The sequence below is a fragment of the Periplaneta americana genome, chromosome 4, assembly GCF_040183065.1.
Source record: "Periplaneta americana isolate PAMFEO1 chromosome 4, P.americana_PAMFEO1_priV1, whole genome shotgun sequence".
NCBI lineage: Eukaryota > Metazoa > Arthropoda > Insecta > Blattodea > Blattidae > Periplaneta > Periplaneta americana.
Window position 1 is genome coordinate 176472954 of NC_091120.1, and position 60948 is coordinate 176533901.

Genomic DNA, 60948 nt, shown 5'->3' on the forward strand with positions numbered 1-60948 from the left:
ATACATACATACATACATACATACATACATACATACATACGGTCCACACCTGTGGAGTAACGGTCAGCGCGTCTGGCTGCGAAACCAGGTGGCCCGAGTTCGAATCCCGGTCGGGGCAAGTTACCTGGTTGAGGTATTTTCCGGGGTTTTCCCTCAACCCAATACGAGCGAATGCTGGGTAACTTTCGGTGCTGAACCCCGGACTCATTTCACCGGAATTATCACCTTCATAACCTAGATGTTGATACAGCGTCGTAAAATAACCCAATAAAATAAAAAATACATACATACATACTGTACACACGTACATACGTACGTACATACATACATACATACATACATACATACATACATGCGTCCTATTCTCAATATTTTCAGAGTTACACTAATTTCAAGTTGTTAAAAATACCTTTTTTCTTCAGTTTTAAGAGTAAAAGAATATTAAAATTAGAGAATGAACTGTTCAGTATTCTGAAGCTAAAAATGTGTTATTAATTCTATAGTTGCTTTGTACAATTTTTTTTTATTTCTAGCTACAAAATTACATTTTCTTGCGCATTTATCAGAACAATAAATTTTATTATTTCAAATCACGTCATTCTTATAAACTCTTTAAGACTGTACATTAGGATGCAAAATTGAACTGTAAATAATTAAGTTACTAGAAATCACGTGAGCTGTAACAGTTGTAAATTGCGGACCATAACCCGTTGTACCCGTAAATTGCGGCCCACCATCTGGAGAGTGGTGCGTACGTTGCGGCCCACCACCTGAATTGTAATACGTACATGTGGACCACGCAATGTATGTGTATGTCTTGGCCCTGACAACATTTTCCTTCCCATTTTTCAGTCTTAGGACTATGCGTAAGTATGGTTAAAAATGTGTCATTAAAATATAAGATTTTCATATCCGTAAAGCATTAAATAATATTTTTCTTCAATTAAAATAAACAGTATCATTTTTGAACGCATAGAAACTTAACATACTGATTCAGTGCAGACTTTTGTCTGTTACCGGTACTTAATAAGCATGGTATTTAAAAATTCTTACTTCTCGCTTACTTTTCTTCTGTTTTTCGATGGCGAGCTCCGCAAAAGTATGTTAATGTCACATTGAACTTCTTTTAAGATTTATGTCAGAAGGTAGTATATATTGGGATGAGAAAATGAAGGCATTCTGTTTACTTTTGAATGGAATCCTTCGCAACAGGTCGTAGTTCTTGATAACGATGATGTAAGTTCGGCCCAAATTGAAGGTGGAAATGTATATATAGAAAGGATGTAGTTGCCTCTCAAATAATTCATCAATTGTTCCAGCCGAGCTTCATGAGGTTGGCTGGCAAGCAAATAAAAAACGAAGTAGGCTTCTACTCTTCAGGGAACAGACAAGAAAGACCGAAAAGTGATTTTAGAAATTTACTGAGGTGAGAATCTCTATACATTTTAGCTAGACCAAGGTTTTGTATTTTTCTGAACCAAGTTTGTACAATACGAAATCTACATCCCTTGAGAATAGCAGATGGGGAAAACAATTTTAGCAGCAGAGTAGTTGGCCATTTCAAAATCTGCAACTCCTAAGTTGATCAATAGAGGGCCGCAATGTACCTTTCCCTTTCGTTGCGGCCGCAATTTACGTTGATCTGCTAGTAGGTCCGCAATATACATGAAATAATTTCTGCTGCCTAAGTAATATTTCAATCTCAAGGGGGAGCGGAAATGGATTTTGGGCGAACATTTTTATTTATTTTATATTTTTCTAATATAGTGTTTAGTTTTCTCTCTTTAAAATGGCACATCACATATGACTATATTCGTATTGTATCCATTTTAATTTTTCGATTTTCTGAGAATGTATATACGTCTATAAGTTTTGATTTTAACTCTCATTCTTAATAAATGTATGGATTTTGGGCTGAAAATTACTTACAAAGAAGGTTCACCAAGTGATAATGAATTTTCACAACGATTTTTCCTCCATACGTTTTATTTGAAATAAGAAACCTCCATATAAATTTCTACATCCGGAAAGGGCCTAGTTTTCGAGATATGATTTTTTTTTTTCAAATTATTCAACAGCTAATGCAAACAATGCTATGTGCTAGACATATCAGGCAATAAATCTCATCTAATTGCATACCGTACTGTCAAAATCTCCTTAAATAATATTTTACGAAAATGACTTCAGTAGAGGGCGGATGTTGATGAAAAGTAATCTTTTTATTTTTCACATTAGGACGATGCCTATTAATATAGAATTCCTTTCAATGTTAATATAAACGTAAAAAGTAATTTCTTATATTGCATTTTTTGACGTTTTTGAAGTAATAGATCATTTTTATAATTTTTTTCGACATTTTTTGGTCATTTTTAATTCTTTGAAGAACTTTTAGATCATTTGGAATGCATTTTACTTTCTTCTTTACCGATAGGTCAGTTAAATCTTTTTCTAACCAAATAGGCCAGTAGTAATTATCTACTGAATAAGTGAATAACAATGAAGCTTTAGTTTTATAGTTTGAAACAGTCTCTAAAGTCCATCCCTCATTGCACTGAAGGCTTCACTTCACACAACGGAAGTAATATAAAATGCTTGACAGCAGCTTAGTTTAAGTGAGGACTTTGACCGCTAATGTTCTTTTGTCGGTACGAGGGTGTCTTTAGAATTTATGTTTAGAAGGGAGGAAACTTTTACCATGTCCTGGACAGGACGTTATGTCCTCAACATGGTTCGGAAGGGATGTCTACTGTAGTAGACAGTATTATTTTTTAACACAAAGATTGCAAGAATGCACGCTGCGCCCACAATTTGTTTTGTCATTCACACTCCATCTGAAAAGATCTGGTAACAAAAGTGAAGCGCGGAAGGAGAAGGAGATGGAGAATGAAGACACTGACATGGACCACCCCTGATTGAAACACATTGTAAACACTCATTAAAATCTATAGTTTTCCCTTAAAACCTTCATTTTGTTGCATGTTCTTTTCCTTTATCTTAGCCAAATTCAGGAAGTTGCCTCCTCTCTCCGAGATTTGCAGAGCAGCTATTGAAACTAATTTTTAAGAAGTTGTGGTGCGATAATATTTAAATGTCATTTTCTTTCAATTCCATGTTATTTTTTCCATTATTTTAAGGGCATTTTAATGATCATTTTAAGTGGATTTTTAGGTCATCAGCATCCAGCCCCTAAATATCAGATATAGGCCTATAATATTCATGAAATTGACTATGGAATAGTCTATGGAGAAATGATAAGGAAATTTAAGCATACCTGAAATTACTCACTGTTCTGATCACAGAGGTGGAAATCGTTGTAAAACTTCTGAAAAAACAGTGAAATTTTACACCACGAACATTTCAGAAAAATAAGTTTCTCACAGTCAGCTTTAGAGCAGTTCTCCGCATCAACGTGAAAACAGAATTCTACAGTAATGACGAGTTTATAAGGTTGTTGTCAACATACCTAGCTTTATGCCAGCCATAAGCTATTTAAACGTAATTATTTATATATCTATTAGATTAAAACTGAGTATGTGTTAAGGACTGCAATTTTATGAAATCATCTCTGGTGATGCAATATAATATTCGTGCCAAGTAAGAAAACACTATCAAAGGACTTCCAAATGCAATATATCCAAGCATTTATTAGATGTAGTTGAAAATAAAAGTAGTGATGGAACTTTCATAAGGAAAAAGGAACAAGCATGGGTTTCTTTAACCCAAGATTTCAATCGCCATTTGTATGTGAAAGCGCGAACTATGGAACTAATCATTGTTATGAAAGTATTAATTAAGAGAAATGCTAAGAAGGACCATGTACGAAATGCAGTGAAACGTCTGAAAACTGGCGGTGGTACCTTCACTATCTAAGTTGATGATATGGGTGCGAAGATTCTCTCAAATTTCCAGGATCAAGTAGAACTAATAGAAAATGAAGATGATTGTGTTTCTGAATGTAATGGTAAACGTTAACATTATTTCCAAATTATTTCACCAATAGTAATTATAACATTATATTATCTCCAAATTTGCTATGCAATCTTTATAAATTTATACATTTACTAGTGGCTTGTGCAGCAAATGCTGCAAAGTTAGTTAATTAGAAGTTCAAATAAAAGTTTTTAAGATTTATTTTCCAGAAAAATTACCAGATATTTTGAAAGTTATTTGCTTCCACCATAATGCAGATGTAACATTTAAAGCAACGTAATATCTCAATAAAGTGTAACCCTGTCAAAAATCTCTCTTTTGAAAAGCTTCCCTCTTAATGTTTTCATGTCAAATACTTTTTCTTGAACACATCCATCTTCAGTTCTTTCAATTCTCCCTACAACAAAATTATATGCTTGGCAGCGATCACTGATCTATTCGATTAAACCAAAGGAATAATATTAAATTAATTTGATGCAGTTTAAAGACGCAACTAAAATAGGAAGCATGACTCAATTACTTATGCATCTTCCATATTACTGCATTAATCCTAGAAAAATTAGAGAATCACACATGTAAGTATCTACACCGCTCGTCATTAAATATCTGAAAAAGATTCACACCACGCTAGTGATGGAGAAAATAAATTAAATACCGATTATATTGATATTGCAATATATTGCAAAACTAATTTAAATAAACTATATATATCGTAGAAAATATATCGATATATCGAACGATTATCGATATATCGCTATTCTGTAAGCAAATTGCATTTTCAGGCGTACATTTACTGTATTACAATAAAATTACTTAAATTGTAATATTCCTTTTTACCATTGAAATTAACATCATAACAGTCAAAAGCATAAATGTAAAATTGTAACAATAAACAATACTTTTCAATACCATATGATGTAGATCCTAACCTAAATAAAAATTATGGTGGAAGCAGAATGTTATGTTTTATTTAACGACGCTCGCAACTGCAGAGGTTATATCAGCGTCGCCGGATGTGCCGGAATTTTGTCCCGCAGGAGTTCTTTTACATGCCAGTAAATCTCCTGACATGAGCCTGTCGCATTTAAGCACACTTAAATGCCATCGACCTGGCCCGGGATCGAACCCGCAACCTTGGGCATAGAAGGCCAGCGCTATACCAACTCGCCAACCAGGTCGACTGGTGGAAGAAAGGGAGTTTAAATAATATAATGGGAAAGAGTTAGATGAACTCTACATGGTTGAGTATTTGATATTGGAACACGATTCAATTAGTCTCATGTTATATAGGATTCAATCCAGGACACAGACATAATTTCTACCTAACAACGTAATCATTTTTAAATGTAAGTAAACAAAACTTGTAATTATTTTTAAATGCAAGTAATTCGTACTTAGAATGTTACAAGTTTTAACAAACATTACAGTTGATTTGATACAATCCTTCCATAGTAAGTTCCCATTGCAAGTTATTGTTACACTCCAACATTCCAAACAACAATGGTGATGATTATAGGGATAGAATTTTTATGCACTAAAATATATAATAAGAAAACAGAATGTCAGCACTAGGTTGTGCATAGAAATCACAGACGTAAACAAATGTCACATCGGTATTAAATCCTTGTCTCTCTTTCCATTTCAGAATATAGGAATAAAAGTTTTGAGTTCAGACGCTTCCCTTTCAGGGTGGGAGTTGCTACTGCCTTGGAGAACATTAATAACCATATTAAAACCGTAGTAGATAAACCTCCTGTCTGTCTCACGTTCGCACACGCTGCATTTTGAATTTTATGCTGCATATTAAACAGTTTGAATTCGAATTCCAGTTCAGCCAATTAGAACGAGGTATTGAGCGAGTTTGCAAAATTATGTAACTGTCCACCTTCAGTAGCGCCATCTCTCGGGAATCATCGCAGTTGTCTAGTGTGGATTTTGTTGTTGTTGATAATGATAAAAATACCACAAAAAATCGATAAATTTATGAGAAAACCGATATATTATAAAATATATTGAATCAAAATTTCGATATCGATATATCGCTATATCGAAACGAAAATATAGGTATTTCGTAAAAAGCGATATATCGTTCCCATCTTTACACCACACCGCTTCATTAATTTAATAACTGTAAAAATATTTCACTGTTATCTTACGTAAGTTTTGTAGTTTTCAGTAACATATATAGTACACTGCATAGCCGTTACTCAGTAACAAGGCTCATGACCTCCTACATAATAGCCAAATTGGCTAGTCTCTTATATGAGACAACTCATCCTGCCTAAGGTATTCCGTGGTTTTCCTCAGGCGTAAGACAAATGTCGGGATGAGCCCTATAAGAAATGGGCCACGGACCTATATGCCCTTCCCCATATATATTCCATCTTTATTATAAATTATGTATGCCCTAGTTCAGATAATATTAATAGTCTATTAAACATACGAGGTCACTCAATAAGTCGCAAATTGAAAGGACAGGGACCTCTCAAATTGCAGCTTAGATTTCACGGCGCTTTTTCCGACGGCCTTCACCTGCTTTGTCATCGAACAACGGATGACGGCGTCTTGCCATCCTAACGGCAAACACCAGCCAACTCCTCCTCGCCCCGTTCCGTGATCAATTGATCAATCTCAGCCCCCCTCGCGTATGTGGTACCTAAGAGGTTACGTCCAATTTCGGCTTCCCCTTCAAAATTTTCTAGAGCGTAACCCGGAGTGAGACTAGTGGCCAACAGGCTTGGAGCTCACATATTTAGTTTTGTACAGCCCCCAACCCCTTGCAAGGACGCGTTTTGCGTACCTTTTAAATTTTCCTCCCAATTCTCCTTCGATTTTTCGATTTTTTCGTTACTCAGTAAATTATAGAAATTAAGATCTAATTTAATGTCTACTTACATAAAACACCAAAAGTTTTCACTTTCATATCATCCATATAGGCCTAACATTAATGTAACAAATACTCACATAATTGCATTAACTATAATAATAATAATAATAATAATAATAATAATAATAATAATAATAATAATAATAATAATAATAATAATAATAATTCATTTTAATGGTAATAATGTCATCAATCATTCTTAAGTTTTGTAGTTCTTAATATCCAATACACAGCTGTACTCACAAAACTACAGACCAGAGAATCAGACCTATAAGTCTTGAAGTTTTTATATGTTATTAAAAAATTTCACAAATGAAGATCGATGTATTGGCATTATGATGTCAGAGAATCTGAGCCATCTGAATGCTAATATGTCAGTAATCCTGCAGGTCATGACCTTAGAGTATAATTGTTTATTGTAGTGTGTGTTTTGTTTTATTTTGAATTGCCATTAGTTCTCAAAACTGATGAAAGATGGATTTTGGAAAATGCGGAAATTATGTAGGAAAACTAACGCTTCACTGAAAGTTACTATTTTCCTGAAAATCCTTGGATGCCAAGCTTTAAAACGACGGGTCATTCATTAAAATCTTTCAGCCGTTTTCCCGTAATTTCCATTACCAGTTAAAATTATATATATATATATATATATATATATATATATATATATATATATATATATATTTGTGGATAGTTGATCCAGTTTTGCTGATTACAACATTAAATTACCTTAGGGATATCAGCGTAATCTTGTTTGAGATTTCTTATCGATAAATGGATTTGCTTAGATACTAACATATTTTCACACGTCATTAGTCATAATTAGATGCAAAGTGTTAAATCAATGAAGTAAAGAAATATCGTTTTGAAAATCTGCAATTATATGAGTATTAATACGGAATAATAATCACATAAATTCTTACGTTAATTAGCACACATGTCATTATTGCGAATTCAGTGCTAATATTAATATCAATCATTTTAGTATTTATGAACGTATCTCTAGATAATTATGGATGCTGAAGTAGTGATGAAGGTAATTATTTTCACTGCAAATATATCTCTATATAATAGCGCAGCTTATAACATATGTTCCCTGGCAGCCATGATTCACGCTGTAATAGAACGTTAAAAATTTAACTGCTGGAATATGCTATGTTAATTTAACAGTAGGTTTAACATGATGTTAGTAGTAACAAGAGTTGACGAAACATCTGTTCCGTTAAAAGAACACTATGCTGAAATTGCTAACCTCCATGTTTTTGGAGCTAAATTCACAAAACTTTTATCACCGGTGTACCTAGTTAATAATAACACAAGTGAAAAATTTAATCCCTCTACGATAAGTTGTTTGTGTTTTATTAATAACCTAATAAAATATTGTATCGCTTTATGTAAGAAGTCCCTTGCACCACAATTTACATTATTTTTAACTGATATTCACTCACGTGATCTTTTAGATACATTGGAACAAGCATTACTATTGGGTTTTCTGTACAGTTAATCTGTAAATTACTAGGAATTTTTTTATGATTATTAATATTTTTATTTTTTATTATTTTATAATAAAATTATAGTAATCTACTGATAAATTTTACAGCAAAATCCTGTAGTAAATTTTGATCCCATGTATGTAAGGATCCACTCAAGTGAATATCAGTTAAGAATAATGTGAATTGAGGTGCAAGGGTTTTTTTTATATAAAGCAATTACGAGAGCGCAAATGGTCCAAGTCCAGCAACCGTGGGTGATATTGAGAGGGAACTAAAAAAGATGTGCGAAAAACTAGATGAAACTTATATAAAAATTCAGCGAGTTATGTGATAGTTAAAGAAACAAGGAAGTGCAAACTAAATCGTGTGAAGTGTAAAAGTGAACTAGAGGGAAAGATCTGACTTAGTCTGAGGCATTAGATAAATTCAAAATCAATGATAAAGTGTACGTTCTCGAATACTGTGAAAAGAATTGTGACCAACTAGAGTTTTGGACTGAAATCGAACAAAGCCAGGTGAATCATGGCGCAGTGAAATGGAGGTTCAATGAACGTGAAAATATGCGTACGTCAAGGCAGCACGCTAGGAAGAATGAAGAAATGCAAACGACACAAAACTTCAATATCAATGAAACGAGAGATGTACAATGTCTATATCTGACGCCTACTTCGAGTACGAAACAGCTGACCAGAATAAACCAAGGAGGAAAACAAAACGTGAAGCAGATACAAAATACTGCGGACTAAGGATTAGGGAAACAGCTGGAAGTGTCTGAGGTCAGGAGCATAGACAAGACTAATGGAGGAAATGCAAGAGAAGACATGAGAAGAACGAGTGAAGGAATGAAGCGACTACCAGATATCAGTGATTGTGAGGACAGAATAGATAGGGCTTTGGAGAGGTTATTAGCGAAGAAGAAGAAGAGTGCTAAAAAGTGAGTGCAAGAAAGTTAGGGGCGACAATAGTGTAAGAAAAGGAACAGAGAAGACAGTGTTAAGTGTAAGGAGATAGGGTATGAGTGTAATAAGATAGACTATCAAACAATGAATACAAGAAAATTAAAGTGAAAAAAAAGGAAAACATCTGAACAAATGTGAAGTGGAATGAGAGAGAAATTGCAAGTGTAATTAAGTGAATTAGATATTTCGTGTTTTTTAATGTTATGGGTTGTGAGTAGTATCAGGGGTACTATAACTGTAGGAATATGATAGAAATAAATATATGGAAAGAGATAATAAAATAGGAAATTTAGGAGTGAAGCGAAAAGAAAGAGATAAATATGTAAATAAACAGAGGATAGAAAAAAAGTGATGTAGGTGTTGTAAAATAGAGTAAACGGAAAAGTCAGCAAGTAATGTAGGAGAAAATAGCGGGAAAACAATGATTAAGAGTAGGTAGAATTTGAGAATAGAATAGAATAGAAAAGAGTTGTATGTATTAAAGGGATGGTGGATCGAAAAACAGAAATGTGAAGGTCCACCATAACTGTGAATTGTAAAGCTGACTGACAAATAAATATCATATATATCATATCATATCATATCATATCATATCATATCATATCATATCATATCATATCATATAAAGCTATTAAATATTTTAATAAAATATTATAAAATGCAAACCACTTATATAGGCGGATGAAATTTTGTACCGGTACATTTGTCATTACATACATACATACATACATACATACATACATACATACATACATACATACATACATACATACATACATATATACATGTTCTGCCCTTCGGCAGGTCTTTCACTGCAAATCCATCATTCTCCAATATTTCCTATTTTCCGCCTTCCTCTTAGTCTCCGCATATGATCCATATATCTTAATGTCGTCTATCATCTGATGTCTACTTCAGCCCTGAACTCTTGTCACATTCACCATTCCTTCCAGTACATCCTTCAGTAGGCAGTTTCTTCTCAGCCAGTGACCCAACAAATTCCTTTTTCTCTTCCTGATCAGTTTCAGCATCCTTCTTTCTTCATCCACTCTTTCCAACACAACTTCATTTTTTATTCTGTCTATCCACTTCACACCTTCCATTCTTCTCCATATCCACATTTCAAATGCTTCTATCCATTCATCTTCACTTCATCGCAATGTCCTCATTATTAACCATAATATGTACCAGTGATCCAAATTCATAAGTAGGGTAATTATTGATTTCATTATTGCGAACCCTTAAACATATGAAAGAGAAAGGCATAAAATAGGAAAGATTGGAGAAATCTGGGTTTGCAGTGAAAGACCTGTCCTTGGGCAGAATACTGAATGAAATTAATAAAAATATAGAACTTGGAAATTTCAGTGTAGTGTCTCCTTAAGTTCACTGTTAAACTGCCTTAACGACATGTTAAATATTTAACAACAGTTGGTGAAACTGAACTAGGGCTGGGGACGGAGCGGTTCGGTTCGGAGCAGTTACTGTGACGTCATTACTCGGTTGAACCGAGTACAGTACCGAGTACAAATTTGTGGCGGCAGATTTAAAATTTAGATAGATTGAGTCGATTTTAGAACGTACTTTGAAAGTGAGGCCAAGCGTGTTTTAAAAGCGTTGTAGTAAAGCGCTTTCGCTTTGCCAATTGACGAGAAAAAAGTGCTTCTCTTCATTGCAAAATGGCGGTTGCAAATTTCATTTGCGTAATTACAATTATTTTGCGGAGTTATTTTGTATGAAAGGCCTATTTAACTTTCGGTGTTGTTATATATGACAGAAGAAATAAAATTGATGAAACAATTTATAATACTAACAGCTAATAAATTAACATGTGAGGTAAACGTCAATCGCTGCAGCTAAGTAAAAAAGAAGATAGAAAGAAACGGGCTCCATGAAGCGCTGCCTAAAACACTTAAAAATAACACACAGAATTATTTACTATTACGGAAAGTGGATAAAATAATCAATAAAACGTGGAATCTTAAACTGAAGAACATAATGCTTATTTATTTTATAACATTACTAGCCTTCAATACAAACATGTTCTCTTTGGTGAAGAGTAATATTATTGATAAATTAAAGTAATTAGGTACCGGTAATATAATTCGTAGAAATAAATACAAATAAAATGATGACTGATGAGGTAACACAAATCCAATAAACACAAATAGAAGAGAAACATAATGCACTTCTTTTTTTAACATATTTTAATATTAATTAAACACTCTAATATAATAATAATAATAATAATAATAATAATAATAATAATAAGGGTGTTTGAGAATAAGGTGATTAGGAAAATATTTGGGGCTAAGAGGGATGAAGTTACAGGAGAATGGAGAAAGTTACACAACACAGAACTGCACGCATTGTATTCTTCACCTGATATAATTAGGAACATTAAATCCAGACGTTTGAGATGGGCAGGGCATGTAGCACGTATGGGCGAATCCAGAAATGCATATAGAGTGTTAGTTGGGAGGCCGAAAGGAAAAAGTCCTTTAGGGAGGGCGAGACGTAGATGGGAAGATAATATTAAAATGGATTTGAGGGAGGTGGGATATGATGATAGAGAATGGATTAATCTTGCTCAGGATAGGGACCAATGGCGGGCTTATGTGAGGGCGGCAATGAACCTCCGGGTTCCTTAAACGCCAGTAAGTAAGTATTATTATTATTATTATTATTATTATTATTATTATTATTATTATTATTATTATTATTATTATTATTATGTACAGTAATATGTTCAGATTCAGTGTTCATTAGGCCCACTTGACAGGTCATATAATAGAATGAACTCCTCTTCAATACTAGAGGCTTTCATCCCGCCTTGGGGATAAGGAAATAATTTGTCCTGCAGCAGAAAATATTTAAATACAACAGTACCTACGGTTATATATTTTGATGTACGGAAGTACATATGATATTTCCATGCAGATATTCTGAGTCATCATATGATGAAAGAGTGATGGAACGGAGAAAAGTTCTCTCCGGCGCTCTACGTGCTGATGCTTTATCCACTAAGCCACGCCGGATACAACCCCGACGCCGGTCAGAATCGTCTCAGATTAAGCTCCATCTCTTGGGTTCCCTCTAGTGGCCGCCCTCTGCACTACGTCATAGATGTCTATGAACGCAGGACCGAAGTCCATACATGTGTTGAGGTGCACTCGAATGAGTGACTGGTTGGCCGGGATCCGACGGTATAGGCGCCGTCTTAAATCACAAAGTGATTTATTACGCATATCATATACGAGTATATATTTTGATGTACCGAAGTACATATGATATTTCCATGCAGATATTCTGCGTCATCATATGAATTTTTCTCCGTTCCATCACTCTTTCAGTACCTACGTTGTTGTCTGCTAGAATTAAGTAAAACATGCGAACTCTGAACGTTTGAACTGACTGGTAACGGCTACGGTTAACCGAGTAACTTCGGTGCTCCGCTGCCAAGCACATAACCCGATAGAACCGAGTAACTCAACCGATCTACTCGCTCCGTCCCCAGCTCTAAACTGAACCTATAATTCATTGACAGCTACAGTAGAAGAAAATAAACTGTTAGAAAAATTATATTTGAGCATGCATTGATGGCGCACCGGCAATAACTGGTCGAATAAAAGTCAGAGCTGCCTATAGATATTGTGAACCTATTCACATTTGTTAGGGCCCTACTCCTTCACCAATATTTTAGTGAATGTTGAAATTCTATAATTCACATTACTAAGACAAGAAGCTAAGGATATTTTATTACAATATCTGACACCCTTTTTTCTTAATTGCCTATTTTGGCAATGTTAAATTATGTCCTACATAAACTTTTGGTAAAGAATTGTTGTAGCCAGTTGATTTTTTTATGCTGAAACAGTAGATTTAAATTAACTTATTTTTATGAGAAATAGCTTTTCCCCATTTGCATATTTTTTCAACCATTTTCAGTGCATTACTCACTCTAACATCTCCGAAGTTTAAAAAATTTTTGAAACATTGTTTCAGTACCTGTAAAATTTCCCGTATCCGGACTTCTTGCCACAGCCAAATCGTACCACGGACTTTTTGTCACACTTTACAGGATAAATTTTTGCCAAATTTAAACATGTCACACTTTTTTAAATGTGCACATTACCACGCTTCATCGAATAACAAACTAATCTGCTTCTATGGAAATAATTCGTACATGTCAACAATCTGAACCGCTTCTATGGAAACAATTTGGTAGTTCATTATAAAATTTGCAGTAGCAAAATAGAATGAATATAAATTTAAAGTTTATTCCTACCTCTAAAGGTGGTAAAAGCTTATCTATAAAGGATAGATGTTCCTGAAACACAAATACACGAGGAATGGTGTTAAATTGTTATGTATGAACAGAGAGCGATGTGCGGCGATGGTTACTACGTATATCTGATGTTGAAAATAGATAATCTGTTTTGGAACCGCTGCAAAGCTGCAGAATTAAAAGAGAACATAAAGAACCTACATCTAGCATCGCGCACAATGCGCTTGCAACTACATCCAGCGGGACTGCAATAAAGCGTCCTAAGAAGGAAACATTAAAGAGAACTGCAATACGAATTAGAAGACTTAACTTGCCCCCTGAACCAAATTACATAGGAAAAGTTCCAGATCTCTTTCAGAATTACAAAGAAGCCACGAATGGGGAACAATGGCTGCTTCACTTAAATGTACAGGATAACCACATACTCTTCTATACTCAAACCATCGTCTTACATTATTTTTGCGACGGATGACGAAATGTACTGCGTGGAATTTTTGTCCTTGTGACATAAAATCTGCAATGACAAAAGACTTATGTGACGAAAAGTCTGCAATGACTAAACACTTGCGTGACGAAAAGTCTACAATGACTAAACAGTTATGTGACGAAAAGTCCGCAATGACAAAACACTTTTTGACGAAAAGTCTACAATGACAAAACACTTTTTGACGAAAAGTCTGCAATGACTAAACACTTATGTGACGAAAAGTCCGCAATGACAAAACACTTTTTGACGAAAAGTCTACAATGACAAAACACTTATGTGACGAAAAGTCTGCAATGACAAAACACTTATGTGACGAAAAGTCTGCAATGACAAAACACTTATGTGACGAAAAGTCTACAATAACAAAACACTTATGTGACGAAAAGTCTGCAATGACAAAACACTTATGTGACGAAAAGTCTGCAATGACAAAACACTTATGTGACGAAAAGTCTACAATGACTAAACACTTATGTGACGAAAAGTCCGCAATGACAAAACACTTTTTGACGAAAAGTCTGCAATGACAAAACACTTATGTGACGAAAAGTCTGCAATGACAAAACACTTATGTGACGAAAAGTCTACAATGACAAAACACTTTTTGACGAAAAGTCTGCAATGACTAAACACTTATGTGACGAAAAGTCCGCAATGACAAAACACTTTTTGACGAAAAGTCTGCAATGACAAAACACTTATGTGACGAAAAGTCTACAATGACAAAACACTTATGTGACGAAAAGTCTACAATGACAAAACACTTTTTGACGAAAAGTCTGCAATGACAAAACACTTATGTGATGAAAAGTCTGCAATGACAAAACACTTATGTGACGAAAAGTCCGCAATGACAAAACACTTTTTGACAAAAAATCTGCAATGACAAAACACTTATGTGACGAAAAGTCTGCAATGAAAAACACTTATGTGACGAAAAGTCTGCAATGAAAAACTCCCATGTGATGAAAAGTCTGTGATTAAAAGTCCGCGGTATGTTTGGCTGTAAAAAAAATCCGGTAATCAAATATCCAAATAAAAAAATTCCTGAAAATTTCAGCATTTTAGATTAACTAGAAGCTGAGTAAAGATTCGTTTTGTCTGAAAAAGTAAACTTACGAAAAATGAACGTTAAAACAAGACATACGTATATGTACAGTACATATACTACGCTCTCTGCTCAGAAAAACGAAAAGTTGACGTGGTATAGCTTTAGTGTAATATGTTATATACCTTTTACAAAGGTAAAATCAAAGAATAATTGGAAAAATAAAAACTAACAAGGAAGGTTCACCAAGTGATAATGGATTTTCACATTGATTTTTCCCTCATACGTTCTATTTGAAATAACAAATCTCCCTATTAATTTCTACATCCGGAGAAGGTCTAGCCTTCGACATGTGATTTTTCAAAATAATCGCTTGACATTATATGATCTCATATCTTCATTGCCATCGTGAAGAATAAAATGTTTAAGCCACAAATGTTTATTCGTTGCCCTCAGAATCGGAGGAGCTTATGAAAACTCACCTCTTCAAGTTGTTTCAAGATGTATACTTTCCATCTGTCTGTGATCATAGTTCTTTGAAGATTAAGGGGAATAATTGGTGAAATTTCTGTTGTCTACACTTTTAAGATAGAGACTTCATATTTTGTAGATTTTATCTCCTTTATGTAATTATTCTTGTATTTAAGTTTCATTATGATCATATGAATAGTTTTTTTTTTTTTACTTACTGAAATTAAAATATGAATATTTTCAAAATCTATCTCCTCTTACAAAATTTAAATTTCATGCATGACTCTCTTTTTACGACATCTCGTATCAGGTTGGAAAAGAACTAAGTATTCAGGATGTTCAATTCACATCTATAAATGGGGAGAATTTTTTAAATATGCAACTTAAAAATTTAAATTTTTAGTGTTCATTAGGATGCATCCATAGACGGAGTTACGGGGAGGCATGGGGGGCACTTCCCTTCCCCAAACTTGTCTCAACTCTTTTTTTTTTTTGCTATTAACGTTAGAAAATATTGAATTCATAAGATTTTTCTTGCTTTTGTTTATTATTAAGTTTCTGTGCTTAAATTGACCAATTAATGTCTTCAGGTCATATGTCTGGACTATAATATTTATTTTAAAATTTTCAATGTTTAAGAATTTCTATATCTTATGTGAGGAATGGAAACACTGTAATATATTTTTTTTTGTAACAACCTGTGATCATATGTTAAAAGTCTACGATGTTCAGACCGCCACTTGGAGAAATATGAACGACATACTGCAGAACAATGCAGAAAAAAGAAAAGTGATCCCAGTAAAATTATTGATGTATACATGTGTTTCTGTATGAGAGAGAAAATAGGGAGATTGTTTTAAGTTATGCCCTATTATAATTTGTAGTAGACCTACAGTTCAAGCCCTATACAACTCTGTCCGAAACATCGCGGATATGGATGTAACATGCCCCCGAAAATACCTTTATTAAATGATCATATTCCGATATACTGTACCACGGTCAAACTATAAGGGCTGGTTCACAATAAACCGGGAATGGAAACGACAACGAGAACGAGAACGGAAATATTGTTAAAATAAATGTATTTAAATGTGAGCATTCACAATAGCTAATTGTGAATACATTTATTTTAACAATATTTCCATTCTCTTTCTCGTTGTCGTTTCCATTCCCGGTTTATTGTGAACTAGCCTTAACGGGGTGAAGGTAAATAATGTCCCCTGTAACCTTGTTATATCTGGATTTTCTGGTTTTGCTTTGCCCCCCCCTCCCCCCAAGGAAACTGTTCCCTCTCCGCCTATGGGTGTATCGAATTTTTTTAAATGAAGGTAGCTATAGTCGCGACGCTGTTATTCCCGGCGTGACTCCTCCTCTTTGCTTACGCCTTAGGAAGTGAAGGCTCTATAAAGTCTAGGTAGGTAGTATCGTTCGCCATTTTTGTTTTTTCGTTGCCGAGCTACCATACGAGGAATCTATTTGCCACGCCGTTAAATATTATCATGTCATAGCTCCTATGATAATAAATCAAACGCACTGTAATTCAGCAAATAATTGAGCGGCAAATAATGTCTTCGTATGCTTTCTGCGAACGCCAACGAAAGAGCCAAAATGGCGGGCGAATATATTAAGTATTTATCGAGCCTTAAGAAATGAATAACGTCTTCATAAGCGAATCACAAGATGCCCACATTTAAATGTAGCCGACCTGCAACGCGATTGGTTGCCGGAAATTAGAGCGACGGGACTATAGTGCGGAAAAGTTTCGACTTGTGGCAGAAAGAGCATAGAAAAAAAAATAGTAATATTCGACAATATCCTGTGTCTCTGCATCAGCTCTAAAGTTTCGTGAGCCTAATGCTCTAAGTCTGCTTTCAAATTTGTTTGTAGTGCAGCTCTTCGCTTATTTCTTTAAATTTACACTCAGAAATAATCCAGGACTCACTACGAGGAGGTGGCTGTACTTCCAGCCCCATCCCTCCACCCACCCTTAGTAGTAGACTCCGTGTCAAATGTTGATTTGCACTTCATAGGCCTAGTCAGACTTCATTTCGAAGCATGGCACTAAATTCTGTGCAGGATTCCTATGCGGAGAATCCTACAAGCAGTTGTAAGTCATTGAGATTGAATGACTGGCCCTGGTTTCTTCCTTCCACGCTCTATCAGACAATGTCAGAATTAACGGCTTGGCAGATCCCCAGAAGATATTACTGATCAGTACTAAGATCAGAGAACCGTTCATCTTCATTTCTCTCGTGTCCTGGCTCTTATCTATTATAAGACCCTTATTCCTAGTAGATATTATTCTCTATTATTAGGATCACAGCGAGGATTATAAATGTTGGAAGATAAGTTATGTTCCTTAAAATTTTGTTGGGACGTTCTGACAACATTAAACTGTTTTTGTTTGTTTTCAAACAGCAACGTTATGTACAGTTCTTTAGACATAGGTTAGTCTATGATAGTACCTGTTTCAGTAAAGAAATTTGGGTTCACAGCGAGGATTTAAATGGTGGAAGATAATTTATGTTCCTTAAGATTTTGTTGGGACGTTCTGACAACATTAAATTGTTTTTGTTTGTTTTCAAACAGCAACGTTATATACAGTTCTTTAGACATAGGTTAGTCTATAATAGTACCTGTTTCAGTAAAGAAATTTGGGATCACAGCGAGGATCACAATGGTGGAAGATTTTGTTGGGACATTCTGACAACATTAAATTGTTTTTGTTTGTTTTCAAACAGCAACGTTATATACATTTCTTTAGACATAGGTTAGTCTATGATAGTATCTGTTTCAGTAAGGAAATTTGGGATCACAGCGAGGATTAGAATGGTGGAAGATAAGTTATGTTCCTTAAGATTTAGTTGGGACGTTCTGACAACATTAAATTGTTTTTGTTTGTTTTCAAACAGCAACGTTATATACAGTTCTTTAGACATAGGTTAGTCTATGGTAGTACCTATTTCAGTAAGGAAATTTTGGATCACAGCGAGGATTAGAATAGTGGAAGATAAGTTATGTTCCTTAAGATTTAGTTGGGACGTTCCGACAACATTAAATTGTTTTTGTTTGTTTTCAAACAGCAACGTTATATACAGTTCTTTAGACATAGGTTAGTCTATGATAGTACCTGTTTCAGTAAGGAAATTTGGGATCACAGCGAGGATTAGAATAGTGGAAGATAAGTTATGTTCCTTAAGATTTAGTTGACAACATTAAATTGTTTTTGTTTGTTTTCAAACAGCAACGTTATATACAGTTCTTTAGACATAGGTTAGTCTATGATAGTATCTGTTTCAGTAAGGAAATTTGGGATCACAGCGAGGATTAGAATAGTGGAAGATAAGTTATGTTCCTTAAGATTTAGTTGACAACATTAAATTGTTTTTGTTTGTTTTCAAACAGCAACGTTATATACAGTTCTTTAGACATAGGTTAGTCTATGGTAGTACCTATTTCAGTAAGGAAATTTGGGATCACAGCGAGGATTAGAATGGTGGAAGATAAGTTATGTTCCTTAATATTTTGTTGGAACGTTCTGACAACATTCATTTTTTTTAAACAACAATGTTATATACAGTTCTTTAGACATAGGTTAGAATATGATAATACCTGTTTCAGTAAGGAAATTTGGGATCACAGCGAGGATTTAAATGATGGAAGATAATTCATGTTTCTTAAGATTTTGTTGAAACGTTCTGACAACATTATTATTTTTTTAAACAACAACGTTATATACAGTTCTTTAGACATAGGTTAGTCTATGGTAGTACCTGTTTCAGTAAGGAAATTTGGGATCACAGCGAGGATTTAAATGGTGGAAGATATTTTATGTTCCTTAAGATTATGTTAGGACGCTCTGACATCATTAAATTGTTTTTGTTTGTTTGAAACAACAACGTTATATACAGTTCCTTAATCTATTATAGTATTTCAGGAAGGAAATTTGGGAGCGCAGCGAAGGTTTGAATGACGGAAAATAATCCAGATTTCTTAAGATTTTATTGTGGCATTTGTCTGTTCCGATAACATTAAAACAATTTCTATATGCTTTCAAATAGCAACGTTAAGTATAGTTCTTTGAACATTAACTATTTGAGTAAGGCAATTTGAAAACACATCGATTGTCTTGAATCATGAGAGATAATAAATATAAGTTCTTTAAAGCTTTTATTGTCACATTTGTCTGTTATGATAACATTAAAATTGTTTCTCTATGCTTTCAAACAGTAATGTTATGTGAAGTTCTTTAATAAATCAGGTATTTGAGTATGGTAAGTTGAAAACTCAGCGAGTATCTTAAAAAATGGAAGGTTATATAAGTTCTTTTAGATAATATTGGTACATTTATCTGTTCTGATAAAGTAGCATTACAAGATTCAGATAAATTCTATTTCTTTTAAGTCTGTGAATGTTTTCATAGTTCCGCAGTGAAAGATATCGAGAGTTTCATTAATTCTTCACTGTGATGAGCTCGTAGTTTGGTCCTAAGTTGTGTTATTCGCTTAGTCTTAGTAGCTCTTCAACTCTTCCATGACCGTGTTATAGACCAGTGTAGGGGCGTCAACGGCCCACAGATAGTCCATGTGGTTGAAATCTTCATCTGGAACCTTGACCATGCCCGCCAAGTTACCCAGTTCTTTCGACAACCTGTCTACATCCTGCAAATAAGTAAACAGCATAGAAAAAATTGTGAGAATTGAACGTGTGAAGTGGACAGACAGAATAAGAAATGAAGCTGTGTTGGAAAGAGTGGGTGAAGAAAGAATGATGCTGTAACTGATCAGAAAGAGAAAAAGGAATTAGTTGGGTCATTGGCTGAGAAGGAACTGCTTACTGAAGAATGCACTGGAAGGAATATTCAGTATATTCAGTGTTGTACAGTCAGGGCACATAACATTGTGCAATTGACAAAGTCAGTAATAAAAAGTAAACAACAAAACAATAAAATTAATTAAACTCTCAACAACGTTGACATTAAAAAACTCATTAATTTCATAAAATGGTTTGTTGATTAACCAACCAGAGACAAGTCTGTTAAAAGACTTCCTTTCCAGATTAAAAAGATATCTCGGAAATTTATTTGCTATTTTTAACGACATAGTAAAATAATTATCCATTGTTTTAGTCTGCCTACACTTAGGTATATCAAAAAGGTCACGGTTTCTGGTGTTGTATATGAACATCATTCCTATGTGTCAACATATGTGAATTTTCTTTGACGAAATTTAGGGCTTGATAAATATACAGTGATGTTACAGTCATAATTTTTTCATTTACAAATAACGGTCTACAATGTGCCTTCATTGATGAATTAGTTATAATTATAATAGCTTTTTTTGTAACATAAGTACCTTATTAGTATGAGAACTATTACCCCATAAAAGTAGTCCATAAGAAAGTATACTATGAAAATAAGAAAAATAGACAACTCCAATGTAAATTTTCGGAACATATATTTTCAAATTTCGCAGAAGAAATATTACTCTTGACAATTTTTTGCAGACAGACTCAACATGGTCTGCCCAAGTAAGTGTGCTGTCCACAGTAATACCAAGAAGTTTAAAATATTATTTTCCATGACTGTATTACTAAACAACAAAGATGCAGTTTTACTTTCATTTAAAAGAAATTTATTAGAACTAAACCATTTCTTGGCTTTATTAAAAACGGAATTACTAAGAGTTTTCAATTCATTAATATCACTATGACTTGTCAAAAATGTGGCGTCATCAGCGAATACCACAGAATAAGCAGAGACATTGCACATCAAATCATTACCCTTATTAAAAATAAGAAAGGACCCAACACTGATCCTTGAGGCACACCATATTTTACATTCATGAACTTAGATTTATTGCCATCATGAAGACACACTGCTGACGGTTACTAAAATAAGACAAATAATTTTAATTCATTACCTCTAATACCATAATATTGCAATTTTTCTAATATAACATCATTCACAGTCGAAACTTACTTACAAATGGCTTTTAAGGAACCCGAAGGTTCATTGCCGCCCTCACATAAGCCCGCCATTGGTCCCTATCCTGTGCAAGATTAATCCAGTCTCTATCATCACACCCCACCTCCCTCAAATCCATTTTAATATTATCCTCCCATCTACGTCTCGGCCTCCCTAAAGGTCTTTTTCCCTCCGGTCTCCCAACTAACACTCTATATGCATTTCTGGATTCGCCCATAAGTGCTACATGCCCTGCCCATCTCAAACGTCTGGATTTTAAGTTCCTAATTATGTTAGGTGAAGAATACAATGCGTGCAGTTCTGTGTTGTGTAACTTTCTCCATTCTCCTGTAGCTTCATCCCGCTTAGCCCCAAATATTTTCCTAAGAACCTTATTCTCAAACACCCTTAACCTATGTTCCTCTCTCAGAGTGAGAGTCCAAGTTTCACAACCATACAGAAGAACCGGTAATATAACTGTTTTATAAATTCTAACTTTCAGATTTTTGGACAGCAGACTGGATGATAAGAGCTTCTCAACCGAATAATAACACGCATTTCCCATATTTATTCTGCGTTTAATTTCCTCCCGAGTGTCATTTATATTTGTTACTGTTGCTCCAAGATATTTGAATTTTTCCACCTCTTCGAAGGATAAATCTCCAATTTTTATATTTCCATTTCGTACAATATTCTGGTCACGAGACATAATCATTTACTTTGTCTTTTCGGGATTTGCTTCCAAACCGATCGCTTTACTTGCTTCAAGTAAAATTTCCGTGTTTTCCCTAATCGTTTGTGTATTTTCTCCTAACATATTCATGTCATCTGCATAGACAAGAAGCTGATGTAACCCGTTCAATTCCAAACCCTGCCTGTTATCCTGAACTTTCCTAATGGCATATTCTAGAGCGAAGTTAAAAAGTAAAGGTGATAGTGCATCTCCCTGCTTTAGCCCGCAGTGAATTGGAAACACAGTCGAAAGCCTTACTTAAATCACAAAATGTAGCAGAACTGAATTTATGGTCCTCAGGACCTTCTAAAATATAACTAATAAAACTAATAACAGCTTTGGTTCTATTAGTAAACGGAAGAAGAATTCGGGGCAGAAGAATATATCAGATGATAGACGACAATATGGATCGTATGAGGAAACAAAGAGAAAGGCAGAAAATAGGGAACATTGGAGAATTCAGGGTTTACAGTGAAAGACCTGCCCTTGGGGAGAACACTGAATGAAAATAATAATAATAATAATAATAATAATAATAATAATAATAATAATAATAATAATAATAATAATAAATTTTTCGCGAAGCTCCCTGGTACTGTTTCATTTATGACATCATCCCTGCACAAAGCGCCTCTTTCAAAGGATATTGTTCTTTCATTGTCGTCAGTCGAATGTGAATCTGATAACCTTGAAACTATGAACGAAAGTTATAGCTTAATTTAAGCCGAGGACGACCGAGGCTTTGGGTCGATTTCTAAAACACGGACGAAATCGTGGTTCCAGGCCTCGGCTTTTGAAACGCGATCGAGGTCTGAATCCTTATGCGATTTCTAAAACGAAGTCGAGACTCGGCTTGAGAAGAAACCGAGGTTCGTGGGTTTTATATATGGCAACGCAGCTTAGAATCGATTTTTATTCTTGTAAAGAGTCGATATCGGAAAGGAATGAACATCGGGATTAATATTTATATTGAATTGCACAAAGTCACATTCTTTTGTTCTCAGCTAATGTACTGTTATATTTACAAACTAGCCGTACCCGTGCGCTCCGCAGCACCTGTTAGAAATAAATATAAAGTAATTACATAATTAAAATAGGACGTTTGATCCAGGGAACAACTTTTACAACAGCGCAAGATAATCTGCTTCGCTCATTACCCAATTTTTTTTGCACTGCATTTATTGCATATATATTTTATGCATTTTAACACGATTAAATTAAGCATAGTTAAAATTGTAATTATAAAATAATGGATTGCTAAGCTAACGTACTATTACTGCATACTAAATCAATACACTCTCGTTGTTAGTTAATTCTCTGAGATTAAAATGAGTGTACATAAATATTATTTTAAGAAATACAGAAAACGAATGTACAAAATAGCCTATCAAATTTTCTTTGCATAAGAAGCTATTTTAATCTTACCTGTCCTCGATTTACTCAGACGTTACTGTAATAACATTATAGCATTATGTCCATCTAGAGAAACTACACTTCCCAATGGTGAAATAATAATTAATTATACAAATCGGTTAATTTAGCTTCTGATATTACTTCATAAAAACACAGAAACATTCTCTGTAGGCTATGTTTAATAGCTTTCGATTGTTGATGTCCAAGGCCCCTGTTTCGATTGTTGTTGTCCAAGGCCCCTTATAGACGAGTCATTTGTTCTTAATTCATTGTACCGTCTTAGATGGCGTTATTTTAATTTTAAAACTCATTTATCCCATTAAATATCAGTCCTATCACAATTTTGTAAAGAGTAAAACTTATCGGAAATCATTTTTAAAGAAACTTTTGTTATGTAACATTTTTCACAAAAATCAATAATAAGCGAGACATTTCGATTTATTTAATTCAGACCCCCTTATAACCCCCCTTTTAAATAAAGTATTTTGAATGCCATATAGCCTAAAATCTAAGTTACAACGAACTTAATTTATATTCCAATTTTCATATAAATCGGTTCAACCATTATCGCGTGAAAAGGTAACAAACATACAGACAGACATACAAACAAAAATTTCAAAAATGCGATTTTCGGTCTCAGGGTGGTTAATTATATATGTTAGGACCAATTATTTTTGGAAAATCGAAAATTACCAGAAAAATTTCGGCTACAGATTTATTATTAGTATAGATTTACAGAATATATGTGCGTTTAAAATACTAGTATTACTTAGTATTTAATCGGGAACGGATTTTTGGGTACCAGAATGATATTGTCCAAATAATTAGCATAAATTGAGCGTATATATTGTAGTTTATCATTTGTTCATAACTACTACCAACATTAACTACCTGAAAACCCGGTTCTAAGAAATTAATAGCCTAAATATTAACTGGATTAAAATTTCAATTGAAACTAAAATGTAGTATGGTTCTATTTTCACATATACTAGACTAGTACTACGTGGAAAGCCCCAGTAGCATAAAACTTAAAAATAACAAGAGAAAATCACGTTTGCTTTATATTTTTATAGGCCCACATCAATTTCGAGTATTAAATAAAATGTCCAAAATTACTGTAAAAACTAAGAATTAAGTTATATACTCTTATGGGCATAAATTTACAATTAATATAAAATATTATATCTTACGTCCCTGAAATCAACAAGAAGGTGTAAAAAAAATTGTTAATCCGCCGCCGCTTGCAATTCGTTGCAGATTATTATTTAGCGTTCTTGCTCAATTTTGAGTTGATTCCTTCGAAAATCGAAATATCCGTCTGAAATTATTGTTGTTATATAGTTACAAAGGATTATCTCTGTCACTCATTACTCTAATCTGGTGATTTAATAACGTAGAGACAAATTTTCATTTCATAATCATCCAGCTGATCTACTATCTCCATCTTGTATAGGCCTACATGAAGCCATGGTTTCAAACCTACCCCATTCGTGTTCTCTGCTTCAGACCATGGTTTCGAACCATGGCTCAGAAAAACGAAAAAGATCTCGTTTTATAAATCCAAACGGAGTTTAAAGCCATGGCCGGGGTCTAGACCTCGTTTTAGAAATCGTGGTTCCAAACCTCGGCTTTTAAACCGTGATCGAGTTCTGAATCCTTATGCGATTTCTAAAACGAAGTCGAGACGCGGCTTGAGCAGAAACCGAGGTTCGTGGGATTTATATATGGCAACGCAGCTTAGAATCGATTTTTATTCCTGTACACAGTCGATATTAGAAATAAATGAACATCGGGATTAATATTTTTATTGAATTGCAGTAAGTCATGTTCTTTTGTTCTCAGCTAAGGTATTGTTATGTTTAGGGAAATATACGTGCGTTTGAAATACTAGCTTTACTTAGTATTTAATAGGGAACGGATTTGTAGGTACCAGAATGATATTACCCATATAATTAGCACAAGTCTAGCTTTTATGTTGTAGTTTATCGTTTGTTCATAACTACTACCAACATTAACAACCTGAAAACCCGTTTCTAAGGAATTAATAACCTAAATATTAACTGGATTAAAATTTCAATTGAAACTAAAATTAGTATGGGTCTGTTTTCACATATCGTGGAAAGCCTCAGTAGCATAAAACTTAAAATAAGAAGACAAAATCACGTTTGCTTCATATTGTTGTAGACCCACAACATTTTCGAGTATTAAATGAAATGTCCAAAACTACTGTAAAGACTAAGAATTAAGATATATTGTCCTAAAGGCATAAAGGTACAATTAATATAAAATATTATATCTTAGTTCCCTCAAAGCAACAAGAAGGTGTGTAAAAAACTTGTCAACCTGCCGCCTCTTGCATTTCGTTGCAGATTATTATTTAGCATTCTTACTAAATTTTGCGTTGATTCCTTCGAAAATCGAAATATTCGCCAGAAATTATAGTTACAAAGGATTATTCTTCTCTCTCATCACTTTAATCCGGAGATTTAGTACTCGTAGACACAAATTTCCCTTTGATAATCATCCAGCTGATCTACTATCTCCATCTTGTACACATGAAGCCGTGGTTTTAAACCTGCCCCAGCCGTGGTCGCTGCTCCAGACCATGGTTTCGAGCCATGGCTCAGAAAAATGAAAAAGATCTCGTTTTATAAATCCAAACGGAGTTTAAAGCCATGGCCGGGGTCTAGACCTCTAAAACACGGACGAAATAGTGGTTTTAAACCTCGGCTTTTAAACCGTGATCGAGGTCTGGATCCTTATGCGACTTCTAAAACGAAGTCGAGACGCGGCTTGAGAAGAAACCGAGGTTCGTGGGTTTTATATATGGCAACGCAGCTAAGAATCGATTTTTATTCTTGTAAACAGTCGATATTAGAAAGAAATGAACATCGGGATTAATATTTTTATTGAATTCCAGTAAGTCACATTCTTTTGTTCTCAGTTAAGGTATTGTTATGTTTGCTAATTTACAGAATATATGTGCGTTTAAAATACTAGCATTAACTATAGGGAACTGATTTTTAGGTACCGGAATTATATTTGCCAAATAATTAGCACAAGTCGAACGTTTATGTTGTAGTTTATCATTATAGCTACTGCCAACATTAACTACCTGAAAACCCGGGTCTAACGAATCAATAACCTAAATATTAACTGGATTAAAGTTGCAATTGAAACTAAAATATGATATGGTTCTATTTTCACATATAATAGGCCTACTACGTGGAAAGCCCCAGTAGCATAAAACTTAAAATAAGAATACAAAATCACGCTTGCTTCATACATATTCTTGTAGGCCCACATTATAGTTGAATATTAAATAAAATGTCTTGAACTAATGTAAAGACTAAGAATTTGGTTATATCGTCTTATAGACATAAAGGTGTAATTAGTATAAAATATTAGGCATATATCTTACTTCCCTCAAAGCAACAAGAAGGTGTAAAAAATTGTCAACCTGGCGCCTCTTGCATTTCGTTTCAGATTATTATTTAGCATTCTCGCTAAATTTTGCGTTGATTCCTTCGAAAATCGAAATATTCGCATGAAATTATCGTCGTTATATAGTTACAAAGGCTTATTCCTGTCGCTCATCATTCTAATCCGTGATTTAATATTTGTAATCACAAATTTTCCTTCTATAATCACCCAGCTGACCTACTATCTCCATCTTGTACACATGAAGCCGTGGTTTTAAACCTGCCCCAGCCGTGGTCTCTGCTTCAGACCATGGTTTCGAGCCGTGGCTCAGAAAAGTGAAAAAGATCTCGTTTTATAAATCCAAACGCGGTTTAAAGCCATGGTCGTGGTCTCGACCTCGTTTTAGAAATCGACCCTTTGAGTCTGTTTTTGATGTTTACTGAGAGGAGTTAGATTCAATTACCTCTACAGCGGCTAGCCAGTCGTTGTCACTGTAGTGGAGGAATACAGGAGCCGTCACCTTCGACAGATCATAGTCTGGTGGTGTTACCTGGCCGTACACTACCATGTTCTTCAGAGCTCCATAATCGTATTCTCTGAAGTGACCTGAAACAAGACGTTAGATGTTTCTTCAGTCCAGCCTTTTTATTGAAGCCGTCATCAGTAGAACCAGAATCTTATACAGGGACATCATTTTATTTTTACTAACATTTCTAATATTAACATGGCTATACCTTTGGATTAACGGTTGACAACCGGAAACACCGTTTGCTACCCCCTTCCACGACTGGAGTTTGATGATACTGGCGTAAAATACAAACAAATCACTTTACTAGGTATGGGAGGGAAGAAAAGTAGTTCATCCATTTACGTAAACTAGAAGATATCGCGATTTTGAGTTTGATAATTTTCATTATGTTTTTGTTCAATCAAAATACATTACTCTATTAACAATAATTGTTTTTACTCACGAACTGAGTTATCCATGCGAACGTATTCATTATGCAGTGTATATTATACTGTCTACACCACATTAGCGTACACTATAGAGAATGAAGTTCAATTGAAAAATAATCATAATATGGATATGTAAACACATTTTTGAAAATGATGGCCGTTCATTTCTCTTGCATAGCTAAAGATTTGTCTCTAATGTAAGATCTAAGGACACATAGAAACAACGTTAAACGTTTCTTTAGTCCAGCCTTTCGCAAAATTGCAATGCAATGGTAACTAAGTAACAATAAGTGTACTGTAATGAGACATTCAGTATACAGTAGTTTTATGTAATGAAGAATACTTAGTTACTTACTTAATTACTTACTTACTTATTTACTTACTTACTTACTTACTTACTTACTTACTTACTTACTTACTTACTTACTTACTTACTTACTTACAGGCTTTTAAGGAACCCGGAGGTTCATTGCCGCCCTCACATAAGCCCGCCATTGATCCCTATCCTGAGCAAGATTAATCCAGTCTCTATCATCATATCCCACCTCCCTCAAATCCATTTTAATATTATCCTCCCATCTACGTCTCGGCCTACCTAAAGGTCTTTTTTCGTCCGGCCTCCCAACTAACACTCTATATGCATTTCTGGATTCGCCCATACGTGCTACATGTCCTGCCCATCTCAAACGTCTGGATTTAATGTTCCTAATTATGTCAGGTGAAGAATACAATGCGTGCAGCTCTGCGTTGTGTAACTTTCTCCATTCTCCTGTAACTTCATCCCTCTTAGCCCCAAATATTTTCCTAAGCACCTTATTCTCAAACACCCTTAATCTCTGTTCCTCTCTCAAAGTCAGAGTCCAAGTTTCACAATCATACAGAACAACCGGTAATATAGCTGTTTTATAAATTCTAACTTTCAGATTTTTTGACAGCAGACTAGATGACAAAAGCTTCTCAACCGAATAATAACACGCATTTCCCATATTTATTCTGCGTTTAATTTCCTCCCAAGTGTCATTTATATTTGTTACTGTTGCTCCAAGATATTTGAATTTTTCCACCTCTTCGAAGGATAAATCTCCAATTTTTATATTTCCATTTCGTACAATATTCTGGTCACGAGACATAATCATATACTTAGTCTTTTCGGGATTTACTTCAAACCCTATCGCTTTACTTGCTTCAAGTAGAATTTCCGTGTTTTCCCTGATCGTTTGTGTATTTTCTGCTAACATATTCACGTCATCCGCATAGACAAGAAGCTGATGTAACCCGTTCAATTCTAAACCCTCTGTGTTATCCTGAACTTTCCTAATGTAATGAAGAAAGGTTTCCTTAATAACAGTAGCTGTAAATACAGCAAAAAACACGATCGTACAAAAAAGAATATTACAATGAGGTAAATGCGACAGTCAATAGGTCTCAGAAAACCAAGCGCTCTTTCCTCATATCGTCTTTAGTTTTCACAGTAATTGTAAAACTTATTTTTCCGATAAAATTACTTGTAAATCTTATAGAAATAATTCTTTAGATCAGCGTTTTTCAACCTTTTTCAACATGTGGCACACTAAAACTGTAATTTAAAATCCTACGGCATACTCGTATAATCTATTCCAGTGGTTCCCAACCAGGGGGGAATTTTGAGGGTTTTAGGAGGGAATGTGTTTACTGAATGTTAACTTGTGCCCCTTTCACTGAATACTGATTCTTGTGAATCTACTTTTTTACTACTCTCTTCACATTTATTTTTACAATTTACTACGACAGCCTTTACTATTTTTATTTTATCACGGCACACCAGTGAATCAATCATTCACGACACACTAGTGTGCCATGGCACATCAGTTGAAAATGGCTGCTACAGATGATTTTAAACACAAATTTCTGTGTACAGTAATCGGAAGAGGACAAATCGACCTATACCATGTTAGTAATGATATTTCTTACACTGACTAATAAAAGAAAGCTTCATTATAGGGGAGAGATGGGTAGTATCGACATCGGGTAATATCGGACAGTGAGTTTCTTTCATCTACCACCAGATGATAGTAAGGTAGGTGTCCCTGATATGGCCATGCTAAGGTTTGAGAATTTTTCTAGCCGCCATTTTGAAAAAAAATGTAAACCACTTTTTTCTTACTCGTTCTCAGTCTAAAGGACTTTCTTAAAACAATTTCCTTTCCCCATAAAAATAGCTTTAATTGTCCAAAAAATCCCAAATTCCAAAAGTCTACCTAGTGGCCATATCAGGAACATGTGCACATGATATGGCCACCCTTGTTCCATGTTCTACAAATCGTGATTGTTTTTAGTTTGATAGCGCGGTTGTGTTAAAATTAAATAATTTTGGTGCAAAATGAATAAAATTGACACTTAATAATCTTTTTTATAATTCAAAAGTGTAGTCAAAACAGGTTTTTCCATAAAAATTAAGTTGTTTTTCTTAAAATGCAAAATTTTTGCGTAATCCCAGCTATAAGGTATATAAATTTGTCAGGTAAAAAAATAAAAGTGAAATGAACTTGATATGGCCATGGTGCATTTGATATGGCCATATCAGGAGCAGGTAAGCTTTCACGAAAATAGTTTGATTATGAACAACTCGTAAAAGATACACCATCAACGACAACACCAATCAAGAGAACATTAAAAACTGAATTGAGTGCGATGGTTTTCATGAACAAGTCTTTGAAAAACATGCATAAAACAAAGCAGACTTACCAGAGAAAAATAAGAAGAGGTCACATGAAAACCACAAAACAGGCAACTGAGGCCATATTGCTCAACCTGATTGGATGGAAAACGATCAAGTGACATACCAGGATGCCCTTTCACTCGATGCTGCTGCAATTTAGCGGATTTTTTTATTAACTAACTCACAATAGGTGGGTGGGCATATCAGGAACATGGCCATAACAGGAGCAGCCACCTTACCTGAATGACATGGTTACGTTTCTGTTATGGCGCATACAGAAAAGTAACCATATTATCCAGGTACTACCATCTGATGATAGATGAAAGAAACGCACTGTCCGATATTACCCGATGTCCGATACTACCCAGCTCCTCCCTAGTCTGTACTTCTGAGAAAAATGAAACGAGATAAGATGGATGAAAGTTCATCAGGGCTAGAACACAGTAATGGAAATCATACATACCAGAAGTGACCTCTTGTCCATAATGGATGAATTCCATGGTGGAGCTACCAGCTGGGTCGTGACCCATGATGGCGGGCAGCTTGGACTGCAAAAAAAAAGTGTTGTACTAGTTTAACTTGAGCAATGGCCAAAGATGTACGAGTGCCTTACCTAGGAACAGTAATTTCAACGCTAAGCTTTCTGTATTTCATTATATATTAGATATAACCAGTATAAAAAGAAATTGAAAATAAGTTTGAACGAAAGATTTCATGAAACTATGATAAAAATTAACTTCTAAAGTGCACCTATGGTTGAAAATACGTATTCTCAATACATTTCAACTCATTAACGGAAATTGACAATGCAAAATACCAGTAGAATTGTATCGTCGCCTTAGTGCAAAGAATTAACAAGGAAAACCCACGCATTCTATTCTACGCCAAGCTTTAAGGGGTTAGGTACAGCTTACAGCAGTAAAATTTTGGAAATATTCAACATTTTTTCTTCCATTACTGTATCTTGTGCAATAATGAAAATTGAAGAGTCCACTGCAAGAATGATGGATGTAATTTGGAATACATTTTGCAGGAGAAGCAATTGAAAGTTTGAACTGCTTAGCGCTCAAAGCTTAACTGTGATTTTCCGATCATTACTGGACAATGACTATCAGTGTTAATGCCATATAACTCTCTATGTACATTCTATATGTCTTAAGCTATGCATTGACAGTCTTGGTTCATTTTCGACAAGAAAGTGGCATCTATAATTCTTGCAGTGGACTCTTCAATTAGTATATGTAAAACATTGTCCTTCTGTTATATGAAAAAAAAAATATATTTTTACGATTTAAAAAAATTCAGTTCACTGTGCAATGATGAAGCGTTTCCCACATAACTCAAACACTATCCAACATTCTGTGATGAAATTTTTTGTGTGTATTTGTGCATATCATATCTATAATATGACGCAAGATCACTTCTATATCTTTGATAGATTGGCTGATAAAAAAATAACTTCGTTTTAAAAATGGTCAAATATCAGTATTTTCTTGATAATCCATTTTTAATCTTGCGTACACTACTTTTAACACTTGAATATAAGTAATTGATTAACTAGCGGACTTACTCGTGTTAATTATGTAAGTCTGTGCGGCTTACAGCTGTTTCGGTGCTTCATCACACCATCCTCAGAGCCTACCAAACCGAAACGGCTGTAAGCCGCACAGACTTACATAATTAACACGAGTAAGTCCGCTAGTTAATCAATTACTTAGTATTTTCTTCTAACACAAAATAAAAAATATATATTGTTTATTAAAGAGCCTGATATTGTAAACATAAGTTTCAGCAATAAAATAAAAGAGAGAGAGAATGTGAAAAGTTAACAAGTTTATGAGTTATGAGGGAAATGCTTCATCACTGCACAGTAAACTGCGACCATTTTGAATTTTGAAAAAAAAAAAAAATTTTTAATCTTAATTTTTTTCATATAGGAGAAAGATAGTGTTTTACACATACCAATTTGAATATTTCAAAAAAATTTACTGCTATAAGCTGTACCCAACCCCTTAAGGAAACAACTAACTGGGAAAACCCAGTTCACTGCCCGTTAGAAAGTAACCTCATGACTCGGTAAAAATGCCGGTAATTTAAATTCAACTCATTCTATAGAATGTTACAACAAGTAAATAAATTTAAGTACCTAGGACGCCAGTTATAGAGGCGAAAAATAATTCCAAACAAAAATAATTGGATAATTATCAACAAATTTTGAGTTTAGGGATTATCCCTGAAGGATATGGCACCGCTAGTAGGGGAGTAGTGGATACAGTGAGACACAAAATATTAAGACATATGTATGCAAGTGAAATTTCAAGTATTTTTAGAATCAAGTGCAATAGAAATATACATTAAAACACGGAGTACAATAATACATAAACAGAAATGTTACTAGATAAAGGACATAATATTCAATGCGTGTTTGTCAAAAAAATGCAAATGTCTCACTGTTCCCATTCAGGAGGGTACAGTGAGACACCACAGTGTCTATTAACGGACATTGAAATGATTTATATTTATTTCAAAAGAAAAGAAAGCTTGCTGTCTCTTTATCTTGCCATATTCTGTAGACTTATTTAGAATCATTTTGATGTCTGACTTCGAAACCATTGAAACATCTGGAACATTTGGAAAAGTGAATTTTCCATGACTTTTCAAACTTTTGCGAAAAAATAAAATGAACTTTTGGTGACAACAAAGCTTATAATTATAAGAATTTAATTTAATTCTTAATTATTTTTTAATATTTTCTTAAATGTTGTGACTAATTTTTTTATTTAAGAAAGCATTAAAATGTAATGTATCCATTATTTTAAGCTGTAGTTCCTAAATTGGTTACTAGTATGTTCATTTTTAATGTTAGTTACCGGTAAACGTAATATAGTTACAGTTTGTTTTTGCAAATCATAGGTACATGGTAACAATAAGACGTCTCAGTGTACCCTTCAATGGCATGTCTCACTGTTCTCTTTACGCATAGTTTGTTTAAAAATGGCGCAATTACTTCAAATTCAAAACAAGAAAGACGAAACTTTGCCAAACATAACGTCAAATACCGTAGTATTAGATAACAAAACATCCATATTTCTATTTGATTTGTATATCCAATATAACCTTCATTAAACACAAGCCAAAATTTTACTTCTAGAGTGAAAAAATACGAATTATTTTTTCATCACTCGCCTTTATAACTAGAATCAAATCGAATATGAAAATACTGTTACTTTACTCACGCAACATATAACTCCACTGTTACAAACATTTCAACATCAAAATTTACTATCTAATAAAAAATGTCTCACTGTTCCCCCTGTCTCACTGTACCCACTTCTCCCCTAATCGATAACTTGGAAGCAACTATACAACTCACCTGGCTGACAACCCGAGAAAAAAGGGATCATGAAGTGTAATGACAGTATCCGAGCTGTAAGTAACAATAGCAACACACAGGGTCTTTCATAAGCAACGAGTCTATCGAAAAATTAACTATTTTGGATAATCTTTTGAAATGATGTTCTTCCTCACGAGAAAGAACCCTTCCTGGTGCCGTACAGTCGATTTGAAAACAAACACCCCCTTCCCTCGCCGCCAAAGCTATTAAACAAAAGAATTGTTAGTGTTTTAAACATTTATTAAAACACATAAATATAAAAACAGTTTCAATTGTTGACAAATTGTAGTGTACAATTTTCAGAATGCTTCTGTTCTGCTGAATGCACAAATATAAGGGACGTATCAAGTGTTCATGGACTCTGGTGAGCATGTCAGGCGTAACCATTTGTATCGTGTGTTCATTTCGTTTCAATAATTCAGTAATGCTGCGTGGCTTAGTCGCATAGACATGATCCTTGATGAATCCCCAGAAATAGAAGTCTAGGGGAGTCAAAACAGATTATCGTAGAGGCCCACGGATTGGGCCTGTGCGACCGATCCAACTGCCTGGAAACACTTCGTCTACTGAATAAACGCTTAATTTGAGCGACACTGTTTCCAAGTTCAAACCAGGCAGCAATTTTTCTCTTCTGCAATACCGTTAAGCGCCTGCGTGGTATTTTATCATTCCAGTCTATCACAACAATGTGTATAGGCATGGTCGTGTGCCATTATCCTGGGCGTATAGAAGGCCATGCTCCAGATCATTTTAAGTTGGCATCAAATGTACATTACACATCGATAAGTAGCTTCCTCTGGCGGCGGGGGGAGGGGGTGTTTGTTTCCAACTCGACTGTATGTCCCGGGAAGAGTTCCTTCTCGTGAGGATAAACATAATTTTTAAAAATTATCCAATGATTTTCGAGAGACTCGTTATTTATGAAAGACTCTGCACTTTAAATATATCTCTACAATTAGAATCACTCGAGAAACCGTAGACATCATGATGATCCGTGACATTCATAGGGATCGGATTTTTATGTAATTACCAGGGAACGGATTTATATGGACTAAAAATATATGAAATATGTAAATATATATGTAGTTATTTTTACCAAAATATGGAATTAAATATGGATTTTTACCAAAATATGGAATTAAATATGGACTTAAAATTATAAAAAAATGACTATGTACGTTAAATATTGGTACATTTTAATCAAACTAAACAAAAAATATAATGGACGTACCTTATCTTCCAATGTAGTTTCAACAAAACACAATTTTTATTGTCTGTTACCATAACAATAGGTTACAAACATTTCTTTCAAGTGCTGAAAAGTGAATCTTCTTCTATTGTCTCTGAGGATAGATTTATACTGACTAAAAGAGCGTTCGACGTCACAAGAAGTAACTGGTACATAATTCAATTTCACAATGTCTGCTGGGGATAAGTCCAAGTTAATCTTCACTGTTGATTCACCACTCATCACAGCAACAACCTTTTGTAGTTCTTCATATCCAGGGTTTTTTGAAAGTACAGTGTCCACCTTAGCTCTTACTGCATCTGCAACTTTACCTCTACCACGATTCAGTTGTTCCACAGTACTATTTATAATTTCAAAACTTTCAGATAGTGAAAGGTGCCTATTTTGGAGACTTTTGAGCGTTTTTATGATGCATGAAAATGTATGCTGAATGTGAGCTAAGTCATTCTTCACACTTATGTCACAGGTAACTGTTTTCGCAGTATCAATTGAGACTGCATCTTCAGAGTCCAATGCAAGGAGAACATTGTTAATAGAGTCTATATGTTCGGCATAATATTCAACTGCTTCTAGCCATGTACCCCATCTAGTTAAAATTGGCTTTGGTGGCAATGGAATTTCAGGGTACATTTCTTTCAACGCGTTAACTCTACTGGGAGCTTTGAGAAATACTTTTTTCACTGATGAAATCAACAAATCTACTTTAGGGAAATTGTCTCTGACCACTTCTGCCACACGATGAAATGCATGCGCCACACAAGTAAAATGAGTCAATTTAGGATATACAACAGATAATGCTTGTCCAGCTTTGACCATATAAGGGGCAGCATCGCTAATAAAGAATAACACATTATCGTACATAATACCCTTTGGCCACAGGATACCCATAGCTTCGTTGAACAGTTTAACTATAGTTTTGTTATTGCACTTTTCTAGAACATCACAATGTAAAAGAATTCGTTCAGAATATTGTTCACTTAACAAACCGATAACTACATTACCAACAAGTCTACCTTCTTTGTCGGGAGTCTCATCAATGGAAACCCAAATTGAACTATCTTTAATTTCATCTCTTATCTTCTGTATTGTCTCATCGTAGATGGATGGAGCATACGTCTTCCTAAGTGTTGACTCATCCGGGATTGTATGTTGAGTATATTTTTCAAGGAATTCCCTGAAGACCTTATTCTTTAGTTTGTAGAGAGGAATATCAGCAGAGATGAGAGAACGGCACAGGTCGATGTTAAACTCAGATCTTACATTCGATGTTGTTGGTTGTGTTAAAAACAATTGTCTCTGCTTGGAATTTAGTTGTTTGTTGGCCTGATGTTTACTAGTTGTAATGTGTTGTTGCACCAGGAACTTTTGTGTAGATGATACTGCACACTGACACAAATTACAAAATAATATTTTATTGTCAGTTGATAAACCATCTTCTTTAAATTCTGAAATGTAACTTGTTAGTTTTGATTTTAAATTGACTGAATGACGTACTTTTGGCATATTTACCGTCTTTATAGTATGATTTACAAAACTGAACCTATGTGTACTCTGACTGGCATTTAACTGTTGAGCTGCACAACTGAAGTCTGTTAAAAATTTTAAATTAAATTAATACAGTTTTGTAACTTACTTTCCCATTGTTGATAGGACTGCTAATTTTCAAATAACTCTGATGTTAAAGGGATTACTGAACATGTGTTTAAATCTCTATTGTTGAAATGTATTTTTAAAAGTTAATGGAATTTTGTTTTGTTTTATTGTTAAACCTAATATAATATGGACTGTTTTATATGAAATATGGAAAATATATGGAAATTAACGAAAATATGTACTAAACTCTAAAATATGGAAAAATATGGAAAATAAAAGTAGGATTTTTCAACCCTACACATTGTGAAACATAAAGATAATGCAAAATATAAATTATATTAGCTTTATAAGTAAATATGTATTTACATATAAATCCTTTCCCTGGTAATTACATATTATATTCCTTTCAACCTAACCGTATATAAATAACAAATCTTTGCGAATCTTGTAATTACCATTAATATATTAAAATTTGATACTACGTATTTTTACATATTTACCCCACATTACATATTATGGCTTGGTATTACATGAATCGACATATTTAGGGGTTTTATTCATTTTTACGTCTCTGAAAGAAAAAAAAAAACTTCTGGTGGGGAAGTTTACAATTTGAAATACATAGATTTAAAAAACCTTTTTACCTACCCAAGAAAGGATATATTTCGGGACGAAACATAACGTCCTTAGTTCTAGGAAGTAATAGAGGCACTCACCCCATACTGCCCGCTGTAAATGAGTGAACAAAAGGCAACCTTTCTCATACAACTACCTTGTATTGTAAAAATCACTCAGAAAGTAGCGTTGCCTTCATGCGATAGATGGGACGAGGATGACATGATTGGTCTCGAACTATAATTGTTCTGCACATGTCATAACTAGCCGTTCCCATGCAATTTGTAACCTTACTCACCCTCTTCCTAATTCTTCCAGGAAAAACTCGTGTCAGTCTGAGTATCCAAGCTATAGGTAAACAATAGCAATTAGAAAGTATGGTTCTTGGCTGGAATAATCCTACCCTTCTCAATGAGACAGGAATGTCACTTTTCAAACAACAGTTTGTAAATGCCTATAGTTAAAAGTTTTAGTAGGTACTTGTTTCTTACAGGGAGCAGCTAAAATGCATGTGTCCCACATCTCTTCTTATTTTCTCCTAATCCAGTAAAGCGAAACAGTGTTTGCAGTACTGTTATGTCATTCATTTCACTCAGTTCTTTAGTTTTAGTACTTACAGTACCTATAAAGTGCAAGTGACTTGATCTACTGCTTTTAACTAACTAAAGTGGCCCCTATATATTCACCCCTAACGACAAAAATAAAATCATGGATTGCAATGGACGAAATTTTCATTACAGATGAAAAAATAGTAATGTGTCAAGTGTGCGGTAAAAAAGTGGGGTGCTCTATGAAATCACAACTGGAGAGTCTTACTTATCCTATACCTGCCAGATATTGATATTCATGATTTTACATATTTTGGTACGTATTCACCTTATTTTTCTTGCATAAACCTGTACATATTTCACACCCTGATATTACATAAAAATCCGGTCCCTATAATCATCAGCATATTTTTAACGTTTTAAGATTTGAAGTGGCTTTAGATTGACCCTACATTAGAACAAGATGAATTATTTAAATTGCCTTGAAAAGATAGAGTTTTGCAAACGGCTGATCCAATTGCGAGACTGAGGCCTACGTCATACTGTGGAGATCTTACCACGTCGAGTTGTTTGGAGTCGAAGCCGCAGACGAGGAAGATGGCATTGCTGCAGATTGCAGACGTCACGGCTTGCTCGTTGCATGCAGCTTGGCCGATTAAGGTGAACAGTTCGCTGTGTGGCAGGAACTCGAAGCCTCCTATCAGATCCAGCAGCCACTGCAACGCAAACAATTTCCTCACAACTCTGTATAATTAGACCTCGGATTTATAGGCTCGTTTAGCGTAGACTGAAACACCCGTCCTTTAATGCACTTACTTTTAGGCAATATCATCACTCGAGAGTACCTCGCGTTGCATACATTTAAGGATTTTTACATAAAATAATTGCAACCTATCCTATTCGAACCTAAGAATCCGAGGTCTAGACTAATAATGAATCAGATTATAAGTTAAATGCTTTACTTAGTGTAGGGAGATTAGTACTAACTTATGAAGCATTAGTCATGTAGACTTCGGAATTTTAGGCTCGAATAGAATATGTTACAACAATTTTATGTAAAAATCCCTAAATGTATGCAACACGAAAAACTCTTGAGCAATGATATTGCCTAAAACTAGGTGCATTAAAGAACGTATGTTTCAGCCTACGTTAAATGAACCCAAAAATCCCAGGTCTAGATGACGTACAACTACGTCTTTCTCCTCACATGTGGGAAGGAAAATTGGGAATGGACCGTCACATAAAAATGCAATCCTTTCCCCTTGTTCATCTTCTGTCCTTGTTCTCCTTGTATTTTCCTTGTTCCCCCTATACTTCCCTTGTCCTCTTTGTATTCCCATTCTTATATTCCTTTTATTCCCTTCATATTCATCTTGTTCTCTTTGTGTTACCCATGTTTTCTTTATAGTCCCCTTGTTCTATTTATATTCATCTTGTTCTCTTTGTGTTACCCATGTTTTCTTTATAGTTCCCTTGTTCCCTTTATATTCATCTTGTTCTCTTTGTGTTACCCATGTTTTCTTTATAGTCCCCTTGTCCTCTTTATATTCCTTTTGTTCTCTTTGTGTTACCCATGTTTTCTTTATAGTCCCCTTGTTCTCTTTATATTCATCTTCTTCTCTTTGTGTCACCCATGTTTTCTTTATAGTCCCCTTTATATTCAACTTGTTCCCTTTATGTCACCCATGTTTTCTTTATAGTCCCCTTGTTCCCTTTATATCCATCTTGTTCTCTTTGTGTCACCCATGTTTTCTTTATAGTCCCCTTGTTCCCTTTATATTCATCTTGTTCCCTTTATATTCATCTTGTTCCCTTTATGTTACCCATGTTTTCTTTATAGTCCCCTTGTTCTCTTTATATTCATCTTCTTCTCTTTGTGTCACCCATGTTTTCTTTATAGTCCCCTTTATATTCATCTTGTTCCCTTTATGTCACCCATGTTTTCTTTATAGTCCCCTTGTTCCCTTTATATTCATCTTGTTCTCTTTGTGTCACCCATGTTTTCTTTATAGTCCCCTTGTTCCCTTTATATTCATCTTGTTCCCTTTATGTTACCCATGTTTTCTTTATAGTCCCCTTGTTCTCTTTATATTCATCTTCTTCTCTTTGTGTCACCCATGTTTTCTTTATAGTCTCCTTTATATTCATCTTGTTCCCTTTATGTCACCCATGTTTTCTTTATAGTCCCCTTGTTCCCTTTATATTCATCTTGTTCTCTTTGTGTCACCCATGTTTTCTTTATAGTCCCCTTGTTCCCTTTATATTCATCTTGTTCCCTTTATGTTACCCATGTTTTCTTTATAGTCCCCTTGTTCTCTTTATATTTATCTTGTTCCCTTTATGTCACCCATGTTTTCTTTATAGTCCCCTTGTTCCCTTTATATTCATCTTGTTCCCTTTATGTTATCCATGTTTTCTTTATAGTCCCCTTGTTCCCTTTATATTCATCTTGTTCCCTTTATGTTACCCATGTTTTCTTTATAGTCCCCTTGTTCCCTTTATATTCATCTTGTTCCCTTTATGTTACCCATGTTTTCTTTATAGTCCCCTTGTTCCCTTTATATTCATCTTTTTCCCTTTATGTTACCCATGTTTTCTTTATAGTCCTCTTGTTCCCTTTATATTCATCTTGTTCTCTTTATGTTACCCATGTTTTCTTTATAGTCCCCTTGTTCCCTTTATATTCATCTTGTTCTCTTTGTGTCACCCATGTTTTCTTTATAGTCCCCTTGTTCCCTTTATATTCATCTTGTTCCCTTTATGTTACCCATGTTTTCTTTATAGTTCCCTTGTTCCCTTTATATTCATCTTGTTCCCTTTATGTTACCCATGTTTTCTTTATAGTCCCCTTGTTCCCTTTATATTCATCTTGTTCTCTTTATGTTACCCATGTTTTCTTTATAGTCCCCTTGTTCCCTTTATATTCATCTTGTTCCCTTTATGTTACCCATGTTTTCTTTATAGTCCCCTTATTCTCTTTATATTCATCTTGTTCCCTTTATATTACCCATGTTTTCTTTATAATCCCCTTGTTCTCCTTTATTCCCCTTGTTATCCTTGCATTCCCCTTGCTCCCCCTGTATTCCCCTTGTTTTTCCTGTATTGTCCTGTTTCCTTGTTCTCTTGTATTCCTCTTTTCTCTTTGTATTCCCCTTATTTTGTTCTCCTTTATTCCCTTTTCTTTACTTGTCTTCCTGTTGTTCCCCTTGTCTTTCTCTTAGTCTCGTTTTATTCCCTTGTTCTCGTAAATTTGTTAGGTTGTTAACTGTGCAAAAAAGTGAAGTGAAGTAAAGTAAAGTAAAGTGAAGTGAAGTAAGACATTTGGAACAAAAATGAAAGTGCATATTTTAATGCATTTTTGGCTTGATCATGCATGTTTCATAGTTTGATAGCGCATGAAATTCTCGTCTTTAGTAATAAGTAAGGTTCGGATAAAGTAGCTGTATCAGGATAGGCATCCTTGGTCCGTGCGTTTTGTTTACAAACATTTACTATACTATTTTCGCTATAAGAAAAATCCTAATGTAAACACAAGCACGTTGCTGTCATACCCGTGATTGGCTCCAAGACGAAACACTCACATGACGCAGGAGAATATAGTTCGTATTTGGAAACCATAATCTTGTATTATTCGAAAATAAAAAATTGAATTCTAGTTCTTAAATACGATGAAACATATAACTTCACTCATATGTAAAACGCTATGTAAAAGAAAAGCTACTTTTATATTTTATGTACTAATGAACGCGGATGAATACCAACAGTAATACTGAGGTAGTCTGTTCTTGTAACAAGCTGGCGTCACTTGAGCTTGTAGTTGTTCACGTAAGCACGTAGTACTGAAGTATGGCTTCTGCATCCTCGGTGTGTGTGGTTATTAAACATAAGAGTTTTAATTACAATAATTATAAAGTAAATGTTTCCTAAGCAAACGGATGCACAATAGTGAGGTTAGGTCTACTTGACGAGTAACGGAAAATGTTTAACATGAAAACAGAATGTACAACAGTGGGCGGGATCACGTACTGAGGATCTATGGCGCCAAACAGCGGTCAATGAAGCTTCACTTCAGTCACGTGCTATTGATTACATTAGGATTTTTCTTACAGCGAAAAGATTATAGTTGTCAGTATCCCCCAGCCAGTTCACTGATGTTTTAGCTGGGTGATGGGGAACGTTTTCCCCAGCAGGTAGAGTTTTAGCTAGTGGAAGGGAGTATTGTTCTGAAGCAAATAAGACCCTTTCCTATACAGCTGTACAGCCTATCTTGATACAGCTACTTTATCCGAACCTTAGTAAAAGAATTTCATTCTGTTTCCATATATCTGAGGTAAAAAAGTTATCACCGGAATCTATCGCTTTGTTTTAAACAATGACTAGCCTAAAAATGTTAGTCAATGAATGCGTACGTCCAAGTTGGTTTCGTAAGCGGAGAGGAGTTGTATCAAAGGGCTCGTCATGTGGGACATGTATGCGACGGGGGCCAGGCTGACCATCGCACGGATCTTGTCGTTGTATTCTGGAACCTTTGCCCCCATGACGTAAAACATGGTGGTGCCCATCGAGTGTCCCACGTAGTAGATCTTCTCCTGTCCAGTCTCCTGGATGATATAGTCGATCACTGCCGGCAAGTCATATACACCCATCTGATGCCAACTGTTGGACAGGAATCAGTCTTAGGTATCAACATATACAACAGTTTGCCTGATGACATCAAATATACAAAAGATTCTCTGAAATTTAGGAATTATATAAAAACGAAATTAATAAAATTGTGTCTCTATAGTCTTGAGGATGCACGCATGGGCCCTTGAAATGAATAATGTTTTTTTTTTTTTTTTATATTTTGACTTATTTTACATTAAATTGTAATTGTATATATTTGACCATGTCTATGCATACATTATGCCATCGACAATAAAGTTCTATCTATCTATCTATCTATCTATCTATCTATCTATCTATCTATCTATCTATCTATCTATCTATCTATCTATCTATCTATCTATCTATCTATCTATCTATCTATCTATCTATCTATCTATCTATCTATCTATCTATCTATCTATCTATCTATCTATCTATCTATCTATCTATCTATCTATCTATCTATCTATCTATCTATCTATCTATCTATCTATCTATCTATCTATCTATCTATCTATCTATCTATCTATCTATCTATCTATCTATCTATCTATCTATCTATCTATCTATCTATCTATCTATCTATCTCTCTATCTATCTATCTATCTATCTATCTATCTATCTATCTATCTATCTATCTATCTATCTATCTATCTATCTATCTATCTATCTATCTATCTATCTATCTATCTATCTATCTATCTATCTATCTATCTATCTATCTATCTATCTATCTATCTATCTATCTATCTATCTATCTATCTATCTATCTATCTATCTATCTATCTATCTATCTATCTATCTATCTATCTATCTATCTATCTATCTATCTATCTATCTATCTATCTATCTATCTATCTATCTATCTATCTATCTATCAGATGAAAAACTTGGGAAATGCATATTAAGTAAGGTATAAGGCAGGCCTGCAGAACTCGTAAGTAGGGAAAATATGACGTCAGCCTCACTCCACTTCTATTGGTGATGATCGACTTCCGCGTAGAGTTGTTTACATTCTCCGCCCGTGCAAAGGTCCATCAGTGGCGGCATGTAATGTTCAAAAAGGATTGTAATAATTTCATTGTATTTATAATGCGTTATCTCGTTTCAAGGTTTACAATTATGCTAGATTTCCTGTCGGTAGTTTCTTTGAGATTTCTTTGCACCTAACATGCTTTAGATTTTCAAAAACTTTCCTATCATCACCTACGGAAACATAAATTTATAGCATTTAAGTAATGAACCTTGAAATTAACTATTAATTTCAATTCAAAGTGAACACAACGAGTGACGTCCTTAATTTAACAGTAGTCTATATAAATAAATAATCAATATACAATTCGTAATAATGAACTTACCCGAAAGTTTGTGCAGTCCATAATTTTATTCTTAATATGGACTTTGTTGAAATGTGGTTTAATATTGGAACGGCGAGTAGAAATAAATTGGATGGGACACAGTAAACAAGCAATTCTTTCGTCTTTAACAACTAAGTAATCATATTCCCATTGGAAGTAGTATTTCTTCACGGGTTTAGATTGTGCCATGTTCCAGTTCTCTTTAAACTGCAGTACGCATATTATTTATTTATTTATTTATTTATTTATTTATTTATTTATTTATTTATTTATTTATTTATTTATTTATTTACTCATTTAATTAATTTATTTATTTATTTATTTGTTTATTTACTTATTTATTTATTTATTTATTTATTTATTTTGCTAATAATTGTAACATAAAATATAATATAAACAGATAAAACTTTAGATCGCCCCTGAAAGAGTAGAACTCATGCTCAGGGGCAGATTCCTGCATTTAAATTAAGAAGTATATAATACAATTTGTCTTATGTCTACTATAAAATAAGAATATATAAATTTAAATTTACAGTTTTTCATTATTTATAAAATCCATACACAACTTTTTTAATTTAATACTAGAACTATTAGAATTGACAAGATTAGCGTATTTAAATATAAATTTGTTATATATTCTTGGGCCTAAACTACTACAAGGAAATCGTGTAGGACTATTTTCAAAAATTACAAATAAAGTCCATGGCTTGTCAGTATACTTTTTCATTAATAATCTTCCTCGTATGTAATCGTGAAAACTTTATAACTAATTCAACAGTTCATAGCATGTATACGCGTCAAAAAAAATGACTTTCATACTTCATCGGCAAGTCTATTGTGCTATCAAAAAGGAGTGCGTTGTATGGCAGTAAATATTTTTAATAGCATCCCTATCAATATAAAAAATGAAACTCAAAACATAAGATTATTTATGGCCAAATTAATGAAGTACCTAATTTTTCACGCCTTCTATTCTACAGGTGAATTCATGACATTCAACAACGCTTCATGAAATTGGTACTAAAACTTTGTATTGTACTAGTGGACTATATTGTAAACCTATATTTCAACTAGCCCGTGACTATAAATTAAGACTTTATAGTAGGTCTAGTATTATTTTTTTTTTACTTGTTCCATATTCTAGCTGTGGAGCAATGTATGAATACCATGGAATGTTAATAAATACAATACTACTATGATTAAATACTGTAGCAGTGTTACATTTTAGTTTAAATAATCTTAAAGAATTCATACCTTTTGTTTCATAACTATGAGAATAGTGTTCAAAATTATTTCGATGTTTATGTATGAATTATTATTACTGCAATATAATAAATTTGTCTGATAGAGTGCCATTCAAAAAATAAAGTTTACCGTTACATTCTGGCCCGATTGTATAAACCATTTAATCTTAGATCAGAGGTTAAATTGATCCTTGTTCTAGCTGAACTTGGAAATTTGTGTTGTATAAAGTCTAATCTGAGATTATTTTGTCTCAAACTAAAGTCAACTTTGACTGAAGAAATTTCTCCGATTAAGTTAGATGATCCAAGTTCAGTTATTTCTTTTCTGTTTGAAATATATGAGTGACAGATTGTGCAAATAAAATATCCATTATTATTATTATTATTATTATTATTATTATTATTATTATTATTATTATTATTATTAATAGGTATGGTAGGTACATTTATATATATATATTTTTTTTTTCAATTTCTAATATTTTATAAGGCTCTATCGTGTTCAGCAGTATCAAATAACATAACCTATAATTATAACTTATTATGTTTATAACAACCATTAATTATACTAGTCGACAAAAATGAACTTTGTTTCTTTCACAAGAAGTAAAATAACATTTTCTAGAAGAATATTTCGTGCTGAATTAAAATATAATTTAATTTTTTCCCCATCGGGCAGGAGTTTTTTGTGATATTAATGGATATGATGGGTACATTCATAAATGTTCAATTAACTGTATTACTAAACGAAAATTGTCGTTTTATAAAGCTTTATTATGTTTAGCAACATCAAACACCATAACATGATAACAATTTGGAGAACAGTCAACCTTCTTCTTATTGTCCGCCATTATTTACATTACACAAAACAAACCAGTGTCTCCAACAGAATGTACGGAACGTCGCCAAGAAGTAGTTGTAAAGTCGATAGATTTCTCATTATCAACAAAGAAAGATTAAATTTCGTCGCTATGGGGTGCTAAAAAGGTCGCTAAATCCCTATTTAAGCAATATGAAAGTTAAAAGAAATTGTTGTTGAAAAAGAGTTAAAGTCGCTGGATTGGCAACACTGAACAAACCTGTACAACATGGTCCGCGCATCACATATTTCACCTATTTATGCGATGTTGCCAAATCCTTTTCACGTGAACTTAGATTGCATTTGAACCAAGGTAATTTGATCGCAGAAAAGTTTTATATAATAGAAGAAGTGTCTGAACTCGGTTCACTTTTCGATCTTCGATCAAAGTTGATCTTTAGTCAGGGAGTTTTATACAATTGGGCCTCTGTATGCCTGAGTAACTTTCTTGTAATACTGCTATCATATTATATGGTTTATCTCCAACAGCTTTTGTACAGGGACATCATTTTAATTTTGCTAACATTCTTGATATTAACCTATTAACCTTTGGATTAACGGTTGAAAACCGGAAACACCGTTTGCTACCCCCTTCCATGACTGGAGTTCGATGATACTGGCGTAAAATACAAACAAGTCACTTTACTAGGTAAAGGAGGGAAGAAAAGTAGTTCATCCATTTACGTAATCTAGGAAATATTGCAGTTTTGAGGTTGATAATTTTCATTAGGTTTTTGTTTAATCAAAATACAGTACAGTATTAACAATAAGTGTTTTTACTCACGAACTGAGTTATCCATGCGAACGTATTCATTATGCAGTGTATATTATACTGTCTACAGCACATTAGCGTACAATATAGAGATGAAATTAAATTGAAAAGTAATCATAATATGGATATTTAAACACATTTTTGAAAACGGTGGCCGTTCATTTCGATACAGGCTTCAGTTCTTTTGTGCATATTATCACACTATAGACTATTGCATCTAATTCCAGTTACCAGTTTCGTCCTTCGTACTAGTAACTCATGTTGAAATAATTCTGTACCTACTCTATAAAAGAGTACCTTAAGTACTGTAAATTAAATCTTCACTTCTGCCCGATCTGAAAAGATAATATTACTCAGACATGCTATCTACTGTCCGTCCAAGTGGTTATGTCGCAGGATCGTAGAAGGGGGAGGGGAAACCACGTGACATTTAATTACTTAACTAGGCCCTTTTATTTAAGTTATTTTATGCTCGACCATGCCGAAATGTAGTAATTATACACTGGTAGCAGTTCTTTAATGCATGTCATTAAAGTACACCTACTCATTAAAGTTCAGGTGTTCAGCCAATGAAAAGTCAGCTTTGTACCGTTATATCGATTATTCTCGGATATACAATCGAACGACAATTAGCGAAAAGTCACGGAGGCTGGAAATCCAATACTGTCGCAGAAGGTTATGTTCTGTTACTATAATAATTAGCGTTAATTGTAAATAATATTCAAATAAATTCAATTTGTCATCTCGTTTTTCAATTCTAAATCAATTTCCAGGTAATATCAGAGTAATCTTCATCTTATTCTCTGCCAAGGTCAATGACATTCGGCCTCGGAAAAAATCAATATTTTCGCGCCTGCGCACATCTCACAATTCAGGTCAGTTCGCACATAACCATAAGAAGACCTAATTTTAAATAATTTCAAGTTAGAAATATGGTCGAGCATAAAAAGTCGTATGAAACTTGCCTATAATGGTAATTAAGACGCTCGTATGAAAATTATGAAACTCGATTGCGCTCGTTTCATAAACTTGCGTCTTAATTACTACCATTATAGGCTCGTTGCATAATGTACTATTAAACAATTGTATAGTATTACGTAGACGTCCAATTCCTAAGAGAAATTAATGTTTTCAGAAAAGAGCTAAGACAGCCCAGCCACTAGCTTTTACAGAGGGGCGATCAGAAGCAGGTGGGAGAAATCGAGATGCGACGTAGGCAAACGGATGACAGTAGCTGTGCGAAAATATGATTCAATATTGAAAGCTTTTTGGTCACTGGAAAACGCGAACATATTTCTGAAACGTACTATACTCACTAACTCAGTACTGTTTACTATATGCGGCCTTGGTTCTGTGTGGAGGATAGTTGGAACTTTATTAGTAGAAGGAGTGGGAGTGAACTACATTCAAGAAGTCAGATACAATAAAAATTTAAGTAAAAATAAAATGATGTCCCTTTATAAAACTTTTTTGTTTTGTAAAATTAAAATGTAAGAATTTATTAGCAATATTCCATACTTATTGTTCACTCTGTGTAATCCAATACTCTTTACTTCGAAGATTAGATTAATTCCTCGTCACAACACATTTCAACTGTGATTTTTCTCTAAAATAGACATTACTTAAGAACTGTATTAATACCTGAACTGCCAGAATTCTTCTGAATTGGGATCTAAGGAGACGTGAGCCCTGGAGTAGGTGTTTCCTCGCTTATTTCCCAGCCACACATCGTACCCGGCATCTGCCAGAAGGTAAGCTGGAAGATAAAACGAAATATTGTTGCTGCAAAACTCGCGTTATGTACTACACGTGTGATAAAAGTAGTTATTTACAATACAAATGTTAAAAATGAAATTTCATCTTAGGAGTAGGGATGTTTGCGAAACGAAGCACCAGGCCGAAAGAAGGAAAATGAAAGAAAAATCCTAATGTAAACACAAGCACGTGGCTGTCATTGGCCGTGATTGGTTCCCAGTCGAAATACTCACACAACGCAGGAAAATATAGTTCCGTATTCGGAAACCACAACCTTGTATTATTTGAAAATAAATATTGAATTCTAGTTATTAAAAACGATGAAACATATAACTTCACTCATATGTAATAGGATATGTAAAAGAAAAGCTACTTTTATATTTTGTTATTTATTTTGAAAGCGGATGAATACTAAAGAGTAATAGAGCCCGGACGAGAAGTTATGGCACCGGCGCAAGGGACGCATTTTAGTTCGTTTGGTTGGACTCGCCCTCACACTGAACTGGAGGGGTGTTGGGTTAGTTGGTTACTAGCATTCCGAGTGTTCAGATCGTTCTGCTACTACCGCTATTGCTAATACTGAAAACATTGTCCTTCTGAGCATCGTCATAATGGCATTGTTTAAGGTGTGAAATCATAGAGTAGTTCATAGTCAAGGACATGAAATAGCATACAATGTTTGGAAATTCATGTCAGAAGAGGCTGTAGATGGAATACCAATTCCATTGAAAAGCGTGTGTGCTAGAGTACTGGCTGCCACTGTATTTCAAAGCGAGCCTTGGCAGAATCAGGAGAGATGGGAAAAATATTGTGGCAGGAACAGCAGATTCTTTCTCCAGTCCGGAAAAATCACAGCCGAAGAAGAAGATTGTTGCAGCTGTAGACAGTTTTGATGAGGAAGTCCTAAGAAGACTCATCTATAATTTCTCCGCTACCCATAAGCAGAGGCAGACTCTGCAATCGCTTCTTCCAAAAATGGATATCAGTGCATGATTATATGAGGAAAGTAGAGAACAATTACATTGAAAGTGAGCACGTGATGGACAGTATTTTGGAGAACATTTCCATAAACTTAGGGACATCTGATTCCAGCACAGATCAGTCGTCTGATTCGGACGGAGAATAAGAATATAAAGATGGAATAGCGGGCGTAATTTCATTAGGTGCCTTCGGACTCTTGAGTAGGAAAGTGGTGACACTAAGATAAGACGAATGTTTTTGAAAAGAGATGAAACGCATATGCTTGCCACTCTGAGCTTGAGAGCCGTAACCCAAACAACCCCCACTCCTCTACCCTGCTGGCCGGGAATTTAAAACTTAGCGCAGGTTGGTGCCATAACATTTCGTCTCAGCTCTACCAAGGTAGTCTGTTCTTGTAATACGCTGGCGCCACTTTCGCTTGTTCTCGTAAGCTTCTGCATCCACAGTGTGTGTTGTTACTAAACATAAGGGTGGAAACCGTCTCAAAAGTGGAAAGAATTAGTGTTGAATGTACATAATAAGTTAACTGAGTTGAATCCAATAATTAATTATAAAGTAACAGTTTCCTAAGCAAACGAGTGCATAGTAGCAGGGACGGCTTTTGGGGTAGTGCCAATGAAATAAACAAAAAATAATATCCTAAAAAGCAGTTGTAATAGTTTATTTCTACACATTTTATTCGTATTTCATTTGAACGAGCGCGCGCATAGATCGGGACGCACTCTTGCAGCGTTTTTCCGAACTTTGGAGCCACTTCTGTGTGGCACTGCCTACGTCCATATAACACTGTACAAAAGGCTACTGATTCTAGTTTATATGCGTTTCTTATGGCAGACTTTGAGCCGAATTCAGTTTGACTCAGTAGTTAATATTCCGCCCGCTAGAGCACAGTAATGCAGAAATTTCGCTAAATGGCAGGGTTGTTGGAGACGTTAGGAAGGGAACCATCAACCGCAGAGCTTGCACGAAAACACAAGTTAAAGTTCCGCGCCAAATGTTAACGTAATGTTGCCAATTCAAAACTAATGTACATGACTTGGATTTGAATGTGTAAAGTAATATCCGTTTAACTATATTGAATGCAGAGATAGTCATGATTCTTTTTAAAAATATAATTTTTTTTTTCATATTATGTAATACTGTTTGTTAATGTTGTGTAATATATTTTGTTTTATTTTGCGGCAACTAAATATCGCTACACTGTTGCTATAGTATTGATGATTTTGTTAACGATACATGAGATCTATGCAGGACATGAACATTTGTTATTCAGACCGCTGCCTTGGATTCATCGGCCTGTTAAATAAAATGCAAACGTGTTTGTTTATTATCTGTAGCACTGTTTATCTCGTGTGTTTTGCCAGTAATTTTATTAGTTATAAAATTTATTTATATTTGACTAACAATATTGTGAAAGTTTTGCATTATCTGTATCTGTAAATTTCGTTATTAGTTTCGGAAATGTTATTGTAACTGTTACTAGATGCATTGTTAACTATACACCTGGTAAAATAGCTGGTTTAATTATTGTGTTTTATTTAACATAATGTAAATGTGAGCTGCGATTATCAGTTTCACTAGGGTAATTTGCGTAAAACCTTTTTTCATTTTTGGCACCACCACCAGAATGCCTCACCGGCCGCCACTGCATAGTAGTGAGGTTAGGTCTACTTTGACGAGTAACGGGAATTGTTTAACATGAAACAGAATGTACAACAGTGGGCGGGATCACGCACTGAGAGTCTCTGGCGCCAAGCTGCGACCAATCAAGCCTCACTTCAGTCACGTGTCATTGTTTACTGTAGGATTATTCTTACAACGAAAAGATTATAGCATACCATTATTTTGATGTTTGTGCCGTATAGACTACTGTTTGGTATTTTTATGTGTCCGACATGTCCATAGTCTTTGCATTTCACTTCTATTCTGCTCACAGTTGACTGAGAAATAGACGTCCGATTTGGATATGTTTCGTTAAAAAGTGTGCATTCTCTTGTTGTGTATGTCTTCTGTCACCAAGTCCTATTATTACCGGAATCACAATTCTCTAATTTTCTGTTAATATTTTGTTTTATGCTGATTTCATCAATGAAACTACTTTAGTGACACAGTGACTAACAAAATAATTTCAACATATAACTTGTAACCACAACCATAGCACTTGTGTATAAAACAAATGGAATATTACATAAAAAACATGCTCTTTCAGATGATATTTAAAAAATTTAGGATGTCATTTAAAAATGTTCTCCATGATGTCATAAATCGCACAACAAAAGTCGAAAAAAATTTTGTTTCATATAAATGTTCCTTTCTAAATACAAGATATGACGTGACTAAGTTTTTTGTCCAAAATTTCAGCATTCAATTTCAATTACAAATTATGCGTTACTTTTTTTAACTCCTGTATATCTCAAAATCATCTATCGAAATCAATAGTCCCATAGTAAATTTTAGAAGCGATTCCAGTTTATTTAAATTCTAAAGTTTATTATTAAAAACAATTTCTTAGAATTTTGTAGGGGCGGATTCGTCTCAGAGTCTTCAACTACGATCCGTGAATGGCTTGGGCCTTTGACCAGGATCATGATGATGGTGATGATGATGATGATGATGATGATGATGATGATGATGATGATGATGATGATGATGTCGAAAATGTGTATGTCATTGAGAAATATACTATACAGTAGAGTCTCGATTAACCGAGGTTCCGTGTTATCCGAGCCCGAGCCAAAAAAAAATACTGAACAGTAGAGATGAACAAAGCTAACTGCCTCTGTCGCTCGCTGTGTTCGTTGCATTTGTCTTTTGAGTCTCGTCTCGTCATTCTCGTGCGCTTCGAGTCTCGCTCATCATTCTCGAAATAGCATTTGATCGGCGTGGTAAGATTTCGTAACTTTGAATAACATACATCACTGAAATAAATAACATTATAAATGTTTAAATGAGACAACAAAACAAAACAGAACAGTATATATATATATATATATATATATATATATATATATATATATATATATAAACAATTCTCAAATAAATTTGCACTTGTAGGAAACATAAAACATAACGTTAAATAAAGCGTTAATATCTTTTTACTTGAGATTGTACACTTGATCTCAAACATACGAAAAGAAAATTAATAATAATAATAATAATAATAATAATAATAATAATAATAATAATAATAATAATAATAATAATAATAATAATAATAATAATAATAATAATAAGGGCCTAGTAATTAAATAAAGATTGAGGAATGGATTATTATACACTGAAAGGTAGAGATGTTTCAAATAGGCTGCTTGATTGTTTATACATATATAACAGTTGCCAAAGTAGATAAAAGTTCAGTCTGGTATAAACAACTGTGGCGATTCAAGGTTGCTTGACGTTCAACAGTTGATCATTCCCGAAGTCCCGATGTCTTGAAAAACTCACAAGCAGTCTTTATGTCAACGACGCGACGTATACAATATTGTCGTGCGGGTTTTCGGCTTTACGGGCGCTGTTAGTCTTGCTTTCGCCATCGTTGTTCAACTCTACTGTACAGTATTGCATATTAGTTGCATTTTAAATGTACACGTACTGTATTTTTAAACATCTAGAGTTCATATTAACGTCATTTGTTCATTCTATTTAGTCTATTAAGTAAAGAGTTTGTTAATTTCTAATCAAAACACAGTTTTTCAGTAACCATCCGTTTTGCTTATTCGAGATAGTCTTGGTCCACATTAACTCGGATGATCGACTCTACTGTATTTTTTAAAATCGTAATACTTTTCATATCTTTGTTTTAACGCGTAAGAAACATAAATAAAAGAAAACTGAAAATAAATGCAATAAAAATTAAAGGATAATAGCAACAAATAAATAAAATATGCACACTGTGTTTGGCTTAAACGTATAACATTTCATTATTTTATTACTGGAAAAGTATTGTTGATATTTACACTCTGTTTACTTCTACGGGTAGGGTAACTCAAAATGTTTCCTGTGTTTGCATGGCGGGAGTGTACATCGCATGCGCAAACTACGTCGTTCGGGGAAATAGCCAATTAGCGTCAGTAACCATGTGGACTCCACAACAAAAGGCATTCTGTGTGCTTTCTCTCGCGGAGTTCAAATCTGTTACGCAGGTACAACGTCGATTTCGGCGTGAGTATCAACTGCGACCAACTGACAATGTTCCAACGTACATAACAATCATGAAATGGGACAGATGCCTTCGTGAAACTGGGAGTTTGGTTTCAAAATCGGGCCACCACACCAAACGCGCTGTTCCAGTGGTTGATGTCGAATTAATCCGTACGTCTTTCCAGCGGAGCCCTCGTAAACCAATCCGACGAGTAAATAGGGAGCTAAATTTACCTCGTTTGACAGTACACGATGTCGTCCATAAAAGGTTGCGCCTGCGGGCGTACAAACTTCAGATTCGTCATCAAATCAAACCTGAAGACAATCCGCGACGGAGGGCATTCGCGAAGACAATTCTGGCAAAAATTGATGAAAATGAGGCATTCCTCGATATGGTATGAGGTGTGTTAGGTATGTAAAAAACCTTTTGTGCGAGATCGTGCGTATTTTCTTGGTTTCCGCACAAAACCAAATCCGCGGAAAGTCTAAAATTCCACATTCAGTATTCCCAACCTAACACACATAACAATTTCCCTCTTCTTGCCGCTTAAGTGACATATTGATTTTACTGCTTTAGGCTTTTAACATATTATTTTTAGAGACGTTCAATATAGTAATAATCATAAATTGGAAACTTGCCACTACAATTTCACCTAAATTGCACTGTTAATTATTCTTTTTAAATATTTGCAAAAATTAAGTAAACTCTACAACTCCACTAAAGCTACTGCATTCGTGATGCAAGTAACATTAAGGAAGCCGTGAAAAAATCAACAAGATTCCAGACTCATCATAGACTGGGGAAAAAAAAAGACAGACGTATATCACGGCCTGCTGGAGTATAGTAAACACAGAAAACATTTTAAAGCAACAATGTTGAAGATAGATATTTTTGTTTTGCAAATTTGCCGTCATTGAACAGAAACCAACCTGGAGATGTCATTGCAACTAATTAGAAATTCCTCTTTCAGGTATGTAATAAACAATCTTCGCACAAAATAATGTACGATATACGAGCGGTATGTTTTCTTTCAATTCTCGGAAATTAAAAAACCTCAACTACGTTTCGCTTTTTCAAACTTTTCCTCGAACATGAAAACTTCAACATACCGCTCTTGTAACGCATATTACTATTGCGTTGTCCTACCCGTAGAAGCAAACCGAGTGTAAATATCAACAATACTTTTAAAGTAATAAAATAATGAAATGTTATATGTTTAAGCCGGACACAGTGGATGGTTTAATAAGGAAATAATGTAGAAAAAATAAATCAATAGGCCTACCCAAGGAGATGTTTGGTCCCATAATAACCCAGTCAGCAGAGCTGGACATGAGACCATGTTGCAGCAAGATGGCTGGACGTTTCACACTTGAGTCCATTCCTTTGCCGTGGGGAATGCGATGAACTCCAAGTATGTAGCCGTCGCTGGTCTCGACGCTATGCGCCTCCGCTGGGTACCCGTACTTCACTATTAACTCGGGCTGCAGGTAGATAGGCTTACATAAATTTTATTGTAATTTTTATTATCTCGCTAGTAGCGAGTGATAGCGATGCTGTAAAATAAGTATTTTACTAAAGTTTTAAATTGTCACAACAAATATTAGGATTATTATAAAGTATTTTCAAATGTGTCAGTTTCGGATATAGAATGACTAATTTCACACACAATTTCAAATTTGTCGTAGAATTACGTATTTTCCCTAACAAGGTAAAGGGGGAAACTTTGGAATTGACCGTCACATAAAAATGTAATCCCTCCCTTGTTCTACAGAATGTTAGAGTCACTCTGCTTGTTATATAGCCTAGATCAGCGTTTCTCAAACTATGGTCCGCGGACTACCTGTGGTCCTCAAGTTCTGCCCTTATGGTCCTTCAAAAGGGACAGAAGAAAAAATAAATTCCAACGAATTGCATATCACTCTATAGCTGAAAATCTCAGAGTTTGGAAATGACACAAGGCAATCGCCTTTCATTTTTCTCCCAGTACTAATATTTCATGAAATTTCTTACCCTACTCGTCTACCCACCTGCTACTCTACTGTCAGCAACATAATAAGGAATTTAAAGCACTATAAACATGGCGTTTCTCGCCTCCTTTTCCTGCATATCTGGCGCCGAGCCTGTAACCCAGGCAGGGGCCAGCCAAATTCATAACAGAGGATCAAAGTACCGAACCTTTTCGTGTATTGATGACTTTCTTAATAGTTTTGCCGACACCCAGTATGCACATTGAAATGCGCACGAACTGTACGTAGTGCACCAATAATAGAACGTGCCAAATTGCATCTTTACTTGTTGACAATCGAGCATGTTTCTGCATTAATTTTTTATTTGTTTTTCCAGATGACGATATAATAAATTTTAGACTCCGCCTATTTTAAAATCCAACAGGTTTATTTTTTACACTTGCGTGTTTCGTCTCTAAGTACCGTTTCAATTTCTCGGGTTTCATATACTCGTTTGGAAGCATTTCGTAACAAACAACGCACCGAGGTTTTGGTTCACTTTCATTGCCACACCAAGTAAATCCAAGTTCCAAATAACTCTTGTCATATTTTATAAGTATACTGGTATTAAAATATGCTACAAAAATGATAAATTTGCTTTCGAAGGGACCAAGAGTAAGGTGGTCCGAGGAACTATTCTGACTTAAAAAAGTGGCCCCCACTTCAAAAAAGTTTGAGAAACGCTGGCCTAGATCATTGAACTTACAAGCAAACATTCTGGTGGGGGCAGATAAAAAAGTTAACTTCTTTCTTCCACCATGTTAATAATGTCAAAAGAAGTGTTTATACAAGTTTTGGCCACTCGACCGCAATTACGAGGCCGTAAAAAATTAATTCGCCAGGGGTAATTAACAGAAATGAAAGACAATTTCATTGGAAAAAATTATTGAAACACTCAGAAATTTTTTAGTTATTTTTCAACATAGGCTATTCTCAACCACAATTAATACATTCGTCATATCATGGGATCGACAGAGAGGTGCAGACGGCTGTCAAACGCTGGTTCCGATCCCAGGCTACGACACAAGGATACAAAAATTGATCCCATGGTATGACAAATGTCTCAATTCCTGTGGGGGATATGTTGACAAATAGCGCAACAATTGTTGTATCTGTTTCAATAAATCAATAAGCAATTGTTTTTTTTTTCTGTAAACGGCACCAGGGAAAATCACTTCCTAGACGGCCTTGTGAATGCAGTCGAGTGGCCAAAATTTGTATAATCACTTCCTTTTGACATTATTAACATGGTGGAAGAAAAATATTAACTTTATCTGCCTCCATCAGATTGTTTGCTCATTAGTAGGCCTATTTTTTCAAAGGCATCTAAGTCAAGACATAAGAGTGTCTGGAAAATAAAATTACACAGGTATAGACCTATATTTGGGCTTGCAAAGGATAAATTAAAACGTGAAAGAAACAGTCTAAAATTTTTAAGAAGGAACAAATTTTGTCCTAAATCATTGCTTTCACATGTCCATATAAGCCAGGGCTGGGCACATTACATGATTCTGAGAAATGAGCGCTGTTTACTTTAAAGAGCATTTCTCCCGAGCGGTGTGACGTTTGCATACTGTACGTCACTCGTTGTCAGTGCAGTGGTTGACTCTGCAGTAGGATGGCGAACTTTGAAGATGCACCCGCCTGAGAAGTTGTATGTCAGACGAAAACCTAAATTATATCTTGAGATTGAACATGGCTAATTCATTTGTTCCAAACATTGAACGACTTCTGCAAGTGAAAGGATCTCATAAGTCTCGGAAAACAACCACATAGTTATTTTGATTATTGAGTTTGAAAAAGTTATGTTTCAATAGCAAATATTTATTGATTTCGATTGATAGAAGCATGATTTTGTTAATAGTTTATTCATACAAAAAAAAGGCGTAAGAGAATGTTTATTATTAATTTTGTTATTGTGTTTATTTTATTTATTTAACTAGCTAGCTAGTGAGTACAAATTAAATTTATAAAACAAAAGTGCTTCTAGCCACTATCGTAAGAGCCAGGCTCATGTACGGTGTGGTCTTAGGCAATAATATAACGTTAAATTTACTAGGACAGTAAATTTCTGATTTAAATCCTTTGTTACATATGTTTATATTATTAATGCCAATATGTAATTGTTAAAGCATTGTGCATATAGCCTAATTGTATGTGTGTGCATGTGTATATGTGTGTAGAGTGAAGTTTATTTCATTAAATTAATAAGAGTGTTATAAAGTCTGTACTGTACAATGGATTGATGTAATATCCTTATAAACTATTCTGTACTGACAGACTGAATGACTAACAACCGTGGCTCTTGTTATATTAATGCAGGGAAGGTAGCTGCAATGTGAGTCCGCCACTGCGTGAGCGTTCTGCTCCGCCTTGGAATTGAAGTGCCCTGCGGAGCGAGAGCAGCTCTGGCTGGCTACAAGGAGCCGCTCTCATGCCGGCGCTGACATAAGCCATAGTTTCTTACTGAACTCGGGGGGGGGGGGGGAAGTAGAGATAGCTTCCTGCACTAATGTACAGTAGTGGAAAAATCCGGACCGTCCCTTGTAGCTGATTTCAGAGCCTTGTTCACTCCAGATCACGATAGATTAGTAACTAAGACTTTCGTGGTTCGAATCCTGCCTGGGAAGTAACTTTTTTTTGTTCCTTATTCAAATTTATTCCCAATACTTTTCGATTCCAGCGATATTTTACTATTTAATTAACTTATTATTCCCAGAACATGAATTTTACCAGCTTATTTTCTAATGGCTTTCGAAATGGGCTACGTCAGCAGTCGAAACTACAACAATTTCAATAGATTACTCGCTATCTTGTGAATGCGGGCGTGGCATACGCAGTGACTCATTTCGGAGACTTTGATTATTCCGTAGGTCCGGTATTTTTTTTGCCACTACTGTAGTAATTTATTTCTATTAACATTAATGAAAGATCTTTTTGAAATCAAAAGTAAAGTTGGTTTCTCAATTGAAGAGTCCACTGCAAGAATGATGGATGTCATTTGGAATACATTTTGCAGGAGAAGCAATTGAAAGTTTGAAATGCTTAGCGCTCAAACCTTAACTGTGATTTTCCGATCATTACTGGACAGTGACTATCAGTGTTAATGCCATATAACTCTCTATGTACATTCTATATGTCTTAAGCCAGGCTCCGCCAAGTCGAGTCAAGATCGCGAGAGGGCGTACAGGCCTACTTACGGCTTCCACTGCGGGCAGTACACTTGTACACTGCAGTCTATCAGTTGTGGAACCTATCGAGGTCGCTTGGGGGCACCGGTGCACTGCATTTTGCACCAGGAATATTTATGTGCTAAAACATGAACCTTAGCAATGTAATGGATGTTGTTATGCGAACAATTAATTTCATAAGGTCTAAAGGACTCAATCACAGGGACTTCAGGGCACTGCTTGATGGTATTAACAGTATGGGGATTTACTCTACCATACCGAGGTAAGGTGGTGAAGTCGAAAAATTCTGGAACGTTTTGTCGCACTTAGAAATGAAACTGCCTTATTTATGGGTGTACAAGGGAAACCTGTTAGAAGCCTTGGACATGAAAGAATATATAAGAATAATGCAACAATTGTGCGAAGTTTCGAACGTAGATTTGAGGATATTAGAGATCTTGAACAACAATTTAAGATATTTGCAATATCTTTTTCAGTGAGTGTCCTGGATATTCCTGCTGAACTACAATTAGAAATATTTGATTTACAAAGCGATATTGAGCTAAAGGATAAGTATCAAAACAGAAAAAGTATTAACCATTTCTATACTTGTTTTCCACGAGAAAGGTTTCTTAAACAGTACAATCTTGCTGCAAGAACGTTGTAAATGTTCGGGACAACCTACGTATGCGAAACACTGTTTTGTTTAATGAAGTTTACAAAGTTACGTCACAGAAACAACTAAGTGATGAACAATTGAAAGCATGTTTGTGATTGGCTGGTACTAAAACAATAGCTCCGAGAATTAAATAGCTGCTTACTAACAGAAAACTGCAAAAATCGCAGCGGATCTCTGATGTTTAAGAAAAAGTACTATTACTAGAGAATTGTATTTGAATAACAACGTTTGTACTGTTGTTTTATTTTGTTAATTGAATTGTATAGCAATGAGAAGAAGACAAACAGTATATTAATCTGTATAAAAGTGTATATTTTGTTTTGTTTCATTATTGTGCAAACATGCAAAAATTTGTTTCGTATATAGTTAACTGTACAAAATTGTATAGAGTACTGTTTTTCAGTATAGTGCAATTAACAGTGAAAGCGTGCTTCAATTAAAAGCTGAAATTAATTTACATTCTTATCACAAATTTGGTTCACATACAAGTTCTCAGCTCCGCCACTGTGGAAGCAGCTACCCTTGCCCGCAGCCGTACGTCAGGGCTTGAGGGTTTGTACGTACGCACGAGAGTGTAGTTATTTGACGGTCCCTGTCTTAAGCTATGCATTGACAGTCTTGGTTCATTTTCGACAAGAAAGTGACATCCATCATTCTTGCAGTGGACTCTTCAATTTTATTCTCCACGTTTTGTATAAATTTGTGTGTATTTGTTCCCTTAAACTTTGGTAGAATTTTTCCACTCACCGTGGTGAGCCTGGCGTCTGCATCATCCCTGAGGGTCGGAGGGACGACTCCAGCGTGCGCCGCCAGGAGGCAGAGCGCCACGACGGCGAACGTCATCTGCAGCTGTGCCATTGTGTGATACGCTTGCTTCTACGACTCGATCCCCGTACGTTACGATGAGTTTATATAGGCAATGCAGTGACGTTCTAGACGTGTTTCTCAAGCAAAAGAAAAACTTCAAGTGCTTCTGTGAGATAAGCCCAGATAAACGCCTCGTGCCTTCTGCAGGTGCAGAAGAAGCGATTCCATATTCAAGCTTAACTGAAATTCTCATTCAAATGATGATTCTCGTTTTAATAATGATGAATTGGTGATAGTAATAATTAGACTTCGTGGAATTGCCACGAGAATCGTAAGGTTTACTACGCACGCGGTATAGACTGTATGAGAAGGAGGCGT

General features: G+C 34.8%; 1 protein-coding gene across 1 annotated transcript; it reads right to left on the reverse strand.

Moving 5' to 3' along the window:
* Window positions 1-19546: 19546 nt before the first annotated feature.
* Window positions 19547-60670, reverse strand: LOC138698464 (lipase 3-like). The gene is made up of 8 exons (XM_069824406.1): window positions 60511-60670; window positions 55191-55389; window positions 48673-48787; window positions 42561-42807; window positions 38709-38867; window positions 31216-31300; window positions 27561-27703; window positions 19547-20224 (listed from the first exon to the last, which is right to left on the reverse strand). The coding sequence occupies exons 1-8, from the start codon at window positions 60619-60621 to the stop codon at window positions 20075-20077; spliced, it is 1209 nt and encodes a 402-aa protein (XP_069680507.1). The 5' UTR covers window positions 60622-60670; the 3' UTR covers window positions 19547-20074.
* Between the last annotated feature and the right edge of the window lie 278 nt (window positions 60671-60948).

What these genes read in the sequence shown, in the direction of transcription:
- LOC138698464 (XM_069824406.1), bottom strand. Translation starts at nt 60,621, where the DNA reads ATGGCACAGCTGCAGATGACGTTCGCCGTCGTGGCGCTCTGCCTCCTG. An exon ending in GAAGAATTCTGGCAGTTCAG is followed by an intron (nt 42,808 to 48,672) that starts GTATTAATACAG and finishes CCTGTCCAACAG; the next exon opens with TTGGCATCAGATGGGTGTAT. An exon ending in CTTACGAAACCAACTTGGAC is followed by an intron (nt 38,868 to 42,560) that starts GTACGCATTCAT and finishes TTTGCGTTGCAG; the next exon opens with TGGCTGCTGGATCTGATAGG.